The sequence below is a fragment of the Lygodium microphyllum genome, chromosome 8, assembly GCF_053477565.2.
Source record: "Lygodium microphyllum isolate KBCC chromosome 8, Lygodium_microphyllum_v1.1.10, whole genome shotgun sequence".
Lineage (NCBI taxonomy): Eukaryota > Viridiplantae > Streptophyta > Polypodiopsida > Schizaeales > Lygodiaceae > Lygodium > Lygodium microphyllum.
The window spans coordinates 52113984-52186072 of record NC_141142.1 but is presented as its reverse complement, the minus strand read 5'-3'; the positions used below and the strand labels follow the sequence as shown (position 1 = coordinate 52186072).

At 40.7% G+C, this 72089-nt stretch overlaps 1 protein-coding gene and 1 long non-coding RNA gene across 4 annotated transcripts; both read right to left on the bottom strand.

Annotated features, from left to right (window-relative positions):
- Positions 1 to 15736: 15736 nt before the first annotated feature.
- Positions 15737 to 63794, bottom strand: LOC148032281 (uncharacterized). Of its 2 annotated transcripts, XM_087682922.1 has the most exons (15): positions 63619 to 63791; positions 45756 to 45895; positions 45605 to 45680; positions 43999 to 45505; positions 43866 to 43897; positions 31659 to 31791; positions 31421 to 31518; positions 31170 to 31214; positions 30968 to 31073; positions 27030 to 27156; positions 26782 to 26897; positions 26541 to 26617; positions 25297 to 25431; positions 16631 to 16699; positions 15737 to 16525 (listed from the first exon to the last, which is right to left on the bottom strand). In XM_087682922.1, exons 1-15 carry the CDS (start codon positions 63619 to 63621, stop codon positions 16253 to 16255), a joined length of 2937 nt encoding a protein of 978 aa, XP_087539048.1. In that variant the 5' UTR covers positions 63622 to 63791; the 3' UTR covers positions 15737 to 16252. The 2 variants fall into 2 exon arrangements, 1 of the variants encoding a protein (XP_087539048.1); XR_015691603.1 differs by lacking the exons at positions 15737 to 16525; positions 16631 to 16699 and having other exon boundaries at positions 25360 to 25431; positions 26541 to 26607; positions 63619 to 63794.
- On the bottom strand, positions 31981 to 43855 carry LOC148032282 (uncharacterized). 2 transcript variants are annotated; one of them, XR_015691604.1, is made up of 4 exons: positions 42013 to 43855; positions 41697 to 41908; positions 41553 to 41614; positions 31981 to 32101 (listed from the first exon to the last, which is right to left on the bottom strand). It is a non-coding gene; the product is annotated as an uncharacterized LOC148032282 (long non-coding RNA). The 2 variants fall into 2 exon arrangements; XR_015691605.1 differs by having other exon boundaries at positions 41553 to 41598.
- Positions 63795 to 72089: the final 8295 nt, after the last annotated feature.

Below are 72089 nucleotides of genomic sequence, written 5' to 3'. Positions count from 1 at the left end.
CTCTTAGTCTTTCCCTCCAACTAGCCCCTACTTCAGCACCTCCAAGATCCAATTGTGATCCATCACACTTGTCAAAGAAAATTTTGTTCCCCATCCTTTTCATAGCAATGTCCCAGGAATACTTAGATCTTGGAGCACACATTAAGGTGGACAAAATTGAGTCAGTGGCAAGATAGTAGCCTTGTCATCGCTACCAAGCCTTCCGATAACTGGATCATCAGTAGTTGTAACCTTGAAGAAGTTCCTATTCTTGAATTTCCCCAAAACCATGTACTTCTTTATGTTGAGCTAAAGAAGAAAACTGAAATTTAGCACCTGCTTTCCTCCAATTTTTCCCTTCTTTAAGAGAGCTTATGTGAGGCAAGGGTACAAAAGAAAATGATGCCTCACTACATACATTCAAATTCAAGGTCCAACATATAAAACAGTGATCTAACACTAGGTCACCTCTTGGATTAAGACCTAGCAAAGTTGCTAGACCCAAACATTCATGTGAGCAGACAGAAACCTTGTATTCCTCTAAACTTCTAATGAGACTGTGTACATAAAAATATTTCCATGTACTGGGTTGTGTACACCAAGTCAAGTGCATATAGGTCATACATTGCTCTAAACTTCTAACGAGACTGTGTACATAAAAATATTTCCATGTACTGGGTTGTGTACACCAAGTCAAGTGCATATAGGTCATACATTGCTGAGTTAGAGAGACTACAAAACCAAATAAAATTGTCTAGATAGACAAGCTAAACCCCATATCTTCACCACTCTCTTCCTTTGGTTCTTCCTTTTTCTCTTCCATAGGAGTAGGTGCAGTTGCACCACCACCACCCCTTGACACAGGGACAACACCACTAACAGCAACAAAAGATCCGCCACCACTAGAGCCAATGTTTGTAATTAGGTCCTCCACACTTATTTTATCAAGAAGCTTGGCAAACAATGCAGGCCAGTAAGATTCCACTGAACATTAGTAGCCTTCACTAATGTTACAATATTCTCAACAATGATGGTAATGCTATTGGTCGTCGTGTAGGATAAGAGCTGCATAGGACATTGCTAGACAAGCTAAGAATAATAAGGCCTATTGAAGAGGACCATTATAAGGAAGTAGAAGCCCACTACATCATAGTCCCTTGGCTATGTTCCATCTAGTTTTGCTCACATTACAAGGAAGTAGAAGCCCCATGCATTACAGTCCCTTGGTCACGTTCCATCTAGTTTTGCTCATAATGGATCACTTACTCACTAGCTAGATCTTCACAGAGAATTAGTTGACTCATTTGGTGGTTTAAGAGTGTTAAGCCATGGCTTATTGCCCATGGACATCCCTCTATATTACCTTCCTCTATGTCTAATGAGCCTCTAAAGTAAGAAACAATCAAATGATGAAGAAAGTGAAGCAGGACATTTGATTTTTGTGCAACTATACTCTTATTAGTAGAGGATTGGCGGCAAGATGATCAAGAGTATATTCTCCATTTGCAACAAAGTTTGCTATATTACCTTGGCTACAAGATGATCATGATTATATTCTCCATCTACAACAAAGGCTGCTATATTACCTTCAAAACTAACTCCAACAAGCCTTTGAATCAATCGACAAATAGATCATAACTTTTGAACTCGAATCGTCATCGCCTTCAAAAAACTTGCCCAAATCTGATCCAAGCATTTAAAAAATTTGTAAAGCAGATAGAAAAAGGTTCTACTGTCAACAATATGATGGAAACATTGCAACTTAGTATTCAAAGTTTTGGTCTCTCTATTGCAACCCTTTTGGCCCTTTCTCTGGCTTATGTCGTTTCTCTTTCACGAGCCTCTGCCTGTAGCTTTTCCAACAACAACCCAAGATTTCTTCTGCTTATCTTTAATAGGTCATTTGTGGCAGTACCATGAGTAAGAAGAAAAACTCAAAATGCTCAAAGGAAAGCTACTTTTTGCTGTCATGTTGTGTGCTCTAATGGCTAAGTATCACTGAGCCAAGAGTGAATGGTTTGGAAGGTGCTGCAACGCAATGCTTTACATGAAACATGGAAACACTCTACTTCAACATGGTTGAGTATCACTGAGCCAAGAGTGAATGGCTTGGAATGTGTTGAATGCAGGCTTGTTACTGATGCACACTCTAAAGCATCCTGAGGCTTTGCTTTCATTACAATGGATACTATTGAAAATGTAGACCATTGTATTAAGTACCTGAATCATTCCAACCTTGATGGCAGGGTTGTCACGATTGAAGCAAAACCACCATAAATGGTGCTTGTAGGCAAGCTTAGTTGATAAATAAGCTTGTTATGGAGTGCCTTTGCAGGGTAGAAGCCATAGAATCAAGGTAGGAGCAAGGTTTATCCATAGAATCCATGAAAGAAAGCTTGGAGAGAGAGAGAGAGAGGAAACCTTGTCTTCCAAAAAGTAACTCAAGTTTGGTCTCCATTAAAGATTGTAGCCTTCATTTTGTCCATCTTGCCTTAAATTTTGGTAAAAAATTAAGTCATGACTTGCCAATATAGCTAGAGCTCACCATTATCCATTAGTTCATGCCAAGAATCTCCATCTTGGTCACAATTTGTGAGAGATCTCCATGTCTAACCACGGTTATGGAAGAACTAACTCCTGTGACTAAATTTAAACTACGGTTTTCCCTCCCTAGTCACTGCAACTAAATCTAATGCATGAAAATAATTTCTGACATGACATAAACTATTGCTTTGATACCAATGTAAAGAAGATCATTCCCACAGGAAACCATTAAACTAAAAATACAAAGAAATAGGCTAAAATGCCAAGAAACCATAGCCAAAGTGGCTAGGCATGAAATGATATTACCATTGTTTGGCTGAGAATCAAATGATGAGAGGCTATAGAATGGTATGCATCCCAAGCTATGGTGGCCAAGAGTATGCACCCTCTTAGATTATGGGAGGTTGAGACCTCAAACATAGAATGTTGTAAAATGGCAAAAAGATCCTTGGATAGTTACAACCTAGCCTTTTATACTTAACCCTAATAGGCTACATATTGGCTAAGGTATAAATGTATTTTTTCTCTATTACATCAATTTCCTAAGTTTGCCTTACTTGCTTCTACCCAAAAGGTGGTCTAGGGTTTGTGTGAGGGGAAGTCCCAAGAATTCATTACCTTAGCTAGATTGGAATGGGCTTTCCCCAACAACCCTAACAATAGTTTTCCATTCCCAACAAACAATTAAATAAATAGAGTTTGAGTCCAACGTATCTTGTAATTTTTTAGCAGATCCTTGTAAGAGCAGTTTGGCATTTAAACCTAAGGTTCTCCAACTCACATTGATGGGTTTCTATTCTATTTTTCAAACTACTAGCTTCATTGTGACTCAAGGTATGGATCTAGTCACACCTCCATTTGTTTGGTAGGGTGAATGCAACCACATGATTTGCATTGCATGGCTTTAATGAGTTATTGTTGAGCCACACATATGACACATGGGACTTGTATATGGAACTCCTGTTGTTTTAGGAGCTTTAATACTCTCATACTTAGTTGCCTCTCACACAATTGACTCACACTCTATTCTCACCCTCATATACTCTCCTCGAAGAGAAGGTGTATAGTGGGTATAGTAACAAGTCTAACACCACCACTGGAAATGAAAACTTGTTAGGAAGCAGTAAGGACTACCTGCAACAAATCTAGAAAACAAGAAAAGTCTATTGATGATATGTTTTTGCCATGCCATGAATTCTTGAAAGAGAATTCATAAGGATGACCTCTCGAGTAAGAATATCAAAGTAGATTAGACTCCAATGACCCATGTAAAGATAACATTAGTTAGAATAAATATTTAAAAATCACCAAAAGCAACTATGTATAAGGGATTTTTCTATAAATATACAGAAAAAAAATATGTGTGTATACCGCACTATCAAAAAAATTAAAAAATCATGCAATGTTTGAAACAAAGAGAAGTAGATCACCAATAGAATCTGATAGCTAAATATCTTTCTTCTCTAATGTACTCTTGTCTTCCGGAGATATACCAAGGCAATCCTCTTTATCTGCATCTCGAGAAACATTCACAACCATTTGGGCAAATAAGTGACTATCACGTCATAGGGGACTATCTAGAGTTGCAAGTGGGATAATTGGAGAGGCTACACGGGGTGCTATCACGTCATAAGGGACTCCCAATGGTAGTGGATACCTTGCAAAACCTAATTGTGCATACCTAACTCACAATATAGTACAAAAAAAAAGATATAAGATTGAGTTAAATACTGTAAACATATTATAATTTTTCGACAAGAAAATATAACTTCTAGATATATATTCAAGCTTAATAGTGTACACCATCGAAAAATATTTGAATATTATTTACTTTGTATAAGGTATACATCTTTGTATTTTTTTAACTAAAAATATATAAACCATTGAGAATTTGGTCTTGCTCATTAGCACTTCTTTTGAAGAAATATTTGGAAAAAACTTCATATACTTCAATATGATTCTATAAATAAAATTGTCTTTGATTTATATGTCCAAAGTATTTTATTGAATTTTAAGTTATAAGATGATGTGATAATGCTATGATCTTTATTTTAGGTCAGACTTTACACCTATAAAAATTTTACATTTTATAAATATCTTGGGCCTTTGAAAATTAAAAAAAAATAAAGAATTTTTGGAGCTCATTTTCCATTTTTAAACTATTTTTAGGTTTAAAACATGCTTAAATGACCAAAAAATCACAAATAAATCCCAAGAAAATAGGACATCACAAAACTGTGTGAATAGGGGAATTGGGTCATCAACCACAATGCCTCTATTTGCATCATTTTGTGATGCAATCACCCAATCCCCTTATATGTGCTATTTTGTGATGTCTTATTTTTTTGTAATCATCATTAAACCTCCTATTCGCGTTGTTTTGTGATGCCCTATTTTATTGTGATTTATTTGTAATCAAAAGCGACCAAAGAATCAGAAATAAATCACAATAGAATAGGGCATCACATAATAATGTGAATAGGGGGCTTGGGTGATGACCCACCTCCCCTCTATTCATGCCATTTTGTGATCACCCAACCCCCCCATTCGCATTGTTTTGTGATAACCTATTCTCTTGTGATTTTTTTTGTCATTTTTAGGCCTATTTTTTACTTTAAATTTGTTTGAAAATAGCAAATGAGCTCAAAAAATTCTTTAATTTTTTTACTTTTTAAATATCCTAATATATTTATAAAATATTTTTAAAAATTATTTGATAGGTGCAAGGTCTCACTATTTTTAAACAATCAGAACATTATTACAGAGTCGTAGTTATGTGACCATTATAGTAAAGCTTTAAAATCCTTAAAAATTCAAACATTTTAGATATAATTGAAAAAAACTTGACAAAAAATAGAACTTGCTCATATGGTGTGATTATGGGGGTTGGTGGTGCCACCAATCCCCCTAATGCATCGTATGGGCAAGTCTTAATTTTTGTAATTTTTTTACTATTTTTAAATTAATTTTTAATATTTAAATATTCTAAAATAGCAAGTGAGTTGAAAAATATTTAAAAATATTTTTACTTTTCTTTTCAATCTATCTGAAGCATAATAAGGCTTGAAATATTTTTGTCTATCCCTTTGCTATTTTTACTACCTATCATTATATAATTTGAATCCAAAATATCTTTTTGAATAGATATTGCATTGGTATATATTTACTATATAATCTCTATCTTCTTTAGGAGCTCTAAAAATATATATGAGATATTGGATATTTATATATTTTTAAGATAATATATTCTTTTTATCATTTCTTTGCTAATCATTCTATCAATTTTTTAGAGAGAGTATCTTTTTGAAGCGCTATGGAATATACTTTATCTTTGCTAAATAATATATTCAATCCTTTTGAGCTATAGAAAAAGATTGAAGAGATAGTGAATAATTATATCTATTATCATGGGTTCCATGTAAGAATTTGACTACTAATGACTTATTTATTCAACTCCATTAATTTATCAAAAGCTTATATCGTTATATAAAGAACTCTACTAATAATTTATTTATCTAACTCCATTGACTTATCAAAAGTTCATGTTATTTCATATAGAGGACTTTGTGTAACATCATATAATACTCTTTATAAAGAAGGTGATCACCATCACTCTTTTTATTGTTGATCACCTTCTCAAGATTTTGTGAAAAGAGACGAAGGGAAACAATACAGACCACTGATAAGAACCGGATGTGATTTTGGTGAGAAATTTTACAACAGAGTATAATCTTCTTTAAGAACTAAGAAACAAAGAGAAGAGAAGAGAACGATGGTTCAATGAATGTAGACGGAAAAATAAGTGTCATTTTGATGGGAGATGTGATAGCAGAATATTTTATCATTCAAAAAGAAAGAATAATGGCAAAAAAGTGATCCCTAAGATTATTTAATTTCCTTAGGCATTTAATGACTGACCTCTTAAATGAATAATATATTCTCTCATTAATCATATCTGAATGACCGAATTTGGAGGGTTCATTCTTTTAAAACCTCAACTAATTAACATATTCATTTTCTTACAAGTGCCATTTTTGAAACATTTTTTGTCCTAATGCCTGACTAATCTTCATATGAGCAGATAAAGGACATCCAGTAGGCTTAACATCCTATAGATAAAACCACTTCAGGACCTTCTAGATATACTCTTTCTGTGTGACAAGTAAAGGAACCCCTTAGAGCGATCACGCGTAATGCACATACCAAGAATATCTGAGTTCTATCCCATGTCCTTCATCTCAAAGCTCTTCTTAAGCTGACCTTTCAAGGCATCCATCTCATCCATGATCACTCCCAGCAATCAACATATTATCCACATAGAGAATCAAAATCTTAAGGCTACCATCACGAGCCTTCTTCATGTATAAACATGGATCCATATCACTATGGGAATATCCCTATCAATGCATAAAAGCATCGAGCTTGTGGTACCATTCCCTAAGTGTGTGCTTAAGGCCATAAAGGCTCTATTTCAATCTACACACTAGGTGGTCCCTACCAAGTTTTGCAAAGCCCTTAGGCCGCTCCATGTAAATCTCATCATGCAAATCCCCATGAAGAAAAGTTGTCTTGACTTCCATCTGATAAAGATCCAAGTCAAGCTGAGTAACCAAAGCTAGTATTGAATGCAGGGTAGTCATCTTTACAACAGGAGAAAAGACTTCATCAAAGTCCACACCATGCTTCTATTTGAAATCCTTAGCAACCAATCTAGCCTTGTCTGTCGACTTGGGGTGTCCAAGGGTACTTTTCAACTTGTACACCCACTTGCATGTGGCTTGCCAAAACATAGCCAACTAACCCAAATACAAGCAAGGGGTAGAGAGTATTACACTTGGCACCACATACAATGACATGATTCCCATGGATAATCTTCCATGAGGAATAACCAAAGGAAACTACATAACCTGCATCATCCAAAGTGCCAGCAAAGATAAGGCTCTTTGTGAGAGCTAGTACATGACGTACATCATGAAGAGTAAACATGCTACTTGAACCAAGAAATTGCAATTGGACATCACCAATACCAACTATCTCTAGTGCAATGTTATTACCCAAATGAATAGATCTAGTCAAACTGTGATAGGAGTGGAACCACTCTCTATGAGGGGTCATATGAAAGAAAGCACGTAAATCTACCAACCAACATTGAGTATACAACAAACATGTCAAATGTGAAGTATCAAGAAAAGAAGATGCAATCAGAATTAGTGTGCACAACATTAATCTCTTCAATCTTAACACCTAACTTGTTAGGAACAACATTGCAATCATCATTTTTATCTTGTACTTTACCCTTGCTCTTTTCCTTGCACTTGTCCTCATGCATTTTATGGCACTGTGATGGCCGAATATGCCCTGCTTTCCCACAGTAATGACAAGTCAATGAGGACTTATCGTCATGGGACTTGCTATGAGATTATCCACATGACTGAGAACAAGGCTACTAAGAGTCTATCCCACGGTGGTCATTACTGCTCCTACAATTATTGCCTATAGTTGTCAAAGCATAAGAGGTGCAGGACACATAGACATTCTTTCTATTAACCTCTTCATTCAAGAGTGCACCCTCTACACTCTGTAACTCTAGCCGATCAGTAGGTATGTTTACACACACATAGCGGTACAAAATGTATCCCATGATTCAGGCAGTGTAATCAAGAGGAACAAAGGGGCAAGATTATCCTTGAATTCAATCCCTTGCAAAGACAAATGGTTGAGAATAGAATGAAACTTATTATGGAAGTGCCCTCCTTTATGTGAAGGTCCATGAGTTGCTTCAGCCACCAATACGTCTAAGAAGCAAGGGTCTACTTGTCATAGACATTGCGAATCTTATCCCAGAAGTCCCACGTGGACTGCCCATTAGAGACAACATTATAGAACAACTACTTAGAGAGAGACAATATGATGATGAAATTACATAGCTGATCTAATTCAGCCCAATCCTCTACATTAAAACATTTGGGCTTGACACCCTCATGTTTCAAAGGCTTAACCTACATTTTTAGCACTAAAACTTGCTAGATTTGGGCCTTCCAATAGCTGTAGTTGGTGCCATCCAACTTGTCAATATTAAAGATAGCACTATCATTAGAACCACCAACCATACTAAGACTAAGTAAATGCACAAAAGGAAAAAACAAGTTATTGTAGTAATAACTTGCAAATTAGTCCCAAAACCACTACCAAATCAAGTTGAAAACAAGGCATACTAACCAAGTAATGAACTCTTCACAAACTCAATGCAAAGAATTGTCAAATGGAGGTGATTGCTCGCATAAACAGTGCATTAAACTACAATTACAACATGCTAAAAATGAAGTACAACAATAAGAAAGCAATGCTAAAGAGAGGCAATCACTAATATAAGACAAACTGCAACTGCCAAGAAATAGCTCTAACTAGCAGTGAGTGAATATGCGACTAGCACCAAGAACTATCAAAGAATCAATGTGTCAAAACTAAGATACATCACATAGGCATAACCATCATGCATAGAGTGGGTCTCACGATAACATAAGTGACCAACCAAAGGCATAATGGACTGAGCAATGTAATGGAAGCTCAATACATAACCAATCAAGATGCATACATCACTGACAACATGATAGAGATAGGTGACGGCCCAAAAGTAATGTCATATCAGCCCACTAAGCATCAACTCTATACATAAAGTTTGACAAGAGCATGTACACACCACCCAGTCCCACAGTCTCATTGTAAGACTCTCAAGCTCAACTACATAACCAAATGCTCAATGTCATATCCAAGTGTCAAGTAGTGGATCGTGTTGGAACAAAAGTCGAATGCCAAACGATCAAACAAATCTCAAAACATCATGTGGAAGGCCTCTATACATCCAAATCCAAGTACCATATATTCGAGAGTATTCGATCCAAGTAACTTACAAAGCTCTTACTAGAGCATCGGATAACCATACATAATAGTGAATGGCAGCCAATGTCAAGATTCAAAGCTCCAATCTCAGCTCAAAAGCAATTCAGAAGCATAGCCAAGAATGTAAGTTCAATGGTATACCACAGTGTAGCATCCAAAGTGGTCGGGAAGCATCAAGAAGCAATAGCATGAAGTTTCTCTAGCAAAGCACCATGCCTTGCTTATTATAGCAGTAAAAATGCCTTTGTAAAAATGAGCAAATGAGTGCTCAAATCAGTCCAATAGCATTCCAATACATCGGCATAACATTCCTAGATGATCCGACATCAAATAGACATATTGAGAAGCTTAAGTGACCTCCAAACAATGAGTGAAGGGTTGTCGAGAACTGTAATACAACAAACTGCCATAAATTGTGAGCTAATGGCTCAAAACATAGGAGCTCCAATGGATGCTCAAACTCAAGCCAAAGGTGCCAAGTGATTGCCAAAGACTAGGAACAATGCCAAGAGCTGGAGATGAGGTAGGATGAAGTGAAAACTGAGTAGGGATGAGGCAGCCTAGTCAATGCAAATTGCACATGCTATCATGGGCTCAGTGTTGGATGCAATAGGGCTCAAGGGGAGCTCAGGGGGAGCTCAATGAAGCTCCGGAACATGCCTTTACAAGCTAGGAAGTAAATGAGCAACAATTCATACCACTTCAAGTTGAGCCATGGTTGCCATTCAAACTATGAGCTGAAGGTAGTCTCCACAAGCTCAAGCAATGAGGTGACAGTAATGGGGGCTTGCCACACCTGCAATGTATAGGTGTGCCAATAACTATTACACAGTGCGGGTACTATTAGTGTAACTAATACGGGCGGCTAGGTACATGCTCCATTACCCCCAACATTGCTACTAGCATAACTACTCTATCTAACCCAAAGACTAGATCCACAAAAGTTATTTTTTCGCCATGTTGTCACATAGGCCTCATTTGATATACAAGTTAGGACCCAACCAATGTCTTAGTTCATACATGGCTTCTCCTTATAAGGGGGGCTTACAACTTTTCGTACAATTGATTATTGGTGGCACCTTACAAGGGTGGGGTGTTGAGCGTATCTAACACTATAATGTGTATGAGAGCAAAAGAAATGAGGGAAGGCTCTCATAATGTCACAAAGCAGTGTAGCATTAGAGAGAGAGAGAGAGAGAGGAACAACAAGAGGAGAGAGAAACTGAAAGTGATCAGAAAAGAAAAAATAAGAGAGAGAAGAGATGAAAAAGAAAATAGAAGAGTGATCAAAATGAAAAAAGAGGAGAGAGAAGAGAAAAAGAAAAGAGGGAGAAGGTTAGATAAATGGGATGAGAGAGAGAGAGAGAAGAGATGTGGAAGAATCCTAAGATCTCACAACATGAAGCAATCTAGCATTCATGTTCCTTCTTCGCACACAAAGAACACTAGTTTATATTACATAAAAACTCGTCTACACAATTGTGAAATTTGAGAGTTGAACCTCAAGCAATTGGTTTTCTAACTTAGGAAAAGTGTACCTCAAGAAATCTCTTAACATTGTGCATTTCATTCTGCATGTGTAATAATTGTTGATATTGGGCAGTAAACTTACAAGGCGCATCTAGTTTCCTCTTGGCACTTCACATCAAAGTTGGCACTACATACCAAATTAACCACTATCACTATTGGTTAATACATTTCACATCTTGATGCATGTCTTACATTGCAATATGATTCATGGCCAATTGAGTCCCTAGAAAAGCAAACCATGAGAGACCCCAAAACCATTGTGAAGCACTTGGATTATTATAGTTAATATATTGTACATCCATGTCAATATTGAAACAATAACTTGATTTTTGAAAAACTACTTACACATCGCAATGATTCAACATACAAAACAAAGAAATAAATAACATTGTTTATCTCAATTATATGAATATGAAAAGATGAATGAAGGAGAATACATACACATTCTTAAAACAAAAAATCATTACACACACACACACACACACACACATAGGAAAACAAGTATGATACATATTAAAGCTTCTATATACACACATAGAATGTGATGCATCAATAAATGCATCTAACGTACACATATAACTAACAAACACATACACATTGAATATAGATTATGAGAACATGAAAATATTAATATATTTAAGCATGTATTACTATACACACATACATAAAATCAATAATAATATAATATATACATATACATAAAACTTATAAAACATACATACACACACACACACACACACGCGCACGTATAAAATATTTAAGTATGCATTAGTATAAAAATGTATATAAAACCAAGAATTTATATTAATATACACAAAACCCTAAACATAGAAAGTGTATATATACACAGCCTTGATTAATGATCATGGAAACATTTACGCATGCATTAATATACACACATACATAAAACAATTGTATATATTAATATATATACATTGATAAAAACACATAAGATATATACAAACACACCTTTAATGTACAAAGGTCAATGAGGATTTCCATCTTGCCTAATACAATTATTAGGGAGCTCAAACTTATCCCTCATAAATAAAACTTCCAAATCTGTGTGAACAGTCATGCATACCACAACATGGGCAGATGGAAGAAGCTAGGGTAGATGGCTTAAAGCCACGTTGCATCTCTATGATTTTGTATTCACTTACATAATTGCTTTTTGTGAATGAAATATAGACTACATTACAAAAAACACACCTTTAATGTTCATAATCAAAACATTTAAGCATGCATTAATATGCAAACATACATAAAACCAAGTGTACATATTAATATACACACATCTAAAAAATATAAAACACATATGTACACACCTTTAATATGCATCATCAAAACATTTAAGCATGTATTGATATATACACATTCATAAAACCCAAAATCATCACACACACGCGCGCGCGCGCGCACACACACATAGAGGAAAATAACTATGATCCATGTTAAAGGTTTTTTATACACACATAGATACATGTGCAAACATGTAAATAATATACCTACATATATTTAATATACATCATCATAACATTAAGATATTAATGTGTGTCTTAAGGGAACACACATTTAAGATTCCATAAAAACACATTCAATATGGAACATTAGAACATGAAGATATTAAAGCATCTAAGCTTTAATAAATACATAAATCATTAGAGCATTAAATAAATAAAGCGTTAAAAAACACTATCTTCTCATGCATTAAAATAAACACACCATTCTCTCTACATTAAAGCTTGAATATCTATAAATGCAACCAATGGGCTTTACATCATAGATTGAATCTCCACCATCAACTTGAAGCTTTAGGTCCCCATCCATGTTAATTAAAGATCACGAGATCGAAGTGAGCTTATGCAAGTAGGCATGATGGATTGCACATCAACTCCTTACCCACATGGATTGCCTTAGAATTAATAAATCAAGAGTTGTGGCATGAGTAGACCATTGGCTCTAAGATGCACGAGGTGAAAGTGGGTATAGGTCCAATATGAGGTTATAAACATTGATGACTTGATTTGAGTGATTACTAGAGATTTTTTTTCCCCTAATGTAAGGAATAGTAATTGAAATGGAATGCTTTTCCCCCGCCACAAAAGCCAAGCCATCTTGCTCCTTTACATATGCAAATGAGGCTACAATGTGAAAGGGTCTAAGGTTGATTTTTAAGAATCAACAATCAACCAATTTAAAATGTTGAATCTACTTTAGTTTTGCAAAGTTCATATATAACACGTTTGCATGGCATTTATCACTCAAAGCAATGGAAAAAGAAACATTTCAAGCACTTATAAATAATGTGTGTCTCTACCATTTGGCATTGGATAGTTTCTTATAGTGAGTCTAGGGACATTTGGAGGAGGGGTTTGAGAAGTAGGGTTTGGAATGAGACTAAGAGAGAGAAAAGTAAACATGGAAGGTTGGAAAGAATTGTTATTTGGCATTATTGTATACATGTGCAAGCATGTATGAACATCATCTCATGTTTTGATGGACGTATAACAATCTTTTTCTTGGAGCATCAGAAAACTTCCAACATACCTCTTTGTGAAAACAAAAATGGAGCATATACAAACTTAGCAAGTTAAAAACAAGTCTATCTTGAGATAGCATGAATATTTTGAGATTCAAATTATCGTGCTAAAACCTATTTAACAATATATGATAGGATAGAGAACATTATTCTTTTATCTCAAAAATATTTATATTTCCTAATAATGTGAGAAATGGAGAGACCATCACAAAAACATCTCTCTCTCTCTCTCTCTCTCTCTCTCTCTCTCTCTCTCTCTCTCTCTCTCTCTCTCTCTCTCTCTCTCTCTCTCTCTAAAAGAAGGCCACTTGATTCTGCACATGATAGTTCACCCTTGTTATATACCATAAAAGACTTCTCATAGTACGTTCATGATTCTCATATGGTCCACGTGAGGCTCATAGATCATTCAAGGCTGAACAATGTGTGCCCACTATTTTGTATAATGATGATTTAAAATTTATAGGTAGCCTTTTGCTTGAGCAAATTTTGGATAACCTCACCACTATTTTTGGTATGATAGATCTCGATCTTTCCACTTCTTTCTTGGTCTTGAGGTGTATCAACTACCTCAAGGCATCTTCAACTTGTAGTAGTGGCGCATCTTCTAATTGCTTATAGAGTTCAACATGTCTATTCACAAGACTATCTCTTGTCCCATGGATCCAAGTCCAAGTTTATTTTTGCAGGTGGTGTGGAGTTATTAACAGATACAACCCACTATTGTAGTCTAGTTAGGTCTCACATATGGCCATAATGGACCTGCCTTCTTACTTTATAAAGAAGCCTTTGTATTCTCATTGGCATGTTGCTCCTCAATTTTTGCAATACCTCTAGGGCACCCGTACTCACAAGATTATGTATAGAGAGGTGGTTCACTCTCTCCAGCTATTTTATTTTGATTGAGTTGATGACATTGTTAGCCATAGATCCTCCACAAGTTACACATTTTCTTGTCCTTTATAGGAAATTTTTGTGCAATTGTCCTACATCCAATTAAAATATCTTCATTCTATTTTGGGGAATTTTTGTAAAGTTAAATTATGCCTGAATTTACAATAATTTCATAATCATTAAAACCCTCAATTTTACTTGCTCAACAAGAATATGCTTTTGCTCCAAGGGAGGTGTCCAAGTGTCACAACTAACTCTTAAAGATTGTGTGGCTACAAGTGATGCAATGATGGTTGGTTTGACTACTTCGACTTCAAAGAAGAATTTTGGCATTAAAATTTTTCTTCAGTGTCTTTTACTACTCGAGCACATCAAATGCACATCTTGGGTGTTCTTGTTTCATGTCCGCTCATGTGTGATTTGAGAGAGGACATTGGAAGTCGTTCCTTAGGTTCATAAGCACCCAAGTGCTAATTCATGGAAATGCCCTTTTAAGTTTTGTCCAACTTACTCAAAAGATCATCCACATTCCTATCTATATGAGAAGGGTGTGCGGTTACACCCACACTTGCACGAATATTTTTGGTGTGGAGAGAGGGAGTGTGATTTTGCACTAGATTAGTATTCTTTTAATTTCGTTTGTCTTTTGTCTTTAGAACTTTTCCCTCCATTATGCCACTACACTAGATTGCTATTCTAACACCTTGTTCACATAAGTGTGCTCTTAACCACAGTTTTTTGTGGACTACAATTACTATGTTGGAAAGGGCAATTATGTAGTAAATGATGCAACAACACATTCATATGTGCATGCATGTGTGCGTGCGCACACGTGTGTCAAGCTATTATTTGTGCTTTTTTAGCAAATGCCCAAGACATGCTTTCCAAAGCCAACACCATGGATTGACCTGTAACATTCTCCAGGAGTATTATAATCAGCAATGCCACAAAAAAACACACAAATTAGTGCGCTCCATGCTTGTTTACATCAACCTACATGCACATGGACTTGTAAACATGTCCATGCACAAGAATGAATAACATAGCAGCACACCTACACGTCCTCTTTACAGACCTGCAATCACACATATATTTATGAGTCCGTATGTAGATCATATATGCCCCTCTTAAAAGGATGTCCATACACATGGATATGGGCAAGATACATCACAATCGTCATTTAGGTATGCTATCCTATAAGAACACACAACGCACACTTGAGGGCATGTGCATCTTACATACTCTTGCATTTTTCAAAAAAAGAAAGCTATAACACGACAAGCACCAATCTATACGTGCTAAGAGCAATCTTCAGATATGTATATGAGAGCCAAACTCACATTTAACCAATGAACCCAAGTGAAGGCTATAATCAATGAGTACAACTGGATCCAATCTCACATACAGACTCAGTGCCTTCAGACAATGAGTTCCTTTCAAGGGTGTGTTCTGTGGATTATATCACATGCATACAGAGTCAGTGCCTTCAGACAATGAGTTCCTTTCAAGGGTGTGTTCTGTGGATTATATCACATAACTGTCAATCAGACCTGAAGCAGAGATAATCATGGTTCACAGCTCGAAATTTCTTCGGATACCTCTGATGCAAAAAAATTTTACAAAGTTTTCAATGGATTGATTTGTGTGGTTGGCGTACCGCTCAAAATTTATTCAGGTACCTCTGATACAAAAAATTACAACTGGTCTTGAATGGATCGAATTTGTGTGATTGAGCCTAACGGCAGAGTAGATGAAATTGATATAAAATAGTGTCTCTCAAGACCAGGATCTAAATCTACAGTGGAAAATCAGTAATGGTTTGTTCTCGATGCAGCCAGCGGTCAATGAACAGGTTTGCATCTTTTAGCTTCTCTCCCACACCTGATAATCAGCACCCCTGTCCAGACACCGTTTCCAGTTTCCTTCCAGGTTGTTTTCCTTGGAAGGGTTCCAGTCTAACTGGCCCAATTTCATCAGAAGATTATCTCCTATCTGGGCAGCATACCCTTGGTTAGTGGCTTGATAAATTTTAACAGGACTGCGGCAATGAACTCCAGTCCTTGTCCGAACAGCAATCAGCTCTGCTATCGGATCATGCAATCCGAAATCATAGAAGTGATCATAGAAAATGACAGGCTGCATGCATGTAACCAGTAGGCTTGAGAAGTTGATCATTGATTTTGGCACATATTCAAGTAATGTGTAACAGAAGCCGCAAAGGTGAATTAAGAAATCTCATACCGTTCCAGGATGTGTTAGAACGTAGGCATAACCTTGCATAAGTTTATCACGAGGAAAAGGCCAATGACCCTGATGCAACAAACAGTTCTGTCACAGACATGTCCATGTGCCAACTTCACAAGCATTCAAAATGCGATGGAAAACTAATACTTCTTTGGGTGGTGCTCTGTTCAACAGAGTTCAAAAATGAAATAAAATCTTCTTCACAAAATCTTTGTATATTTTACATGTGTATATATATGTGTATGTATAGATATGTGTATACATATATGCATGTGTGTGTGTGTGTGTGTGTGTGTGTGTGCGCGCGCTTGCGCTTGGACTACAATTAGGATGCTTTATTATCCACACAAGAAACCGTGCGCACGCGCGTGGTGCGTGCACTTGGACTACAATTAGGATGCTTTATTATCCACACAAGAAATCATGTCTCGGGATTTGAATGAGGAAAAAGAACCGACACACCAAGATGCAGCAACTCAGAAACATCCCATTTTTTGAAACTCACCAAAGTTAATGCCAGCCAGCATTATGAACAAACACTTTTTTTTCCCATTTTTTGAAACTCACCAAAGTTAACGCCAGCCAGCATTATGAACAAACACTTTTTTTAACCCGAGAAAAGAATGACTTTATTCATAAATCCCTAATGGAAAAATATCCTTAGGCAAAGTACAAAATAGTCCTACAAGGGACTTCCAAAGCAACCCCCTCTATGAAATTTGGCCCATTGAAGCAAGCGTTATCACATAATGCATTCTTGGCCATAGCAATGGAAGTGTGAGGACTAAGTATAAGAGCTTACAGGGGTGGGATACGCTAGCAAAAATCATGACATGACCAATCCATGAGTAACACTAGGAATACGATGTATAGTGGGTAGGTGTAACATGTCCGCTCGTCCACTTGTGGGACACGTCTTAGCAGCCCACCGGGAAGAGAGTCTAGAAAGCGCCGCTTGGCACTCGCAAGGAATGTCACAGGGTTTGCGATCTAGGTCTTCCCGAGTCTGCCCCGAGCGGAAGTATCCGGCCGTTCCTACTTAGAACCGAACTGAAATCAAGGTTTCCTTCCTATCAGCAAAGTCTCTAGGGAGTAGCTAGCGTTGAGCTCCAGATGAACCACTTTGCATAGGAACAACAGAGTCGAAGTGGATTTATGCTGCACTTGGTTCATGGAGAATGAGAAACGAGAGAGACGCGAAGCTCAACCTCTCTGCCCATAAGGCATAGTCCCATTCCGTTCCCCTAAAACAGCATAAATTGGGATTCTAGCTCTACTGATGCTAGGTCTTCATAGTCTCGTTTTCACGTCTTTAGAGAAAAATTCCCAGCTAACCGGGACCACCCTTCCATAGAACAGACCCAAGTCACGTCCACCGCACTTTCCTCGGTTTGCTTAGTTATCTAATTACCTACCACATTTTGTTTGACATGCAAAAGTAGCTTCCTTAATTAATCAATTTAAACACAGGTTCCTTCACATAACTTAGGCACTGACACAAAGACAATGTCAAGCAAGTTCCTTTTTCAAATATCTGATCTTTATTTATCATAGTTCCGGAATATATCAAGTATCATGCCCAAAGGCTATCCCAGCAATCTACAAGATTGCTGCTCCAAGTTCCGCCCGTAGACTAGTACACGAGCCTCGAAATCCCATCTCGAGTCACGTCGGCCTCTTGTGCAGGATCCGAAGGCAAGGAATTTACAGCCAGAGCCTCCCCTAGCACCCAAGCGTCCTCCCGCTCCAAGGAGCACCCACTTAGAGACCTCTCACGGCAGGTTAGGTCCATATACCCAACGCTGCTAACAACCCCCTTGGATAGGGCCAGGCAGACAGTCGGAGGTAACTGAACCTGCCTCTCCCTCCAGACTTTTAACCTGAAGCATTAAGTGTTTTGCCTTGAATTAGTTCCTTGATCAAAGAAGTTCAAACAATGTACCAAGTGTACAATCACGATCATTTCAGAGGTCGTTTGTATGACTAACTGCTAAGGTGTGATTCCTTGTTCCCGAATACTCCCAGCATTCGATCCTGGATCGTTCGCGACTTAGCGAGATCCCAAGGGCTTGGTAAGATAGGTTGCTTGTTTCCCCTTTTCCTTCGGGTTAGGGTTTGTACCGTGCCAACCCTAATTATTCTTACCTTAGGTCTCTTGGTAAAAATAGGTCATAGACAACCCCGTTGTCCTTGGTTGGTCAACTTGCTGATTATCTCCTAGATCCCTTGAAGTATCTATGTGATCTTTCCTTCGATCCCTAATTGACCAAGGATACTTTTGGTGATACAAGAGTATCTAATCTTGACCCCATTTTTCAATAGTACTCACATGCACTAATGTTTGCCCCTTTCTAACCCTTTCTCTGAGCTTATCTAACTACGTTGATTAAGATAAGTATTGGCTTTACTCAACGACTTCAAGGCCAATGTACAAAGCATGAATTCAAGCATTCTAATGCACATTAATTTCATGCAATCTTGACATTACCCAAGCATACAATAGTTCCTTCGTATGCATCCAGTATGGATGCGACAACCATATCACTTGATTTCGCTAATCAATTCGAGAGAAAAGACATTTAAGATATGTCTACCCTTCCATGCACTTATCTTTTCATGATCATGCAATTAAGATATGAAAGAAACCCATGATAAATATTGGTCACAAGCAATAGTTTTGTACGACACATGCGAAGGTCCTTTCAATGCATGCGACTTAACATGTTGCTTGTTTATGCGAGAACCTATCCCATGCATGTAGAAGTTTTTCTTGCATGTATCTAATATGACTGTGATACTTTATGCATTTCACTATCAATCTCAAGAGAAGACCCTAGGATATGCCATTTCCAATTCAATACACGATGGAGCATAATTAATATATTTGGGACACGAAGGTAATACTGAGTCATTCCATTAGTGCAGCTGACTTCCATGAAATCACTCCATGTTTGCAAATATTCATGCAACTCATGCACTAGACTTTTTTATTAAAACAATGCAATGAAACAATTTTTATGAGAGTGTCTAATGCAAAAATTCCCTATGAATTTATTCGATACGTATTTCATGACCTTTTTATATACGAGGTTACGTAATCATTTAGCATATTGAGTTCATTGACAAGGAGTGCGTGATCATGGGCCTGATTCTTGACAATCGAAACCCCGTAAGCAGCCACTCCCCCATCTTGGGTAGAAACACCTTCAGAGTTGCTTGTTGCGTGCCTCTTGGGTGCCATCTTTCGCGGAAATCTAGTGGCCTTCATGTACGAGGATAGCTATTAGATGCGCAGGAATTTCCTACAAATTGTCCAACAGCTTCCCACCAATCCTCACGGCCTTTGCACTTGAATCGATGTGGTCACAGATTAAGGAAAAATTAAGCCGGGTCTTGCGGGTGAAACACCTCCTAAAGGAGATGCTTTGGAAGCTTCCATACTCCTTTCTCTTTTCTGAGAGAAAAAAAATCAAACGACATCTTCTCTCCCTTCCTCTTCTTCTTCTTCTACTCTTCTTCTCCTTCTCTCTCTCCTCCTCTTGTCGAACCGAGGGAGGGGGAAGGCTGCCCTTTTAAAGAGGGGGAGGAGGGTGGTATGGCCGCCACCCCTCCCACCTGGGGGGCTGCATGCCCCCCCTGTCATCCTCTTACTCACTCACTCTCTCTCTCTCCCCGCCATGCAGTCAGCAGGGGGAGAGAGGGAGAGTAAAAAAAATTGTCTTTCTTTTTTTTTTTTTTTTTTAAGGGGGGGGGGGGGGGGGGGGGGATTACAGTAGGGGCTACAAAATAAGTGTAGTAGGGCTAACTTGACATGACAATAGCACGGATACTGTTTGAGTAGCCAAAGGATGAGAAGTAGGCACACCATGAGGCTTGCATTCGCCTGCCCAGAAGTAGGTGCACAGTGCTGAGTGGGGTTCCTAGAATTGGAGCGCCTTGAGTCACAGTGTGGTACTCACCTGAGGGTGCATAGTGGACAGATGGCACTGCTGGCAACAAAGCACCATAGGACAGAGTGGACTGCAGTACTCACTTCTTAAGGATTGGCATAAGCTACACAAGGATGTAAACCTACTTGAGGTGAGGGAGCTTAACCTAAATTAGCGAAATGAAGCTAAATCTAACTGATAAAATGCAGTTGAACCTTTAAAACACTAGGAAAGAGTGGGACCAGTGGGATTTCAAGATATTAAGCACCAAAGCATGCTCATATGAAGCATAATGTAAGCTCTAAGAAACAAGTATACTTTATTGATAACTTTTCATTCCAGAGCCTCCTCTATTCAGGCTTACATACTAGTACAAATTGGGTCTCCATGGTTACTTATAGCTACCTTTGTATCAATAGGAGCAACAAAGGAAGGATGTGTTCCATACATACCAAAAGGAATACATGAGCCTGCCACCAAAAGGTATTGTTCTGATGAGCCTGCCACCAAAAGGAATACATGAGCCTGCCACCAAGTGTAGTTCTGATGAAAGGTATTGTTCCTTGGATCACTAGTCATTCACTCAATGGTATATCCTGCCCTAGCTGAGAGTTGGCCATCCTTGCCTGCTACTTGCCTGCACTTGGATGCACTAAATTGGGGCCTAAACCTACTTGAGGTGAAGGAGGTCAACCTGAATTAGCAAAATGGAATCTACCTGAGGAAATGCAATTGAACCTATACAAGAACTAGGAAAGGGTGGGAGCGATGGGATTTGAGGATATGAAGCACCAAAACCATGTTCATATTAAGCACAATGTAAACTCTGAGAAACAACAAGAATACTTCATTATGATCTTTTCCTTCTAGAGCCTCTACAATTGAGGTTTACATACTCCTATGAGTTTCAGCCTCCATAGTGACTTATAGCCACACTACTTATATATCAATAAAAGCAACAAACAAAGGATGTGTTCCAGACATACCAAAAGGAACAACACGAGCCTACCAGAGTTCTAGTTGTGATGAAGAAATTGGATTGCTAGTAATTCCCTCAATGGTATAGCCTGCCCTAGCTGAGAGTTGGCCAACCTTGCCAACTGTGCCTGCACTTGGATGCACTAAACTGGGGCCTAAACTTACTTTAGGCGAGGAAAGTAAACCTAAATTGGTGAATAAAGATAAAAGCACTTCAATTTGATACCATGTGAGGATTTGAGCTCTAACGTCATAAGTGAGAACACTAGGGCTAACATACTGCACAGTGTATACAAATAACATGACTAACAAATGTATGCTCCAAGAGATGGAATAAAATGATAACGAAACAAATGAAAGTGTGGTCCAAATGGACAGATGCTCAAGAAGCAAAGAAAGCCAACTGCAATGTAGCTGGAGAAGTGACTAGGCTCAAAGAAAAGGCAAGAAAAACCAGACAAGCCTCCATGACATAAGGTCCTAGAGTGTAGGGTGCTAAGGGAGGGGTCGATGATGTTGCAAATCAGCAAGAGGAGTGTGTCATTCTCAAAGATTCTGCAATGGAGCAGCTAGTCAGCACTCACTTGTCCAATTACATGTGATATGAGATCAGCTGATCAGCTACACAGCAGGAAATGCCAGCAAGGCACAGCAGTCTCTGGCTGGAATGATGATATGGCATCCAATTGAAGCTTTCTTTTGCGGTAGCAGCAACGGTGTGACCAGGGACAGCAGTTGATGCAGATCTGGTGATGTGACAGCCTATGCGGGAACAACAGCGCAGACCACCTGGGCAGTATTTGCATCATCTGAGCAGTCAAAAAGCAGCAAACTCCTGCGTTTTGAGGCAGGGCAACAGCCTGCAGGAGCAAATTTGTTCATCGGGGCAGTAAGATTGATCGCTAGGGCAGCAATAGCAGCATTCCACCTTTGGCAGTTAGGCACAGAGAAGACACAGTGTGGCAGCAATGGTCACCAAAGGCTGGCAATGAAAGTTTGATCCAAGTAGGGAGCCCATGGCATGATAACAACATGTATGACAATATTTGATCCAAATGACAGCGAACCAAGATCTATGGACTCCAGCAACCACTCATGTTTGATCCAAGCAAGGAGTTCATGGCACTATGACAGCAAGGCTCACCAATGTTTGATTTGGTTGATAGATCCAGATTGGTGCAAAGACAATCATATTTTGTTTGGGAGCCAGAGGACATGGAGTTACTAGCTCTTCCTTTTTCCAAATATAAGAGAAATCTATTAATTAAACCCTTGAGAAGATACCTGCCAAGGTAAAACTACAAGTAAGACAAATGTAGGACTTCTATGGTACATCAAATAGAGAGAAAGAAGTTAAATTGAGGGCTGAGTGAATAGCCAACCAGGTATTTTCTAATATCAAACCATATGTGACTCTTATGGACTCAAAGGACCATTAATGTTTGATCCAAGTGAGGAGTTCATGGCACTATGAGAGCAAGGTTTGCCAACGTTTGATTCAGTTGCTAGACCCAAATTGGTGCAAAAGACAATCATCTTTTGTTTGGAACCCATGGGGCATGGAGCTACTAGCTCTTCTTTTTTTCCAAATACAAGAGATCTACTATTTAACACCTCAAAGAAAAAACTTCCCAGAAAGAAGTCCAGTACAATGGCTGACTGAATAGTCAATCAGGAGTTTTATAATGCCAAACCATATGTGACTCTCAGTGGAAGAAGGTGCTGGAGTCCCAAGTGTGAAGAAAAGCATCTCTCCTCATGCACTCAAATCACCTTGTAGTCTCTCCCATCTCCTACAGAGTGTGTACAATCTTTCTCCAAATCCTAGAGGTTGTCTCTGAAGTAGGTATGTCCTACAAATCTATGGACTATATCTTGCAGTCCAGATGCACCAAGCAATAATGTTAGCAATCAACTCCCATCTATCACAGTGACCCTCAATCCACTCCATTTGCGAAGAGTCTAGTGTAAGATCCTTCTCAAGTTCAAGCCAGAACTCGGAAAGGATTGGCTCCCCTCAAAATCCTTGTGTCCACATACAGGGCCTCTGCTCATGACATACGCTATTATCCCCCAAGTCACTATCATAGTCTCAACAAGTGTGCCGCAGAAGGCTGGATGAGAGCTCTTCTCCACAACTCCTGGACTTTGTGATAGTCCCACAAACAGTACCTCTAGGTCTCCACTACCTCTCCACATCTGATGCATGTTACCAGAAAATGGAGCTACCAGCTCTATCACTGGCAGGCAATAGATAGCCTCCCAGTTGGCGAACTTTTTGAATTCCTCCTATGACACATTGCTATGTATCTCACAGAGTTCAAGAATCAAATCTTTAGGGATAGGCCTTGGTTCTAGCCCTGCATATTTCAGACCAATATGAGACTGAGTAATGACTAATGAACATGCTAGTTCCTTCAAGCGAAAAAGTGAGACAGGATTGGCAAATCACTTCCCAATTATAAAATACAAACAACAAGAAAAGGTAAAGGAGAGGACTTGTTAATAGCCAACAATCGATTATTTGAATTGAAAAGTGCTGGCAATATCAAAGACGAGGATATATTGTCACAGTAGCAACCATTTTCAAACCTCCAAAAAAGACCAACATCTACTTAGGATATATTGTCACAGTAGCAACCATTTTCAAACCTCCAAAAAAGACCAACATCTACTTAGGGTGTTACACGTACTCCACAAAACTGCTTTGTTTCTTTTTTAAGTATAAAAACTAAAGCCTAGGTTGCTTTGAAGCCAGCAGTAAGGGTTCTCAACACCCCATTAATATTTCTTATGCATGGCCCTGGCTTTTCTTATCTTTAGCCTTAATAGCCCTCAACCATCAAATACATCATCAGGTGTGGCATCCACTGCAGGAAATAGGAAAGTCAGGTAGGTGAATCCTTGCTGCTGAGCCATGGTTACAGTCAATCACAATCATAGCTCTTGGTCATTTAGATTGAAAGACGATTTTGCAATGAAAGAAATCACAAATATCATCTCCCAACATATATTGAGAAAAAGCACCACAAAATTAGATTTGATATTCCAGCATGTATTTCTGTGATTTAATATATGGCACACCATCTCAAGGAAACAAAAGCAGTACAGCAAATCCATGAAATACAAAGCCTATTAGGCAGAGAATCTTTAGGGATCCCATTACCCAACAAGAGGATTGCTCTGAGATTACTTAAGCCAGAAACCATCTAAAAGTTACAATGACATTTCAAACATGCAATACGGTGGAATGAGATACATACTACAGCACTCTTCCAGTTAACTGGTATGGGGCATCCTAGCAGAATGCACAGTATGTGATAAATTTTCCAATGCCCGAATTCAGTGTATTCAGTAGGCATAGAGAGGTTTTAGACTGTTGAGCACTAACAACCAGCTATTACTGCCTGATGATGACAAAATCTCTAAGGTGCTATGAAGTGTGCCACCATTTAGTGGGTACAGCCCAAAACAGACTGCAAGAGCTCAACTTTAGCATGTCTGGGCAGTAGAGGCATAAGACTCTTGCACACTCTCAATTGCATTCTAATGGATCTTATACCACAAAGACGATTAAAGATGCAACCATGAGACAAATATTGCATCTATCATGTGAATGAGGCAACACCTTATCGGCTTGCTAATAAAGGAACCCATGAAAAGACATCCCTTCCACATGCTCCAAGATTATAAAAGGACAGGCTATCTAAGAAAGCACTATGCACAAGACAGCTTACAAACTTCTGGGACACCAACCTGCGTTGAACCAGTATCATGGTTCTCCAGAAATGTGACAGCACGTGAAGGCCACCATCCCATCACACCAGGTGGCTTACCTTGAGGATCAATCAGCCGCCAATACTCGTTATGCAATGCTGAATGTAGAATTCCCTGAAATCCATGGAATCTTTAGTGATTCGGCTCAAAAAGGTTATGTATTAGTCAACACTGAAATGTACAGTTGGCCTTCTGGCCACCACATAGACCCATTTCGAAACTCATAGTGACACAGATGAAACTCAGGTGACATTTTTGTACTTCTAACCACCAATCTATCTCAGCACATGGTGACTGTATGATAAACAAACTATATAACCCATCAGACTGCTAGATAACTGATACGACATTATCCTCTGCAAACAATCACAAAAATACGATGATGGACAAGCATGGATCATGTTAATTTCTCAAGCCGTGGAGCAGCTGTGTTCTGTATGATGATGAAATCTGCAGATATCACAGAACCCACCTGCCATAACATTGCATAGCAATAACATGCTTCTTTTGTTTTGGGGTGAAACCACTTCTCATTGATTAATTAAAATAAAGAACATTTCCAGGAATAAAGTAGGCAGAATTCACGGAGTATGGTGATGACCAATTTATCGAGTGCGCACAGCACAAAGGGATAGTCCCTAAAGCAAGGCCTATCTCAAAATTGTCAGAAAGTGGTACACAAATTCATGCAAGAGGTATGCATCGCCAACATTGCAGACGGATTGCTGCAATGAGCATCTGAAGACATTGTGAGGATTCAAAAACTTGTGCTCCAAGGGAATCATGGTTCTATCTTTATTGTCCAAAGTACCGAGTATCTGATCCAACTGAAACATTTAGAACATTGATAAATGGGGAAGAAAATCTGCAGACAACCAGAATTGTTCCCATGCTTGTGCATGCGCACATCGATCTGCATGCTCATAGGGCTGAGAGCCTACTATTTAATCAGCATTCACAACCATTTATCAGGATTGAAGAGCATATAAAAGTGAAAGCAATGACCTTTGGGCCAGTTTTGGATGGAGAATATTACACATGCCCTCTATCCTTACCCCCAAAACAAACAGGTGAAAGGACAAGAAAATTGCTAGAATCCCTTTTACAAATGCATTCAGGAACATCTTTGAATAGTAGAGGTAGTCACCTCTACAATCAAATTGCAGTTTGTGTTTTAACTTCTAAAGATCGCAAATAATTTAACTTCTAAGACTTTAACATACCTTAGTTGTGACATCAAAAGCTGAAGAAGTGCCTCCTGTGGCATTAATCCAGTTGATTATTCTTTGCCTGTGGGCATCTGCAATTATGAGAGTTTTACGACATCTATTTCTGAAGCAAGCTTTTAATCTCTATTGCAAGAAGCCAACCAGCAAAAATGCATAGCAAGGCTGATTTTAAACACAATAATATAACCAGCAGACTCTATGGTTTATATGCTCTACAAGGTTAAAAAGAGCTTACTTTGATTGTAACAAACATTTCCTCCTTCATATGTTAGGCTGTCCCAGTATTCTCCAATTGCAAACACAGGACTCGTTGCTTCAATATATTCTTTTACATGGCCACCCCAGAATCCCCTAATTTACAAAATAAAAAGGGGTTATTGACTCTTTCTTTGTAGCCACTAGAACATCAAAAGTACTAATAAAAATGATGCCGCTGATTCTGTACTTCTAATTTATTTAATTCATGTATCCAGAACAACAGACCTAACAAAATCCAAGCGCCAACCATCAAATCCTATCTCAGTACGAAGCCAATTCATCCATTCTATGATATCTTTCCTAACAAAGTCCTGGGAATGGTCTATATTCGGTGCAGCATGAAATATATCCCCTGCCAAAAAAATAAACAATTCAGAGTGTAAGCTAAGCTGAAGATCAAACTTGTATTCTAATGACAAGGTTCATTTAGCATGGCTTTACAAAACAAGACCAGGCAATTCAAAGCAGAAGGTAAAGAAAAACCGATGAACCTAGTATCTATTAACATGCTAAAATAACATCACTAATGACAATGTGCAAAACACACGTGCATAGATCTACCGAGCCAAGTTAAAGATGGAAAAAAAGTGGTGACAACTGCAAAAGTAGCCAATAGGACTCTAAAACTGATCTCATCAATCACGAACAAAACTTTCCTTGTAAGCTATGCGACAGAACAAACACCTAACATTGACAAAGAAAATCTGCACATTTGACAAGCCTTGGTGAATGAACTAAGATGCAAACTATCAGCTGCCAATGACACACACAGGTAAGTAAAAGCCCTGACTCTATACAGTTAGTTTGTAACTACAAGGTACCTACAAAAGCGGTGCAACATTCTTGGTACAAGGGCAGGCCTGGATAAGATACCAAATGTACAAGCAAATGTATGGAGTTTGTGGTGTAAGGCATCCAATTCAATCCAACTTTTCTATAACATAAAACTGCATAGCTGTTGCTTATAAATTTATTGTATGCCGCTTATATAATTCGAGGCATGTGTAATAAAATCAAAACAGGACAGTACAAGTTCAACCAAGATAGTAATTCTAGGCTCCTAAGTTCCAAAAACCACTGGAAAGGATTACAACCACCTAGAGTCAAAATGAGTTTATGCAACTCAATCACAACAACAAAGCACCACACAAACAACAAGCCCACTCTGAGCTGGCCACTCTACACAGCCGCTAATACTTTCCCATTGACCATGTGCATCTTGAAAAATATGTGAAGCATAATCTTGTTAATACATAAGCTAGTCATTATTTCCAGAGACCCAAATTTGTCAGAAACTGTAAAATATGAGGTGTGACATCTGGACAGAAGACATACCTATACCATAACAAACTGGTCCTGTGGAGAGCATCTGTAGACTGCAAAGACAGGACGCTAGCAAATCACTATGCATCCCTGTCTGGGACCATCCTAGAGCCTCAAATCTGGACTGCACAAGTCTTCCAAGCCATCAAGACCATCCATTCCATGACCCTTGAAAAGGGTAGATATGGCATCTTGCAATCAAAATTTAACTTCCTCCAGCCTTTCATGTCACTTGCTTGAAAGATAGGATCCCAGGATAAGATTGGTATTTCTAATGCGCTTGTCAAGACTGACAATATGCTCTTTGCTCCATAAAACCTCAGCAAGTAATAGTTCCAGGAAAATGATGTCTAGGGCACCTCACACATAAGCCAACCCAATTTCTTTGCAGGAAACAGAATACCATACCATTTTATCAGCAGGAGGAATTTATAGCCGCAAACTCCACTCTTTGGCACCCAATCAATGTTTTGGATCTTTTATGGTTATCTAATTGCACATTCGGAGACCTGTATCACATTGCTTGTACATGTGGACGGTGGATTTGTGAAGGATGTTTGCAAACCTAGGGCTAGGAGTGTCTTGGTTTCTTCTTCAGACTTAAAGTTTTGCCATGCCTTCCAAGGATGGCTGGCATGAAGATAGAGCACCACTTAAGTGGATTTTGATCTGTCACCAGGATGTGTTTTTCCAAGCTTGTGATTAAATCCTAGCTCTTTGGGCGGACAAGACATTGCAGAAGTTGTACAGAATATGGGCATGTCCATCAGTGCCACATGTTCAACAGGAAAAGAGCCAGGGATTAGTTTATTATTTAATGTGCAAGTTTTATGTGAATATTTAAATAATTTGAGGCTTTATGAACCCTTTTCTAGAGAAAAATATATATATATACTGATAAATTCCCTCGGGGCAATATATCCCAAGGCAAAGCACAAAAATAATCCTATAACAGACTTTCAAAACAGAAAATATACATCTAAGTGGAAGTCTATTACAAGGCCTGAGTGAATAACCAATCAGAAGTTCTATAGGCCAAACCATGTGTAGCTGACAGTAAAAGAAAGTGCCAGAATCTCACATATGAGTTTCCTCATTTTCACATTGATCAGATTCATAGTACATACAACATGACATGCTACAGCATACCCTGCTTCTATCCATCTTTGAGGTGGGACCATGGTTGAGGTCAGACCCTCTTAAGTGATGACAATTTTTTGAAGGCATCTTTTGGAAAACTTCCTACCACAAAAAGCCACCCATCTATTTCAATTGCTGGCTCAGTTTGTGGGTACTTTACTTGTTTGAACATGACAGTCGTGGTGATCCATCAGAGATGCCACATAAATGCTTATGATTGCTCCTTTGTTGAACAAGTTTAGCTCTCATTTTTCATGTTTTGGTTATACAACACATCACAGACCAGAACATGTAGAGTTCTCTCTGGCACATTGACTGGGTCCCCACATCACAACCTGCTGCAAACCTTACAGCGAACAGTATCAAACTCTCTTGGGCCTCTCACATAGGTTTGGCACTCATATAGGGATGATTCAAAGGGCTGGTCCAACATTATGAAGGTAGATAGGGAAGGAAGAGATAAGCCCCACTATTCTTCATCATCTATGCCTTGACCATCCACTAGACTTTAGAGAGACAATGGACGTCTCTGCCGGAAAACACTCTCTTTCATCCTCTTTTCATTCCTCTTCTGGATTAATGCTAACCTCTTCCTTGATTGTTCAGCAGACTGACCCTCAAAATCATCTGTGAGGAGATGCAAAAAACAAATGAATCCATAATTATATTGGAGGAGATGGCATTTCTTTGCATCTAATGTCTTCTACTCCAGTTCCAAGATGGGACCTTCTGGCATGGACTGCCCTTAGCCATGGGAAAGATTGATCATCTGCATAAATAGACATTCAGTGGATACACTTGCCAGACATCATACGGTCTCTTCCACACACTCAGGGGTCATTGGGACAGATACATGGTTCACTCATCATGGAACTCCATAGGGCCTTTCTTGCTGCCTAAACATCAAGCTCATCCATGGCGGAGCATGATTACAGTATTTATTCTCCATGCATTGTTTATTTCCTCGTTGGCCCCGTTCTACATTCTTTGGATTTTGTATATGTTCTTACCCTATAGAGCGGCCAGCCAGCATACTAGCTTTCAACCTCCTCGGTTTATTGGAATGTTTAACCTTGATGTTTAGTAGGAGGCTGCATCTTCAAGGTTAAAAGGTTACTGACATACAAGATGCCTTCACAAAAATCTTATACTGAGTATAGAAAAGACTTTACAAACAGAACCATGAAGTTCTAAGAAGTGAAAAAGTTGTATGATTACAGATGAAAGGTTCATCACCTTATTCCATTTTACATGGGGGCAATAAAAGCCCACAACCACAATAATTTTGGGCAAAGTGTAGGATAACAATTGTACATGTACTAAGAGGAGACTGCACAACATGTAAAGTACCTCATAGAGCTACCTACCCCTATGAGATTTTCAATTACATGAAAATTCATTGTATAGTGATCAACTTCTGTTCTGACTCTACTTGTGTCACTTACACTCTGTAAATGGTGAAAGATATTTATGAGGCGGGATTCTACACATTTCTAACCTATACTTTCCTTTTCATTTCCCTCACAGTATAACCTATAGGAAAAGCATACCACAAACTACTAAAAGAAAAAACAACAAAAGTTTTTTGGCACATTGGCTGCATGCCTGTTTGTGTGTGTGCATGGAGCACTTCAAGTAGAGTTGAAAACTTCAACCACTTCAAAATGTGAGACAGCAAAACAAATTTATGAGCTACTCACCGCTAGAAGGATTTCCACGGCCCTGAAAATTGGGATCATCCCTCACAATAGCTTCTGGACCCCAAGCAAGTTTACCTCCAAAAACATTCCAAATACCATTAGGCCCCTGCATACAAGTGTACGCTTTAGTTGCAATCCAGTATGTACATGTCCACTCACAGAACTTCTATTAAAGGACCCAGCATAGACTCTTAAAGTGAACCTTAAATTGAGCACACCGATGATTTAATACAGCATCTCCCAGTACCTGTTTGATAAACAATGCAAAAGTGTTACATTTGATGGGAGTATGTGTGATACGCAGCATCAGAAAGAGGCTTGTTCAATCTAGAATTTGAACTCCCGTTCACCAGTTAGACATTTGAGTAGATTTGAGTACAAATACATTGACGGAACCTACGTTTCAGTGAACAACAAGAAACCTCCTAGCTACAGTGAATTAACAGGGCATACCAGAAGATCATGATTATGCATTTCCTCTATACAGTTCTTGAGTTCTTCCTCACTACCATAAGCAGAATTCAAGTTGTACAAATCACCCGGCATGTAACCTGCCAAGCCCTTAAGTTGAAGTTAACAGAAGCACTTATCAGAGCTCTGTTTTAGAAAAAGAAAAACATACTTTAAAGCTACTAAAAGCTTTTCACTTGAATGGGCATGTTAGCAACTAACATGATCAAGGAAGTATTACCTTGAGGAGAAACAGATTGAGTTGGAGGAGGAAACCATACAGTAGTTATTCCACAGCTAGAAAGGTCTGCCGCTTTGGGCCCTAATTCAAGATACCACTTTTTTCTCCAACTCTCCCAATTGAAACCTTGAAACTGCAGCATTCATCAAAAACTGAGATTGATAAGAGCAATTCAACCTAGCTTGATGCATAAAGGCTACATAAGATAAATTCTGGTCATGAATGCAGAGATTCTTCAATATCCTAAAAAATAGACCACAGATATCACATGGATAATGATGAGAATGTAAAGCACCTTTCAATGATAAAATTCTCATTCTCATTATCATCATCTTCTTCTTCTTTCATGGAAATAGCAAGATAACTGATTGTACTACTTAAAATGACAAAGGCCCAATAGCATCACTGGAGCAAAATGGACAGGGCTCCCAGCAAAGTTGAAGCTACATCAAAAAAATACAAACCTTTTTAGGGAGGCCTTGGGGGCATGGAAGAATGAAGGCAAGGTGGACATGTATAAATACAGGGGATAATATCCTGCAGCATCAATATAGTTTCAACACTTTCAAGTTCAAAGTGGTTAAGAATTTAAAATTGAGGCTAGGCAACATTTCATATTATTTTCAATCACGGAAAGGACAAAGGGGTATTCAGCTCAAATTAGCCTGCAAAGGATCCAATGATTTTGGAGGGTCCAAAATCAGATTTGAAGCTATTTGGTCAACTACAGCAAGGGTAACCTACATGTAACTGATGAAGACTCCATTTGGCTCTTGGAGCATTCAGAATCGAGGGGCAAATCGAAAATTAATGATGCCGGTCATATTTAGACTGGAAATTGATGTTAGTCATTGTTTTAGGGCTGAAATGCAGAGATTTCTCTCTCCTACTCATTCTCTCTCATCTTGGTTAAATGCATGTGCAATTTGGAAATGGAAATTGAAGATTAGAGCCTTGGATTTGAACCGGATGTATGCATGCATGCCTCAATGATTGAGGAAGGTTGCTGATGTGAATTTAGCTAGTGGACACCAAAATGGGTGAGATTCTAGAGGTCTACAACAAGAGGGCTGATTTGCATGCAACAAAAAAGATTCAATTTGAGTTTCCCTACCAGTGAAATCAAGGGGAAATTTAGATTTTATGATTGTTGGTTGTAGAGGATAGCAAGATATTCCAAAAAGGGCAATGATAGAATTACATCAACTATTATTTGATTGTCGCAATTACCTATTTGTCTCCATCATGCAACTTGAAGAATCTAACACAAAAAAAGGTAATAAGTTTGAGGATGAATCAACAAAGTATGGAGGTGATACCCATTTTAATGAAGACTATGACTCTAATAACAAGACCATTGAACATATCATAGTTGATCAGAAAGGCTCAATGCATGACTCCTTACTCATTAATGCAAGCCTTGTTTGCATCAAGTTAGAGTTAGAATGGTTGGAATATCTGAAAGCGATGAATTATGATCAATTGGAGTAACATATCTCAGACCCTAATTCCAATCTTCACCAATCGATCATTGACCTATCTAAGGATCTATGAGACTCCTTGAACATTAAAGACGATTGATTCACAGTTACATGCTAGCATTGACTCGGATCCAAAAATACCTCAGCCTAACCCGAACTCTACACTGTCAGATGGGAGAGGATCGAGGTGCAGCTGAAGTGCAGTAGACAGTATGAGAGTGAGAGACAGAGTTGAGCACGACACCCAATGCAATAGTACTGAATAGAGTGTGACCTGAAAGTACAAATGATAACCCTTATACCTTAGAGTTATAAGGGGCTGTTCACACCCGAACACAGTAAGTGCCCGTAAGTGTGCACCACAAGCACATACAAAATAGTACACATAATCTGGGGGAAAAAACCTCTCCTACCGAGAGTAAAAAGTGCCCCAGTGTCCTAGTGATCACCCGCACACTCCCATATGAGCGTAGGCGTAAGTAAGGCGTGTGAGATACCCAACAAACCCCCCTGGAGTGAAGAGTGATCAAGTGTACAAGGATCATCCGCCACCAAAGGGCGTCAAATTCAAAGCATCGCGAAATGCTTCAAATTTGTCTCGTGGAAGAGCTTTGGTGAAGATGTCTGCCACATTGCTGGTGGTAGGACAGTAGACAAGGCTGATATCACCTGCATGTAGCCTCTCTCTGACAAAATGGTAGTGAATCTCTATGTGTTTCGTGCGAGCATGAAACACAGGGTTCCGTGCCACTGCAATGGCACTCTGACTGTCAGTATATAAAGGAGTAGGCTCCGTAACAGATACATCCAAATCAGCAAGTAAGCGTCTAAGCCATACGCACTCAACTGCAGTAGTGAAGGCTGCCTTGTACTCAGCTTCACATGACGACGTGGCAACAGTGGATTGTTTCTTGCTAAGCCAAGAAATGCATGACGAGCCAAGAAAGAAACAATTGCCACTAGTGGAGTGACGAGTATCAAAATCACCAGCCCAATCAGAGTCACTGTAAGCATGTAACTGCAGTGGTCCCCCCTTGGCATAAAGCAATCCAAGAGCTCTAGTACCCTGCAAGTAACGAAACACACGCTTCACAGCTTGCCAATGCGACATACGAGGCTGATGCATGTACCTGCTCAAAACTGAAACGGCAAACTGTATGTCTGGCCGAGTGTGGCATAAATAGATGAGACATCCCACTGCTGGAGCATAAGTATGGATATCAAACAAATCACTGTCATCATGTAATGACAGTTTGAGCCCAGGTTCCATGGGTGTACAAACTGGCTTGCAATCCTGTAAGCCAAACTTCTCAAGAAGTTGCCCAATGTACCTTGACTGACATAATCCAATGCCTCTAGCATCATGTACAAACTGGATGCCCAAGTAATAGTGCAAAATACCCAAGTCAGACATGTCAAAAGTTTGCTGTAAATTATTTTTGAATGCTGAAATCTGATCAGCACGTGTTCCAGTGAGCAAAAGGTCGTCTACATATAGACACAAAATCAGCATGGATCCCCCCTCTTTATGTACATAAAGGGTAGACTCAGATGGGCTGTTTACAAACCCCTGACTAAGCAAGAAGGCATCTATCTTTGCGTACCAAGCTCGTGGAGCTTGTTTCAAACCATATAGAGCTTTTTTCAGCTTGCATACTAAATTTTCTGAGCCTTCAACTGCAAAACCAATGGGCTGCTGTACATACACTTCTTCCTGAAGTTCCCCATGTAAGAATGCAGTTTTTATATCCAGCTGATGCACTTTCCAACCAAAATGTGCAGCCAAGGCAATCATAGACCGAATGGTCGTCATACGGGAGGTAGGAGCAAAGGTCTCCTCATAGTCAATGCCCTTTTTCTGTGCGTAGCCTTTAGCTACCAGCCGTGCCTTGTACTTATCTATGGATCCATCTGCATTCCTTTTCAATTTGTAGACCCATTTCGTACCAATGGCACGCTTGCCAACTGGCAAAGACACCAAATCCCAAGTATGATTCTTATGAATAGAATCCAATTCAGCTTGCATGGCTGCCATCCAATGCACACTATGTCGTGCATCCTCAAAACATTCAGGCTCCTCATTATCATGAGTACATGCTGCCATAACAAACTCCATGGAATGTGCTGAATCATGCAGTCGAGTTTGCCTTCGAGTACGACCAGCCAAGGGTGTTTCCAAATGACTATCTCTCATAGTCTGCGTGTACCATCTAGGCACCTGTCTTGCTTCCTGACTGTGTACAAGTTCCTGCTGAATTTCAGTTTCAGCAATGTGCTGATTTACTGCATGTTCCATAGGAGCAGCTGGCTGAACATTAGGTTCATTTGCTGAAGTACCAGCTGAATCACCAAATGTGATGGGCAGCAGCCCTTCAAAGACATCACGGGCAGCCTGATATGTATCAAAACCAGCCAAGGATAATTCTGATTTTTCATCAAATACAACATCCCTGCTGACAAAAACCTTCTTGGTCACGGGATCATAGAGTCTGTAGCCTTTGCTTTCGCTGCTATATCCCATAAAGATGCATTTTACAGCCTTGTTGTCCAACTTCTTTCGAAGTACCTGTGGAATATGGGCATATGCAAGACACCCAAAAGTACGGAAGTGGCCAACAGAAGGTTTGCGGCTGTGCCAAGCCTCAAAAGGTGTGACGGTTTTCAAGGCCTTGGTAGGGCATCTGTTCAAAATGTGGCAAGCGCACATGACGGCTTCCATCCAAAAACTATGAGGCAAACTCTTTGCCTTCAGCATACATCTGGCCATCTCCATGAGTGACCGATTTTTCCTCTCTGCTACCCCATTCTGCTGTGGAGTATATGCAGTAGTGTACTGATGGATAATGCCCTTCTACTGCAAATAAGAATTCAGCATAGAGGACATGTATTCCCCCCCTCGGTCCGAACGGAGAGTCTTAATCTTGCAACCAGACTGAGTTTCCACAAGTGCACTGAAAGCCAAAAATGCATCATACACTTCTGACTTCTTTTTCAAGCAATAGACCCAGCACAAACGTATAAAGTCATCAATAAATGTTACAAAATAGTAACAACCACCCAATGACTGTGTCTGCATGGGCCCACAAACATCCGAATGCACAAGCTGCAATCTGGCTGTTGCTCTAAAAGCAACATCACGGGGAAAAGAGAAACGATGCATTTTCCCCAAAATGCAACCCTCGCATAAATGCTCAGGAGGTCTCTCCAAGAGAGGTAATCCATCCAACATCTGAGTACGCTGTAATAGCATCAAGCTGCCATAGTTTACATGCCCCAAACGAGCATGCCATAACTCTGCCTCTAACATAGCAGGAGTAAGAGTGGATGTCAAATATGCAGACTGATCTACTGAAAGAGCATCCAACTCATATAACCCATGACACAAAGAACCTGTCAAGACCAGTGTCATGTGTTCCTTGTCACGGACCATGCAACGGTCATCATCAAAGGTGACCTGCAAACCACAACGTGCCATAGAAGAAATGGAAAGCAGATTCTTCTTAATGCCAGGCACATACAAAGCATCCTGTAGGCGGAGAATAGAGCCATTAATGGCTGTAAGCTGAATCTCCCCAATACCACGAACAGGGTATGATGCATTATTAGCACACTGAACAGACTTCCCAACGGGAGGTGCACCAAGAGAAGCAAACAAATCTCTACGAGATGTGATATGCCGTGAAGCACCACTGTCAAAGAACCAAGTGTCAGCATCTTCTGTAGAGCTAAATGCTCTATCAGCCCAAGAGACATCATAACTGCAAGTGTAAAAACAATAGTCCCTGTCTGCAACAAAGGACGCGGACTCACTAGCAGTGGAAGGAGCTGCAGAAACAGACATCCCTGACTCCTTCTTCTTCTCTTTGGCGATGCGCTTCCTGCACTCAGTGATGTAGTGGCCAGGCTTCTTGCAGTAATGGCATTTTCCTTTCTTGGCTTGCGTGCCCCCCTGTTTCTGACTTGTCTGTGAAGTGTTACTACTACCAGAACTCTGCGAAGCATTTTTCCCTTGGCTGTTTTTACCCTTCTGCCTTGACATAAAAGCCTGCTCATAGGCTATACCATCCACACCACTGTTCCGTCTAGTTTGTTCCTCCTCTAGAAGCAAACTGACAAGCTGAATGAAAGTGATGGGCTCTTTCGAAATCCTCATAGTGAGGTTCAAGGCAGTATGAAAAGCCAAGTAAGAGGGAGGCAGTGAATTCAATGTCGTAGAAATCAGCTGCGCATCTGAGTAGTACTCATCCACATTCATGAGTTGCTCCCGCAAGTCCTGAATTTTGTTGAGATGATCCTGCATAGAATCACCCTCATTCATCTTTAGAGTCTCTAGCTCTTTTTTCAAGAAAGAGATGCGAGTCTCATTCTTTCCTGCAAACATCTGCTCCAATATCAACCAAGCTTCTTGTGAAGAAGCTGCTGAACGAATATGAGGAATGATAGAACGCTGAACTGCCAATGCAATCAGCGACATAGCCTGTGCATCCCGTGTATCCCAAGTTTTCTGAGCTGCAGTTCTTGGGGGAAGTGGCTGAGCGGGGTGAGGTGGAGGGGGCTGAGGTTGCCCTCTTGCACGTCCTCCTAGAGGAGGAGTAGCGGGAGCCACAACTCCCGGTCGTGCTTCCTCTCCACTGACATAATCCCACAAATTTTTTGCCACTAATACATTCTTCATCATGAAAGACCAAAGGGAATAATTGTTCCCATCCAATCGGTCTTCCTTGGACACATAGGTGAATACATCTCCTCCCTGATTTGCCATTATTTCCCAAAAGGCAATAGAGCAATGTCAATGCAGTCCGGGCTGGAAATCTGCAAATTTCCAGAAATTGCAGCAAACACAAGTCTGCAATTAATGTGCAAAGGGTACTCTGTCAAAAAAAAACTGTCACTGATGCACGCTTCCCAAGGTGCAATTAGTGCTCAGCAGCACTAAAACATCAAAAGCCCCAAAATTTTCTGCCCAAAATTTCTGTCACAAATGTCTGTTACAAAAGCCCCAAAATGTGCATTCAATGTGTCACAGACAGACACAGCACGTTTCCCAATGCTGAAAACTGAACCTGCTGTTCAGCACGTTTCCCAATGCTGAACCTGAACCTGTTGCACGAACTCCTGTGTAACAGAAAAGTGCAGAATGTTACCTCTGCGTGTTGACGACGGGCACGATTCCCGAGGTAATGACTGCTGGGTACAGTCGGACTGACGCACAGGTACAGGCGTGCAGGATGGCGCGTCAGGACACAGGCGGCACGTCAGGGCACTGGTGGCGTGTCAGGAGACAGGTGGCGGGACAGGGTACCAGTGGCGGGACAGGGCGTCAGATGGCGGGCAGACGGGAGCAGCTCGTCAGACGGGCGGGATGAGCAGTCACGAGCTGCTGACGCGAGCAGGCGGCCAGGCGAGCTATGCGTGGTCAAAAACGGCGTCTGCAGACAGGTGGCACGCTGGAACAGGTGGCGCTGGGGGCGTCTGCAATCAGCGCGCTGGGCAGAGAAGGCTGCGCCTGGACTGAAGACGTCTGCAGATGGCGCGCTGCAACTGGCGGGTGGAGCTGTGCGCTGGCGGCTGGAGCTGACGCTGGCGGGTGGAGCTGCGCTGGCGGCTGGAGCTAACCTGGCAGGTGGAGCTGCAAGTGACGTGGCTGCTGACGAAGGTACAGGCTGCACGTGCTGTACTAGACAGGTACTGACGAGCTGTCAGTGCTGACGCAAGTCCTCGGGAACCGAACAGAGCTGCTGACCAGCTCTGATACCAAATGTCAGATGGGAGAGGATCGAGGTGCAGCTGAAGTGCAGTAGACAGTATGAGAGTGAGAGACAGAGTTGAGCACGACACCCAATGCAATAGTACTGAATAGAGTGTGACCTGAAAGTACAAATGATAACCCTTATACCTTAGAGTTATAAGGGGCTGTTCACACCCGAACACAGTAAGTGCCCGTAAGTGTGCACCACAAGCACATACAAAATAGTACACATAATCTGGGGGAAAAAACCTCTCCTACCGAGAGTAAAAAGTGCCCCAGTGTCCTAGTGATCACCCGCACACTCCCATATGAGCGTAGGCATAAGTAAGGCGTGTGAGATACCCAACATACACTTGAGAAGGAAACATCTTAAGAAAGCCCTAAAGAACCCCGACTCTGATGCTAGAGGAATGGAACTGCTACCTCTCCCTTGAGCATCACACAATGCTCTGGACCCCTATTCTGCTGAACCTGACTGAGCCTGATCCAAAGTTGACTCTAACTAAAAAGCCTCAAGGTAAAGTTACAACAACTAAGTAGTTTGCTAAGTCATCCTCTTCCATCTACTTAGCATCCATTGATGAATAATTTTGAAACTTCACTAAGTATATTCTAGAAACTTTACCTTTGATCTTTCTCTCTTTATGTGCCAAAATCTATTCGGGTACCAATATCTCATCCAACTTCTCAACCTCTGGCTGAATTTTCATCCTCTAGCACATCACCATAAAAAGGCCTCGACAAGCTCACCCTTTCTCAACAGCCCAAAGATATTAGCATGGCTACATATATGAGGCTGAGAGAGCATGATAGCTTTCTCTCTTGAGATCTCATTGGCATTGGAAGGAGGCTTAGGGGGTCTACACTAGGTGTTGGAATGACACTCCTCATCCACATGACCCAAGTGCTAGCAATGAGTGTAGATCATCCCCTTCCTTAATTAAAGAACTCTTGGAGCTCATGATCAAGATTGAAATATTAAGTTCAATCTCTAGCCGCATAGTGGTAAATAAGATTAATCCAAAGGCCACATGTAAGGAGAAAGTATTGTAATTGGAAGTGGCATTTAAGCAAGATCCCTTGCATCAACTATTAGCCCAAGTGGAGAGTAATCGCGCCACAGAGACACACACACACAGAATGAGTACGATCAATATGATCATAATAATGATTAATATGATAATGATAATGATGTGCTAGAATGCACAACCAAAGGTATGGAAGGTGCGATCGTCAAAGGGTTTCCGTAGGTCTTATCAATGCATCTACTAGCTAATCTTTTTATCCTCTATACAACTCCCCATCTAGGATAGAGCCAATCATTTACCTCTGCTTTGCGATAGGGACTTAAAAATTGAATTGTACTAACTATATCAACTATTCTTAAGTGGCAATTAGTATGTCTAGGAAGCCCATATCAAGGAACAAAGGGCACGAATGGATAGCCCATGAGATGGCCACTAAAACCTCCTCTATGTTATGGATTGATCAATCTAGAAAAATATATCAAAACCTAGAAAGGCCACGGTTGCATGAGTTCATCCACATAGCAACATATGACTATACAAAGAATGACAACTCAAGTTACAAAAGATATCAAGTCTAAAGCTTGCTAAAAAACTCAAAATTTTGATCGAGGACGAGCCTTTGTAAAAAAAATTGCCAAGTTGTCTTTAGTGGGCATAAGAAAACTAAATGTCTCCCCACTAGCATGTGCTTATAAACATAATGATACTTTAATTTAATATGCTTTATGTGGGCATGGAATACTAGATTATGTGCAATGGCCAAAGCACTACTATTTTCAATATAAAGGAGTGAAGCTATTTAGTGAATATGAAGATTTGCCGAGAACTTGTAGAGCCAAACATACTCCATTATAGCTGTAAAAGCTCCTTTGTGCTCAACTTTACAACTGAAAATAGCAACTATAGTCTGCTTCCTACTGAACCAAAAAATAAGAGAAGTACCCAGCATGGAAAAATTGCCATTGTGAGAGAGAAGTGTTGAGCAACCAACCCAATCTCTATTTGTAAACCCATGCATAGTAAGTGAAGCACTAGCCTTGTAGAAAAGTCCTAAATCCTAGGTGCCTTTAAGGTATATGAAATCACATTTCACTGCTTGCCAATGATGAACAGAAGGGCAACGCATAAAGCTACTCAACTAGGGTACTGCAAACTAAAGATCCATTTTGTGTGACATAAATAAATGAGACATCCAAAAGCCTATTGATAAAGACGTGTCAAAAGATCCATTGCCATCATCAAAAGGTAAATGAAAACCAAGCTCCAAGGGTGTAGATACACCCAGCTTACAAGCCTCAAATTGAAAGCATTCATTATAAGACTTGTCTAATATATTTGGATCGTGACATCGATGCCCCCTCAATGGTTGTAAATTGAACACCCAAATAGTAATGACGTAAACCCAAATCTGTCATAGCAAATGTCTACTACAAATCATGCTTAAAGGTTGCAATCTATCTAGCATTGGTCCAAGTAACAAGCATGTCATCAACATAAAGAATCACAATCAATGAATCAGAATTCTGATGCCATAAATGAGTGCTTGCCATGGCATCATTTGCTGGAAATGCATAGCAATAAGACAGAAAAAAGCTAGTCGAAGGTATATTTGACTTGGTTTCTCATAGTCACTAACCTTACTGCGGTAGCCCAACCTTGATAAGGTTCAAACAAACCATTCACTGCAATAGACATGAGCTGATCATCCAAAACAATCTCATCAATATTAAATAATGCTATCTAAAATCCTTAATACTTGTAAGTTTAGCATCCATATTACCTCCTCCATCCATGTGAAGGTCTTTGAGTTGCTTACAAGCATAAGCAACACGTGCCTCATTGCATACCTAATAAAGAGAAATAAGCTAATCCCAAGCTTGCTTAGCTAGCTCACATGAGCAGATAAGAGGAGTGACTCGTCCCTTCACCAATAAAGCAATTAATGTGCACGCTTGGGCATTGCAACCATCCAAATGAACCTAATCTTGGATCCTACATGTCAACATGAACCCATCTCACATTGATAAGCTGCCCTACTTTTTAAAAATTGATTCGAAACTAAGTAGCAAATTAGGAAATTGAACCCACATAAGCACCTTGGTGGGTTTATGGCATTCGTAATAACATTTTCATGTGTTGTAACACACACCATGTAACTTTGATGGCTTTCAACTGGCTGTCCAAAAGCAGGAACTAGAAAGTCTCAACTAGAAACTCTCAACATCGAACCAGCGGGCCATGGGCATCACATTTGTTATTCCAATGCTTTCAAAATTTATCATGCTTTACTTTCCAACCAATTCTCAGCTACATTGTCAAAGGAGAGAATACAAAAGCACATGAGATACTAGGGAGGCAAAATCTACCTCTACTAGCACTTAATCTGACCTAAGCCACAATCATCAGCTCATGAACTCCTCACTGCTTTCGCATAAAAACAGTACACTCAAGCCAACCAATAAGCTTGTTGCTAAGAGATTCCCAAGGCTGACAAGTCACCACCTGCCTGTCCTCTAAGAAATCCTTGGCAACAAAGAAATGCATGTCTTTGGGTTCAAAACTTCCAAAACGTTTCTATAAGTCAAAAAATGTTTCTATGAGTTTAAAACATGAGGTTCTTTTGGGAGGAAAACAGTGAAGCCCAACTTTAGGAAATGTTGTGTGATGCAATGGAACCTTGATTGAGGCCTTTTCTCTCTTCTTCCATGCTCTTCCCATCACTCTTGTTGCTCTATCATGTGCGGACAATAGCCGCTTCTTAGTGCATCAAAGTTGATTTTAGATGAGATATTTACTTTTTTGGCATTTTGTTTAGCTATTGGACTTCAACACTGTAGTATCTATTCTTGTCTCAAGAAATGAATTTATGACTCTAGTCTCATTTATGAGTTATGTATGATATATCCTGATTCATTTTGGATTTTGTCATTTTGTTTTGGAATGAGAATCATGATGTTGCAACTTTAACTTTGACATTGTAGTATCTATTCTTGTCTCGAGAAATGAATTTATGACTACAGTCTTATTTATGAGTTTATGTATGATATATCGTGATTCATTTTGGATTTTGACATTTTGCCATTTTGTTTTGGAATGAGAATCATAATATTACAACTTGACCCATTCCACATTGCGCATGGGCTATGTAACATGTTTATTTCAATTTTCTTGGTCTGTAGAATCATGATGTTTGCGGTCTCAATCGTAGTATAGCTTGTCTAAAGACAAAACTTTGACATAAGTCAGTAATGGATACGTAGCGTATTATTCTCAGTTGACTCTCATGTACTACCACTTATGCTCAATTGGCCTTTTCTTGTTTAGGAGAGAGTTTCATAGAGGTTTACAACCTCTTTAATCTTTACCTATTTTAAAATTATAACAAATCCCTTACAAAAAACCCGCATTTCTTATTTTACCCCCTCTTGAAAGAAACTTATGAAACAAGTTTCTGACGTTTTTTCTAAATGTTTCTGACATTTCTAACTGCTACGAAGAAAACCTTCCATATCAGCCTAACAGTTTTTCCATGTTCTACAACTTTACTTATTTGACCTATTAATCTCTAATTCTGCAACTGTGTACAGGGGGTGACAAGATGTCATTGATTAAGCCCTGAAACTGACTTCCGCAGTATATGCTGCTATAATGGAGTCTTGGAGATGAAATGTTCCGCTAACAAGCTGACATGCTCTTAGACAAAGGAGTTGAAATAAAAACTTTTGCATAGTAGCACTTTGTATTTATGTAACAGCAGATGTAGGAGCATCAGCAATGGCAGATACAAACCTATCCAAAGCCTCAGCATGGGCATCCCTATTCAATAGAGGTAAAGCATAGCCATCACAACAATGCAAGTCATTTGGCAGCATCAAAGTATGAAATGGTATGTGAAAATATGAAAAAAAGATCATAATTATCAACTTCAAAAAGAATTAAGAAAGCATACCACAATCTCACGTCCTGACCCTGTGCCAGATTCTGTACATCAAACAAAACACTGTAATAAGCTAGGAAGGATTGAAAAGCCGCTATACCAGAACTTCATACAGCATGCCAAGTTGTCTTTACTAAACACTCACCTGAAGCCTGCTGTGGCCTTCGAACAGTCTTTTTCTTCAAAGTTTTCTCTAAAACACGCCTCTGTTCATCAATTGCTTCTTTCTCTACAATCTGCTTTGTATATAGATCTTCTTTCACTATAGCAGTTGCAATACACCAGACTTCTTCAGGCTTTGGCAGTTCTAAGTGCAAATCGATTTGTTCCTCAAGTTGACCAGAGTTTCTTGGAGGTAAACCTTGCAGTGCAACCTCAGTTCTCCGAATCATCCAGTCTGGAGTTTCTCTTCTGGGTCCATTAGCTAGTAAGTCCCATTTCCTAGAGTCGTTACCCAGCAAAGTCTCCATCCGTCCACCTGTCAAAATACCTTCAGCTCCTCCGTTTACTTCAATAAAATCAACAGACTCTTGCCTGGATTTTTTCAGCAATTCCTCCAATGCCAGTGCACGCTCCTTCCAAGCGATAGCCAGTGTCTCACTTGCAGCAAGAGACCGTTCGAGTGCTTGGCATCTTCGTGTATATGCTTGCTCTTGTGATTTCTCTGCTTTTTGTACTGTATTTAATGCTGCTTGAAGAGCTTCAATATCAGCCTTGAATGCAGCCCTAGCAGCCTCAAGGCGTGCAGCACCTGCAGTCTTCAGCGCCTCCAGGGCTTTTCTTGCACTATCCTCATGCTCCAAGGCATTCCTATTTGCTGTTTCTTGTACCTCTTGCAATGCTTTGTCTGCTGCTGCAGCACGAGATTCTGCAGCTTCAGCCCGTGCAAAAAGAGCCTTGACTTCTGATTCCAACCGGTTTATTTCATTATTGGCTGCATGTAGCTGCCGCTGCAAATTTGAAGCTGCTTGCTGCAGGCCCAGAGCTGAAGCTTCTTTGAGAACCATGTCATCCAAAATTTGCATCCTTTGGAACAGAGCAATCTCTGATTTCTGTGCCTTATCTTTGGCTGCCTCCAAGGCAGCAAAGGATTTTTCAATTGCATCCCTCGTCTCTCGTATCATAGCATTTGCAGTATCAAGAGTGGCAGTCTTGATTCTTTCCTCCACCATCGCAGCAGCTTCTGCAGCAGAAGTTTTGGCAGTAGCCATCTTTAATTGCACTTCTTCAGCTAGGTGAGCAGTGGCCTCTTCAACAACCGACTCAGCAATTTTTTCAACTCTCACTGCCAGTTCTATCGCATCCTGCTTGGCTAGAACCAATTCTGACTCCACAGCCAGCTTCTGCTCAATAATGCTTTGCAGCTCCATATTAAAGGATTCTTTTGCAGCTTGAATCTCTTGCATGGCTGATTCTGTAGCTTGAACTAAGCTGGTAGCATACTCTTGCTGTTTTGCCTCTGCTTGTGCTAAAGCTTTTAAAGCTTCAGCTTTCTCACTTTCTGCAGCAACAAATCGAGCTTGTGCTGCCATTAATGCTGCTCTTAATGCTTCTAAATCATTGAGATCGACATTTCCTTCAGCTAGTTCTTTGATTGTTGATACAGAACCTTTGTCAGCATGTTCCATCCCTGAAACATTTTGATCTCCTCCCTACAGACAAAATAAAGTATGGTTTTCCTTACAAGCCTATAAAAGGCACTATAACTTAAAACCTAACACAATACTCATATTATCCTTGAGATTGCATACCTCCACTGCAGCTGCTCTTGGAAGCAGACGATCGCCATGGATACCACTTTTCTTTGACACACGCCATTGCAAATGTCTGACAAATAAAAGATCTTGAAATGAAAGAGCATTCCTTTACTTTTGCATTGATTTCTGACAAAGAATTACTCACCTCTCAGTACATGAAAAAATGCCAGACAAAGACTTTGAGCTTGAAAAAGGAACTCCATTCGATAAGCCATAGTTATCTATGCCTGAGAAAGTATGAAGCTGCCCTAACACTAAAACCTGCTGCCTTGCAGCAACAAATGCCTGCAAAACAACAGAAATCACCAATAAGAATTAATCAGTTGACTAAACAGGAATACCCAATCATATTGAAACACAATGGGCATTGTAACAACTCTTCATGTAATAAAGGCATTCCATACTAACTTAAGAACATTATGGCCAATTATTTTGGCAGCCTGACAAAGATTAAAACAAAGAACCGCTAGGGTGCTTTGGGTGAGGAACTGTGGTTGCCTGATCATGCAACTCAATAGATGGATGTTGAAGACACTAGGCTTCATGCCGAGCTAGCAGATAGAAGAGCACATATTGTTGCCTAGTTCAGTTGGTACAGACGCTGCTGCCTATCCAGAATGGGACACTAACCATAGTTGCAAGAAATAATAACAGGAAGAGCCAACCCTGTTGCAGGTGCAACGGCTCAAGACTAGGAAATAAAACAGCCAGGAAGAAATTTCAAGACCTACTTCAGCATACAAAATGTGCAAAGGAAAATTTGAGAAGCAGACTAACATAACATGCTTAAGCAGAGAAAAAGGAAACTTAGAAACACAATAAGAACACGGTGATGATGCACTGAGTCATGCTGTGAGAAGAAAAGTTGATACAACGCAACCAAAGCTCAGAAGATGACTGCACTGTCCTATCTAAATCACGCAGCAAAACCTGTGGGGAATCTGTATAGTGAAGAGAGTGAAACGTAGTCCTCCAAGCAATGGGCTATCAAAGCAATCACTAGAAGGTGAAGGACACCTATCGAGGGAGCAAACCACAGTCATTTGATGCCGTCAGAGATGAGGAAGATGATCACCAGTTGTCGAGCGAGCAAACTGCAATCCTCAAATGTCGAGGAGATGGCCTAGGCAGCAAACACAAATGCCTGTAGCCTATGAATGCTGAAAATGCAAATGTCTGATGGTTGTCGCTAGGAGAAGAAGGCAACCAATGTGCAAAACATAGCCACTAGCTCACTCTGACAATGGAAAATGTTGACACTAGGAAGAAGCAAAGGGCGCCAACTGTTGTGAAACAAGGTTGCGTTCCATGTGCATACAGTACTTTCCTTACAGTACCATACCATATGTTCGTTCCGTACGGTGTCATACGGTTTGAGTGCATTCGAATTGTACCTCTCCCTCTCCCTCTTCTTCTCAATCTCTCTCTCTCTCTCTCTCTCTCTTTTTCGTAAAAGGTAATTGTATTAATTACGAAAAAAATACAAGATTACTTGATTACAAGATACATGATGACACTAAGCCATCATGTGAAGAGGTTCTCTCTCTCTTTCTCTCTCTCTTTTTTCTGGTTACAAGAGACACGAGGGCCCTAGGCCAACGTGTGGGGAATCCCCGTAGTAATGCACTAAAAAGGTTACACCAATCATGGCAACGACCCAGAGGCAATTGCCATATGCCAAGGATGCAAATCCTCCCGAGGGAGCAAGTCGGAGTGTCGGATGAGATCTAGCTACCAATGCAAGAGCCCTTTAAGCCTGGCAATATGTCACGGTACATTAGAGGCCAAATCAAAGAGAAAAGCATTGCGCGTGGTCCAAATGTGCCAGCATCCCCAGTATCTGAAAAAGTGAAATAAGATCTTCATATGCAACTGTGGCGGTGTGGGATACTTCGGGCGTACAAAAACCCAATCGAAAGGGGTTAGTGAGGACCCCACCACTGCGCGCCAAATGTGCGACAAGAGTGACCAGATATTCTTGGCGAGCGGGCAAGAAAGAAAACGATGTCGGGCCGATTCCGCCGGTGTGGTACAGAAGAAACAATTGCCATTCGAGATGCGACGCTTGGCAAGGGCCGAGGCAAGAGGAAAACCACCAATCATCACCCGCCAAAGAAAGACCTTGCATTTGAAAGGTGTCTTATTCAGCCAACCCTCCATCAGCGTTGTCTGCCACCATGACAACGATTTCCGCAGTCCCCAAACAGTATTAGCTTTCTCACCCAGCCATTGGTGATCTTGAATGAGAAGATGATACACCTGATTAGTAGAGGCCTTTTCCAGACTCAACCGGCTTGCAAGGTCCCAGTCCTGCCAAGGGCGATCCACAGCCAGGGCAAGAAAGGGTTGCCTACCCTGAAGCTCCGACGAAAGCTTTTCCCATAAATCACGGTATCCGCGCGGGATCTTGAAAAGGCGCCTAGCAGTCCGAAACGATACGAGGACATTGCGAGTGGCAAGGGTAGCATCTGCAACCGACGTCACACCTAAACGGGCCATGCGGTTAAATCTTGGTCTGAGCTGATCTTTATCTTCCCATGAAAGGAGTCTCGATACTGCCAACAATTCCAGCTGAAAGGAGTTAGTCTGCAAGCGGTCCCCTACTGGGTGCCAACGGGCCTTTTGGAGCACCACTTTCCAAGAGCCGACCAAGTGCAGTAACAAAGAGGAAGAGGGACTGGAAAAACGAGAGTTAGCATTAAGGACATGCCACCAGAAGGCCCAAAGCCGTGTGTTACCATGGCGGAGCCCGCTGTCCTCAAGAAAATAACGGGCTATGATGGTCCACAGGTGATGATCCACACACATGGCACGAAAAAGGGACCAACGGAGAGCTAGCATGTGAGTTTCTGCATCCAAAATAGCTCCACCACCCATGCGCTTAGGGGTACATGTATGTGACCATGAAATCCACGAAATGCCTGCCTGTAGTGAATCCCTCTTCCGTAGCATGAAACGGATGGGATGAGTGAGAGCCTTCAAAGTAGTAGGCGTCCATGGCAACAATGGCAGGAAATACGTTAGCATTGGTAGCATGATTGTCTGAGCCACTTTGAGGCGGACATGGAATGGCCACGCTTGCGACTTCCAATACATAAACTTCGCCGCCAGTTTTTGTGAAATCCACTCCAGCAGGTCCTTTGGCCGTACATCCACCCCCAATGGGTATCCAAGATGCCTGACAATGGAGCCACGGGAAACCACCTGGCCTTGCCAGCCTAATGACTGTAAATCAGGCTCTGTGCAACTGAGAATGGCGGACTTAAAGGCATCGATGCGAAGCCCAGAGGCCTGACCAAAGAGCGTCCAAACATCTAATGCCTTTCGAATGTTGTCCCTGTCCGCCTGCAAAATAATAAAGGTGTCATCAGCCAAAGATTGGCTAACGAAGTGCTGGCCCAAAGGAAGAGACAACCCTGCCAGCTGAGCCGAAGCTGCCATGGAGGATAACATTGAAAGGACCGGGTGAGTCGCCAGGGCAAAGAAGAAAGGACTCAAAGGACAACCCTGTCTGACCGAGCGTGCAAGGACAAATGGCTCTGTAACCCCACCATTGAGCATAACTCTGGAGGAAGCCGCAGCACTAATGGTGTAGATCAATCAGGACATCCGGGTACCAAAGCCCATAGCAGACATGAGATCTGCAATGAAAGACCAGTCCACATAATCAAACGCCTTTTCCAAGTCCAATTGAATCAATACCACTTCCTGACCAGAGTGCCGCGCATAGTCAATAGCCATTTGCACATTTAAGATATTATGCAGAATGTTGCAGCCCTTAATGAAACCATATTGGAGAGGATGCACAATAGCTGGAAGGTGCTTGTGAAGCCGATTCGCCAGCACTTTGGAGTAGATTTTATACATGGAGCCCATCAAAGAGATTGGTCTCCAGTATTGCAGCTTTCACGGCGAAGGGACCTTTGGAATCAGTTTGATAAGGCCTTCTTTCCATGAGGAGGGCATGACCCCTGTTTCCCAAACCTGCTGAAACATGACCACCAATGGCTTCACCAACTGCGTGGCCGAGTTCTGAAAGAATTCATTAGTGAGACCATCCCAGCCAGGACTTTTATCCTTAGGCAGGTGCAACAAAACATCCATAACCTCCTCCTCGCAAATATCCGCCTCCAAAGTGGCTTGCATATCAAATGGAACCTGCTGGCGGACCAGATGATAGAAGACCGAGCGGGCATGCGTAACCTGGCTAGAAGGCGAGGGAGAAGAACCAAGAAGTTCCATAAAATAATTTCTGCACATAGTGACAATGGTCTGCGGATCAGTGACCATGCGACCTTCCGAATCCTGGAGTCTGGTCAAATTTTCGCGAGCCGGAGACGCATGCAAGGCGCGAAAGAACTTATGAGACTGGCAGGCACTATCTTGCAATGTGTCAGTCAAGTTATGCAGCTTGGCCTGCTGATAAGATTTCAACTGAAACACTTGAATAAGATGGGCCAAACGCCTCTCCAGTGACAGCAGAAAATCATCATCTGGGGAATCCAGGAGCAAGGAACGGACCAAAGCCAGTAAGTCCTCTGCTGCATGTCGACATCGGCGACAAAGCGAGGCATGATGGATCCCATACTGCCGAGCAAACCGCTGCACATTAGAGAGCAGCCGTGCAAATGAAGGCAAGCCCTTAGAGGCGAAGTCCAATAAGAACCTCTCAATCAATTGCTGCATATAGCCCTAGAAAATTGAATGCTTCAAATAAGAGGAGTTGAAACGTAAAGGGAGCCTATCCAGCAACTGCATAAAAGGTGCAATAGATTGTGCCCGCATCTCAAGCTGGAGGGGGAAATGGTCCGACAACGCATATTGCTGCAAGACCTTCGTTTCCAGCATCTCGGGAAGAAAATCATCCCCCTGCATGATATACATTCTGTCCAGTCGCGACCAGGTAGTTGCATATTGTGCGGAATGAAAAGTAAACCCTAAAAAAGAAGGGTGAAGCCACGACCAAAGATCTTGCTTGAGTACGTGCAAAGCAAAGGAATTCCACACCCGGCTTTCCGGCGTATCCATTACCGAATGCCCTGAAGTGGACTGAGAAGAGTCAACACACATATTGAAATCTCCCATAAAAAACCCCCTTCGGCCGAGTGACATGGAGCCCTGCAAAGTGGACCAAAGATCCCGTCGGGATGCGGGATCATTCGGAGCATAGAGGCCCAACAACCATAAAATCTCTCCTTCAAATAAGACTTCGATTACTAGAAAGCGGCCCTGCACATCATTTTTAACAAGGACAGGCTGGTATTTCTCATGGACAATCATCAACATGCCCGAATAGTGCGTAGCATGGGTCTCTGCATAAAACAGACGGAATCCATGACAATCCACAACTTTTCCTGCTTCACCGTGACTTTTGTGCTCAACTGCACACAATACATCCCACTGGTTCTCATGCAAGACGGTCCACATGGCATGTTGCTTATGGCAAGAGCAAATGCCTCGCACATTCCACGTGGCTATCTTCATGTATCTTCAAAAAAGGAAGTCAGGAACGAGGCGCCTGTTGCCTCGATTTCACCTTTTCCGCGAGAGCATCCAGGGCACCCTCATCCAGAAAATCAGCCAATACTGCAAACGAATTCTGGCGACCTGCTTTAGAGGTAGAAGGGAAATCCACTGCCTTGGGAGAGGGGCGGGGATAACGCCGATCCCAGGGTGTGATAACATTACCTTTGGTATCAAACGCTAGCTTAGCAGGTGGGCCTTTGGGGCCATCGGTATAGACTTTCCTTGGAGACTGATTACGGGGGGCAAACGGGGCCGTAGGACGCGCAGCCTGCTGTGAAGTGACCATTTCTTTCCTGCGCGTATACGTGCGCACGGAATCCTGGGAAGCAATAGGCCCAAGATCCGCCAAGCCTGCATCCAACTTTTTACCTTTTTTGGGACGTGCCTCAATCCAGTCAGTGCGACGGGAATCCACGCTCAGGACCTGTTGTTTGCCTTTATCCATGACATGAGGAGACTGAAGGGCTTCCTGGGGCGGGGCATCAAGCACCATGTCATCCTTAGGCAGCACAACATGCGCATCCTCTGAAGACGGTTGCCTTTCAGGGCATTCGGCCATGAAATGCCCCAATTTACCACATGAAAAGCAGTGTCCCGCAAAGTTGCCCCATTTCAAGCGAAAATGCAAAGGATGCATGCCTGAACAATTGAGGCGAAGCCACGCGGGCCTTTTCCTGGCCGTGTCCCATAACATGCATAAACGGTTTCGGTTCATCGCCCTGAGGCTTGGGGGGACCAGCACTGTTCCCACAACCGCCATCGCATCCTTCAACATGGGCCAATAGACCGCCGGACAATTTTCCACCTCCACCCACACTGGGCATTCTCGTTGAAGCAGACGCTGGAAGTTGGCCATGGGGCGCCATGGCACAACATGGACCAAGCGGCGATCAAAGAATAGTGGCAACTTGGACAGGAGCTCAGCTCGATGCGTTTCCAATTTCAACAGCACCTCATAAAAGCCGCGAGGTCCAAGGAAGATCTCCTCAACACACTCCCCTTGCAATAAATGGTGCATCCACTCGCGAATATGCGAAAGCACTGGGATCCTGCCAGTGAAGAAAAGTATAACTGCACGGTCATAAAACACCGAGAAGGATCGCAAGACTGATTTGGGGTCCACCGTGGCTTCCAGCACATCATCCGTTCCCGCATCAGAAAAAGATTCATTATTATGTTGGACATAATTGCCAAGCAGAGTATTGGCAAAGTCCAGCAAATGCTCCCAGTCAATTTCCTGCGAATCCACCGGATCAGAGGCCACTTGCGCATAGGAACGTTCCTGAGGACCCATTGGCTCATCAGAAGTATGCTTGGAGCGTTTGCCGGCAGGCGGCAGTTCAAAACCCGGAGGCGACTCCTCCGTGCATGGCACCATATTCTCCGGCTCCTCTGCATCGAAATCAGGGCCAAGGGCTGCCACCGTCCGATCGAGAAAATCCATATCCAGGCCAGCCATACTGCTGTCTTCGCGCTCGCGCCCTCTCTCTCTCTCTCTCTCTCTCTCTCTCTCTCTCTCTCTCTCTCTCTCTCTCTCTCTCTCTCTCTCTCTCTCTCTCTCTCTCTCTCTCTCTCTCTCTCTCTCTCTCTCTCTCTCTCTCTCTCTCTCTCTCTCTCTCTCTCTCGGTGCAAGTCCCGTAGACCTGTCGGCCTCAGCCGTGGCCTATCCCGAGGGGGTGTAGATAACGCGTGGGTTAGGGCGCAACCCTAACGGAGCAAATTCAAGAGGGCGAAACGCAGGCCCAACGGGCAGTGACAAAGGCCAGAACGCTGAGGAGGAAGGCTGGCAGGCGACGGCAGGGCTGAACCGTCAGCAACTGAAGCGCTGCGGAGCAGGGATCAAGCGACAGTCCGGAGGGCCCAGGTCCAATGGCGACGGTAAGCTCTGATACGCAGGGCAGACATGCGTTGACCTGGAGCAGAGTCCGCAGGTCAGACGGGCGACGGCAGGGCGGGGCACGCAGCCAACGGGCCTCCAGATGCTGGCGACGGCGACGGGGCTGCAGACGACGACGACAGGGCACAGGCAACAGGGCTGCAGGCGATGGCCTCTCTCTCTCTCTCTCTCACTCTCTCTCTCTCTCTCTCTCTCTCTCTCTCTCTCTCTCTCTCTCTCTCTCTCTCTCTCTCTCTCTCTCTCTCTCTCTCTCGTTTCATTCATACATATTACACCCTCTCCTTTTCCGACATCCCTCTTCCTCTCCCTCTCCTCCTTTCTTCTCATTCTTCTCAGCAATGCCTAGGCCTCCTCATGATCTATCTTTAAGTTGCACATTTTATATGTGTAGGCTGATTTTATATAAATTTTTATATGTATTTTTTAATGAACAACGAAACAACGTATTTTATTCTTGAAATTTTTGTGTATGTTCATACCATACATATTCACATACTAAATGTACGGAACCGCCCTACTGCAGAAAACTCCACCAAGCACCCAAACGCAGGGTGTAATGGAGGGGTCACCAGAAATATAGGACTGATGCCAAGATGAGGAGAATCCTCCAGGCAGCTAAACGCAGAGTGCAAGTTGGCCTAAGATGACGCCAGGATGAGAGAGCAAGTCGCCATGCTGGAGGAGAGAGATGGATATCACCATGAACCACAATGTCCGCTTGAAGGGGTGTGACCGTAGTAAAAAGGTAGGAGGGAGAAAGAAAGAGTGTCGAAATAACAAAGGAAGAAGGGTGAAGAATGACTGAAGTAATGGTGGTAAAGAATAAATGAAGTGACAGCCTATTTATAGGCATAAGCTATCTAGGGTGGCGCACTACTAAGTGGCCGCCCACTAACAAAATGACCAAAATGAGGACACCAACCCTTTTTGGGACTATCAATACGAAACCCTAAATGAAGTGATTAAACTGAAGAAGTGGTTTCTCAATAGTGCCACCATGGGCCTTCTCTCACTCATTTCATGAGAAATGCCATGGAGAAGATAAAGGCTTGCACCGTACTTGATGCCGAGGTTCCAAAGTAATTATATGTAATTAGATGTTTTTCAATGCATGTTCAACCTTTGTTAGATAATGAAGCTTAACTAATTTTTATACCTATTGCACTTTTCCTTAATTAGTGAAACAATTGATGTTTTAGATGATACACCAAGGCAGAATGGCACCCTCTACATCATTGAGAAGAGGTGAAAATGGATTAAAAGGCGGTAGCTCTCTTGCATCCCACTTATAAAAACCCCTCACTCTTCATAGATCAAGAGCTAGCCTCAAATAGAGATACTTATCTCCTGAAAGACTTTGTATGAGGATCTGCATGGATCATTCCTTCAAGAGCTAATAAACTATGAAGACCAAAGAGGAACGGCCTTTGCTAGCATGGTGTGCTCAAAAAGGGCCTCTTTGGTCAAGTCTCTATCTTGATGGGAGTCATTTGGATATCAATTACCCAATGTGCAAAAGGTGGCTTTAAGAGTGCTTGCTCGAGTAATTGAAATTTAAAATGTAAGTTTCTAGTAAATATTTTAAATTTTGACTTTTAAAAAGTGATTTTGTTTACTTAAATAGGATTGCTTATCTCGTGCATATGGGAGAAACTGATTAGCCTATTCTCTTCTACACACTAAAATCCATAACAATGTTAGCACCAGGTAATTAGAATGACCAACCTATTGTCCTCCTAACTTACACACGCTTAGAGATATATATGAGATACCCATAGCACGATAGATAATTTGGGACGTGAGTCCATGACTATCAGTATCTACTATTCTAAATTCGCAAATTTTTAGGTGAATATAGACGATTTAAGTTGACAAGGGCCACAATCAAAACTTTGCATAGAGATAAGGAGCAAGACGCCATCTTTAGAGAGCTCTACATGGATTTGGAAGAGATTAACTACCAAATATCACGTAGTCATAGGGAATGATGGCTGAGACCCACTTCTCGAGGTGTGCCGATTGATGGCACAAGTGGCAATCAAAGCCTATGTGAGATGTGATGATTCTATAAGCTCTTCTACTTCAATTACTAGTGTTATTGAGGTTGTCCCTATTCAAGAGCCAGAGCAGGACATCATCTTTAGAGAGCTCTACGTGGATTTGGAAGAGATTGACCACCAAATATCACGTAGTCATAGGGAATGATGGTTGAGACCCACTTCTTGAGGCGTGTCGATTAATAGCAGCATAGGGTGGCAATCAAAACCTATGTGAGGTGTGATTCTAGAAGCTCTTCTACTTCAATTGCTCGTGTTATTGAGAATGTCCCTGTTCCAGAGCCAGACTATGACGAGCAGGGCAACTTGCTTAGCAATGGTAATTTTGATTCACATACTTCTAACTCATCTAGTGACGATTGTGAGTCTCATGAGAGTAAAGGATCTCACTCTGAGGACTCATCTCACTAGTATGGACTCTCAAGTCTTGCCTTTAGATTCTTTTTGTATCAACTATAATCTGTTTTTTGCACTTGCCACTTGGCACTTGTGACTTGTCATACCATGATCCATGAATCATGATCCATCATTATAGCTAGCTCCCTTTTTGATCCACTGTACATGTCTTCAATCTTATAAATGAAATTGGATCTTGGAAATTACTTGTAACTAGAGTCTTGGATTTATGTTTTGTCTAAACCTCTCGTCATGTTCATGAATCATTTTTGAAACTTGAAGCAAAGACATTTGTGGTTTGTAAATTGTAATAGTATGAAATAGATAATGCCTTGTGACACTCTATCTCATGGCTAGCCACTCTCATGTTAAAACAAGTAATGTTTACTAGACTAACCCTTAATTTTCCATGTATTTTTTAATGACCATACGAAACACCAAATTTACCCAACATTGTTTTGTGTATGTTCGGTACTATACTAAGTCCCCCAAACTGGAAGGATCAGAGGGATCATGCTTGACTACCTTGCTATGAAGATTCCAATAGATATACACATGATCCAAGTGCATACACTAAGAATGATGATGAATTGAAAAAACATGTTTGCACATAGAATCTCGATATATTGTATATGAGTGTGATGATCCATATAAGTAAATGCCTAGGTCCCTCAAAAGCAAGTTAATTTTCAACTACTGGTGTGTTACATCCTTGGACATCTAGAATGGGTGCCCATAGCATTGGCCGTTCAGTACTAGATGATAGATCACTAGGTGTGAATACACCCTAAAGGCTAGGGTGGTAAGGGATCTTATGGCATGAATACACCCTAATGCTAGGGTGGTTAAGGAGTCCTATAATAAGGACTTCGGGGCTCACTTGGGGCATTGGACTATAAACCCTTACCAACTTGATACACAATAATAATGGTGTGGGATAACGGTATGGAACTTTGGTCCTTGCAATGGGACCTTGGCCCATTGATCTCAAGCTTCGGAGTGAGCCCATATTGGCTCTATGGCTAAGAGGTGAGTCTAATGTCCATGCCTCTATGTTTGTTTCTATGCTAGTATAGCTTTTGTCATGTCATAGGTTGGATCTATTTGTGTGTTTAATTGGTCCTGGACTAACCATCACTCCCAGCAATTTCTCTACAATCATCCCAATCTTCAAGGTTATAAGGCAAAGCGGGCAAAATTTATGCAACACATCCATTTCAAAATCTACTATCCCAAGGGTGCAATTCATAATATAATCAATGCTCTTAATAAAATCACCTAGGTCTATGCTTTATCATTTTCGGTAATCTTAACCGACTACTATCTTTCTCTGACTAGGCATTGCTAGATAGTTCCTAACTTTGGCAGGATTTGGTATCTAGTTCAAGACGGGACTTCTCGCATAGGAAGCTTAAGGGGTCCTCACACCCAAAAGTCCACTACTAAGAGGAAGATACCAAAGAAGTACCTATTTAAGGTGGATGGCTATCAAACAAGGCCAAAGAGATAATCAATAGCCATCATCCTAAGTTCACTAGCCATTTTTTGGCAAATGGTCTTGTAGATAATGGAGACACACTAATCTATTTTATCCTCAAAACATCCAAGATGTCAAAGTGCAGCAAATGCGGAAGCATATGGACAAGACTAAAACACAATGAACACGAAAGAAAGGGAGAGAGAAAAGAGACATAAGAACACAGAAATCTGCAATCAATGAATGCTAAAATAAGGTAAGATGTACAAGGGTTGTCGGTGTATCTCCTTAAGTTGGATCTCTCTCACCAACCTGAAATGAACAAGTGAGGAGAGCAAGCTGAAGTGGTGCTATAAATAACATGAAAAGAAAACATTAAATATGGCAGATTGGCCAGCCAAATCTAGCTGACTACTGCCAGATTTTGCCAACCTGCCAAATCTAGCCCAAAACGCACAAAATTGGCAGCCATAAATGTTGCAATAAATGTGCTGCTCACGTGGCACTGAATTGCCCACTGAACCTGCCCAGACACTGGCGACTACTGAAAAGAATGCCCAAATAACTGAAAGGAAATGCCTAAGTCCCTCCAAGAGAACTAACTACACCAACTGTATCCTGAGAAATGCTAGTCCAAGGAATGACTAATCTCTAACAGCCCCTCTTAGATCTTGGACGTGGCACAAGGCTCAAGCATTTGGAATCCTATCAAAGAACAAGCTAAGGAAGCACCTTTGTCAACAAATCTACTAGATTATCCTCAATCTTGTAGTAAACCACATCAATGTTCTCATCCAAGATCTACTCTCAAATGAAATGATATTGAATCTCAATGTGGTTCGACCTAACATGAAACACACAATTCCATGCCAAAGCAATGCAACTCTCATTGTTGCAATGAGGTGTCGTAGAACCTATCCGAGAACAGCCAAGCTCTCCTAGCAACCCCTAAAGCACACTGGCTCATGGTAGAAGATGCCACTCTATACTACAGTTCTATGGAAGAAAGGGCAACAATGGGCTGCTTCTTGCTACTCCACGAGATAACACCTGCACCCAAAGTAAAGCAATATCATGTCATTGACCTCCTTTGGTCAACATCACTGGCCCAATTAAAATCCATCCAACCTATAAGAACCAAGGGTGAATCTCTATTACATGTTGGATAATGAATACCAAGATTGGGGATCCCCCTTAAGAACCACAAAATCTGCATAGCAGCTTGCCAATGTACCATCTTGGGTTCACTCATGAACCTAGCCAACAAACCTATAGGAAAGCACAAAATCAACCCAAGTACTAAGAAGCCAAATCAATGCCCAATCAACTGCCTATAGTCGGTAGCATCTGCCGTCAATGAATCTACATGGACCGTAGCCTTCCAGTTCTGAACCATAGGGGTAGATATGGCCTTACATCCCTCCATCTCAAACATGGACAAAAGCTCCTACACATACCACTCCTGGGAGATGAAAATCCCTCTCAAAGTCTGGTAAATCTCATGGCCTAAAAAGAAATGGAGAAGGCTCATATCCATCATCTCAAACACCTCGTGTAGTGCCTCCTTTGTCTCCTTGATCTTTTGGACATGGTCACCTATCAAATAAGATCATCCACATAAAGCATAAACAACCCGTGCCCTCTAGCCAAGGTGTGGACATGCAACTGGAGATTAGAATAGGAATGTCAATACCCCATCTTCCCTTGGAGGAATAAGTCGATCTTCTTGTTCCAAACACATGGAGCTTTTTGAGACCGTAAAAAGGGCCTTCTTCAACCTGTACACCTGTCCATCTAATGAGAAAAAGCCAGGAGGCTGCTCAATATAGATCTCCTCCTTCAAATCACCATTTAGGAAGGCAAACTCCACATCAAGCTGATAAACCAACCATCTCTTATGACTAGCTAAGGCAAAACCGGCTCTAATGGTAGCCATCCAAGCTGTAGGCGGAAAGGTGTCATGGAAATCCACCCCTGGCCACCATTCGAAGCCCTTTGCAAACAAGCCATGCCTTGTGCTTATCAAGAGTACCATCACTATGATATTTAGTCTTGAAGACCCATTTTACACCAATCACCTTTCTATTAACGAGCCTAGGCACAAGATCCCAAGTGTCATTCCGCTCAATAGTATCCAACTCCTACTCCATACCCTTCTTCCAATGATGTGACTGCAAAGCCTCCTTCATGGAGGTGTGCTCCCTATCTTGCATGGCACGAGTCATCAAACAAAAGTTGGTACAAACAAGCTCGGTGGTGTGTGCTTGGTTCCTCAGAGACTGCCACAGGCCATCTTACAGTTGCCACTCCTCAAGGACTCCTTCAATCCCTAAATCACGCAGTGTGTCTCGAACCCAACAAGGAGGAGGCTAATACTCCCCTTGCCACTCTCCATCTACCAAAGACTCAAGAATATCCTCCAAGGCCAACTCAACGGATGAAACAAATGGTGAAGCAATCTCCTCCTCCACTGAGAGTGGAGCCTCAATAGGCAATGGCTTCTAAGGCACTGGACCAAGAGCCCAACTGCCACCTAGACTATGAGCCATATCCCACGAACACCTATCTATTGAAAGCCGGCTCAAACTTGTCTCTCTTCTTCTTCAAGATGTGAACATAGACATCACATCCGAACACCCTAAAATAAGAGATATCTGACTTCTATCCAAAATATGCCTCAAAAGGGATCATACCAACCAACGATCGAAGTAGGGGAACAATTAAGGATATGGACAGCAGTAGCCACTACTTTGGCTTAAAGACACTGAGATGTCCACAGATGCTCCATCAGTCCGCCCCATCTCGATCACATTGCGATTCTTCCACTCCAATATGCCATTCTTCTCAAGGGTATTCATGTTGGCAAACTCCTAGTGAATGCCAGATCTACACAAAAATGAGTTAGCTCATGGGAGACAAACTTCCCTCCCTTATTGAAATGCAGGGTCTTAAGTTTCCTGCCAAACTTGTTCTCTTCAAAGATCATCTAATCCTCCTTAAAATTTGAGAATGCTTCGGACTTCAAGGCCAAGAAATATGCTCATGTCATCCTGCTAAAATCATCAACAATTAGTATAAAATACAAACCAATCTACCACCTCCAAATGGAGGAAGGTGGCTGATAAAGGAGCAGCCACTGCTCCTGAGTCCTTTATAGTCTTCTCCTTCTTGATATCCTTCTTGTCCTTGTCGGGGCAATCTTTCTTCCAATGACTTGTCTTGCCACATATGTGACAAGTAGACTCCTTGGCTTTATCTTGTTTGGACTTCTCGTCCTTCTTCTTCTTCTTGTTCTTTCCCTTCCGTTGGAAAGACTAACTAGCCAAAGCCTCCAACTTGGGAGTGTTCTAACCTTTGAGTTGTTCCTCTTAGTCCAAGACCATAGGGACCAACTCCTCCCACTTAAGGGTTTCTCTCCACCCTGAAGCAATCAAGGTGGAATAAAATGCACTGAATCGGAGTGGTAGCTGAGAAAGAAGAGTTATCACCGTGTCCTCCAAGATAATCGCTTTCCGTACATTCTAGACCTACATTTGCAATTATTGAAGCTTATTGACATGCTCCTACATAGAAGAAGACTTGTTAAGACTCAAAGTCCTCATTTGAACCTCTAGAGACACCCACTTCACCACAGTCATTCCATTGTACATTTGATCAAGCTCCAACCATATCTCTTGAGCCACGATCAAGTGCTCAATGTGAGCAATGACAATTGGAGTACAAGAGAGAAAGAGGAAAGAACAAATGTGGGCATTCAATTTGTCCCAATGTGCTTGTACCTTCATTAACTCAGCTTTCTCATCTGCAGAAAGCTTGAAGGCATTGCGAGCTGTAGCACAGTCTATAGCCTTAGTCATGAGCTCCGCCTAATCATAAGACTCCAAGATGGCAAGTATCATTACCTGCTAAATGGAGTAATTCTCCCCATCAAGCTTTTGATTTGAAGGAAGAGCTGGCAACATAGGAACCTTACGGTCCATAATAGCCTAAAACTCCACATTAATTTCGATCGACATTGTGAATGGAATGACCAGCACAAAAACAAGGGCAGCCCCCTTTAACTCCGCGCACAGTGCCAGTTCTACTAGGGCTTCCTCAGCTCGTCCTCAAAGAGTTTCACCCGCCACATGCGATGAAAACTCAAAATCTACAGCAAAAGGCTGAAAACACAGCCTTTCCTCCTTCATGAACACCAAGGACCTACAAAAAACAAAAACTTCGCTCCTTACCCATGGACAACCTGTTCACCGCAGCCTCCAAAGGCTAAAAACTCAAACAATCGTCGCAAAGAATCCTCCCAATCAAGTCTGCCCACAATCGATCAGCCCTTTTATGCTGCCCTGATACCATGTCAAAGTGCAGCAAATGCGGAAGTGTATGGACAAGACTGAAAGACAATGAGCATGAGAGAAAGGGAGAGAGAAAAGAGACAAAAGAACACAGAAATCTGCAGTCAATGAATGCTGAAATGAGGAGGAAAGATGTACAAGGGCTGTCAATGCGTCTCCTCAAGCCGGATCTCTCTCACCAACCTAAAATGAACAAGTGAGGAGGGTAGGCTGAAGTGGTGCTATAAATAGCACGAAAAGAAAGCATAAAATATGGGTCTGCCAGCCAAATCTGACCCTAAACGCACAAAACTGGCTGCCATAAATGCTGCAATAAATGCCTGCCAACATGGCACTGAACAGCCCACCAAACCTGCCCAAAAAGCCAAAATAATTGACAAGAAATGTCTAAGTCCCTCCGCCGAGAGAACTGACTGCAGCAACTGCATCCTGAAAAATGCTAGTCTAGGAGATGACAAATCTCTAACACAAGAACCATAGATTGGATTGACAAATCGATCTATGGAGGATATGCTTCACACGTATCTTTCCCATCGTCAATCCCGATGGGAGCACTATCTTTCACCTATTGAATTTCCTAATGATGCCCTAAAGGCTAGGGCAATTAAGGGGTCTTATAATGTGAACACACCCTAGGGTTATCACAATTAAGGAGGGCTATAGAAAGTACTCAAGGGCTCATTTGTGGGAGATCTCTGTGATTGCCATACTTGGACTCTAGACCCTTGGCAGCGCCATCCACACAAGGATACTGTGGATTGTGGTATGGAAAATCAATGGCAGCTTGGCCTAACATGCTGTTGGTACTAGGCTCAGGGGCCATCCCATGTTGACTAAGACTAGGTGCATCGTTGCATGGAAACTCATTTCCTAAAATAGGATACATCCCCAATGTTTCCAAAAGGTTTCCTAGGTAACAAATACCTTTCTTATTCACCCAAGGTTCCCAAAAGAAATCAAAAATACCAAGAACATAAATAGGTAACTAAAAGGACAGCTCCTTCATCTTACCTAAGAAGAAATAACTTCAAGGATGAACAGGGTTATTAATGTGCCTACATACTAGGCTCTATACCATTGTTGACCGGTATAAAGACGAACTGTCCTCTGTTCTGGTGTGAGCACCACTACAACATTCTCTTGCACATGTGATGCTATTGAGCATAACTGCTGTCAAGAATGTGAACCCAGACAATTGAAATCTGCTTGGAGTTTTCAACTGCAAAATATCAGATCTCTTCTAAACCATACTTTGGCTCACTGCATATATGATCAGAGCACTGCAAGGCTACTTCTTTTGAACAATTTGTAAAACATGGTATAGAGAGAGAAGTGTGAAATCAGCATATGTACACCCATGATATAGCAACACTCCTGCTGATTTTTCTCCTGAAAGCTGCTTTAGGTAACAACAAAGAGCAAACGACAGCTGAGTTACATGGACAATGACCTCCAAGCAAAAACAGCGTCAGATGTAATTGTCACCCTATAAGGTGCTTGCATGTTGTGTGAATCTCTAGCTTAGCCAAGTAGTCCAAACTAGCATGGGCATCAAACTAGCAGTAATGCAGTGCTCCTCAAAATGGTGAAATGGTAATGATCAGGAAATTTAATCAGAACATGAATAGATAATTGATGTGGCTTTTTTGTTTGGGCCAACAAAATGGCTATAGTAACAGAAGTGCATATACCTTACAGGGGACAGGATAGATGACTGATGGGGCTACACACGGGACTTACTATGATGGTTTCACTTACAAACTCATGGAACCTCAATAGTGTGCATCACTGGATACAGCTATGACAAGATTCTATCCTTTGCTCAGCAATCTGGATGGTTGATTAGACGGTTAATGAAATGTACGCATAAAAAACATCTAAAAGTTGTAGATCACTTTACAAATGTATGCAATGTGTGTATCTGATGCGTATGCTGTGGTTTGATCAATTATCGAGTGCCAAATCACATCAAAACAAAAAATATTCTCTCTATATGACAAACATACGAAACTTGCAAAAAGAAACGAGTTCAGGAACTGTCTGCTCAGGCAATTTCTAGAGTTTCTTGCTGTTTACACCACAATGCCGTTGAATGGATCAGTCCATTCAAGTTGATCATCATAAACAAGAAAAATCCAAGAGTTTCTTTGCTAGCTGCATCGCAATGCCAGAATTAGATGAATCTTGATGAGTGCAAGCGCAGAGAATCCTAAAAATTCGCAGAAAATGAAGCTCAGCAGGTAAACGGCATTGCATTGGACAAGGGGGATTGACACGAATGCCAAAGAGCAGCTGCAGAGAGTTACCATGGTAGACGGGGTAGCAGCACTACCAGCTCCTCTGTCCCTCACAGAGGGAGACTAGGGTTTCAAGAAGACGCCATAGCCTAGCAGAACCTGATCGCGGCCTGCGCTTTGGATTGAACGCGAGCAGGCCACCAACCCGAGAAGATGACGAAGGAGAAGAATAGAAGCACGACACAAACTCCATGTAGCAATTTTCAAAAATATCTTTTTTGGATCTTATTTTTTTAATCTGTTGTTTATTCTTTTTTCGGTTGCGTTCGATTGTTGCCAGCCTCATCATTCATCTCATCTCTTAGGACACTTTTTCTAAGGCCTTACCTTTTTGTCCTGATCTTTTTGTGCACTTTTTCCAAGGAGGCAGTGGGCACCCTTTTCCTCTTCTTGTGTGGGCCTTTGAGTGTGCCACATTCTTGAACCTATCCATTATCAACATTTTAACCAAAGTCCTTATTACTAACTACGAGAATTGTTCGCTTCCATCGAACAGATAGGATGAATACTTGAAAGAGCTCAAAGCAATTGAAGAGTGATCGTGAATGCACGTCGTGTAAAAGAATACCTCATAGCTTGTAGTTATCTTTGATATTTTAGTACATCCTTTTACCAGTGAAAACATGTCAAAGTTCTTTTGTTCTAACTAAGGTATCGAAGAAAATTGCCAAACGTCGCACTCAACCTCCAACCATCAACCTATCAAAGTTTTCTAGTTCTAACTAAGCTATGGAAGTAGATTGCCAATTTGTCACACTCAAACCTCCAATCATAAGGCAAATATCTCAATTATTTACTTTCCTTTGGATGTCCATAAAAGTACCTCAATATCAATCCTCAATGGTTTAACCTATCACCCACTTTAAATAAATGGCCCACCCACACTCTTTTATAAACAATGGAGCTTACTTTACATCATAAGTTAACTAAAGTTGTGTAGTTTGACAAAAATTAACCATAGCTTTTCTAAAATATGGTTTCTACCTTAAAAGAGAGGTAAGTTAAAAACTACTAGATGATGGAGTTGTATGATCATGAGATTGTATTTTTGTAGCTACTTACAAGACACCTCTATGCATTTAGGGATAATTAACCTAAATAAAACTAAATGTGCATGGAAACTAACCTACCACTAGTCCTCATAAGTAGTACAGAAAAATGTGGCATTTAGTTATGGACCAAGGACACTAGATTTGTGATGGTTTTGTGCCAGTATTTTGGGAAAAATGACCTAATGGGAATGTTGCTAAGGTTTCACATGCAAAGGCATCCCATGGGTCTCTAAAGCCCACCAACAGTTAAGATATTAACCTAATTTAATAATTGCCAAAAACAACAATTGTTAAATATAGCAATATAGAAAAAGGTGGTGTTTGGTGAGCCATCATAGTGTAGTTGTGAACCAAGGAATGGTTTTGTGCTAGTAGTTTGGGGGAAATGACCTAATGGAAGTGTTGTTGAGGGTTCGTGCGCAAAGTCATCCCATGCGTGTCCAGATCCTACCATGAGTCAAGATCTCAACCTAATTTAATAATGGCTAAAAATAACATATGTTAAATACAATAGTATAAGATTCTGAAAGTGAGAAAGATCAATTAGTGTGCCAAAAGTCATTTTTGGAAAGAGTTATAATTGTTGAGAATGTCAGTGTGCTACTTTAGGCAACATATGTATATGAAAAAGTGAATATATAAATTTTCCATCCAATGCTTACATGAAGAGAGTGAGCCCTAAGTGGAAGACTACAAGTGGAAGCAATAGCTATGGTGGAAGGAGTGAGAGAGCAAGAGAAAGAGATGCAAGATATGGAAACTCCGATAGTCATAATGTGTGATTGGCCTTTCCTTATTCAAAATGTCACTGAAAGAATAAAGAATGAAGTGATAATAATGGGCGCCTGCCACCTGCAATGTATAGGTGTGGGGGTTACTGCTAGTGTAACTAATGCACGAGCTACTAGGCACAAGTGCCTTTACCCCCAGCAACCTCCCACCTAAAGGAAAATGTTTCCCTAGTGAGGAGAGAATGAGAAAAAAGTGACAAAGTACAAATGTAAATAAAAAACAACAAGATGAGGAAAGATGTCATCTCATCCAATGCCCACATCAACTTCCTAAGGAAGGTAAAACACTCCATTGAGAGACTTTTGGTGAGCAAATTTGCAAGATTTTGGTTAGTTGAGATCTTGACAAGCTCAATGGACTTGTCCTCGATGACGTCTCAAATAAAGTAGTAACACACCTCAATGTGCTTAGTCTTCATGTGGAAGACTAAATTCTTGGCTAATTGAATAACGCTCATAGAATCTGAATGTAGTTTAGGAACCACATTAGTATTACCAAGGTCCACCACTATACGGCCTAACTAGAGAGCCTCCTTGCAAGCCTCAGTGGATTGTGCATTTTGCACCCTAGCCATCCAAGAAACAACGCCTCCAATAAAGGTGAAGATATAGCCAAAGGTGGACTTTGTGTTAGTTGCATATCCTACATAATCAAAGTTAGTATACCCCATGACTCTTATATCTTGGCCACCATAACATAGGCACATATTTGTTGTGCCATTCAGGTACCTCATGATACCCTTCACGACATCCCAATATCATCTACTAAGTGTAGCCATATAATGTGCCACAACTCCCACTACAAATGTTATGTTAGGACAAGTGGCTATTGTGCCATATATCAAAGTGCCCACTACGGATGCATAAGGGATCCTAGCCATCTTGGCCTTCTACTCATTAGACAATGGAAATTTGGCCTGACTAACCTTCACATGAGAAGGTAGAGGACAGCCAATAGGCTTACCATCCTATGTATGAAAGTGCTCAATGACTTTTTAGATATATTCTTTTTGTGAGATAAAGGAGCCCCTTAGAGTGTTGTGCACAATGCATAAATACCAACTAAAACAAGCAGTTATGATTGCAAACAACACAACAATAGCATGCTTGTAAAGAGGCATTGATAGTTCCAAGCGTGGAAACAAGGAAAACTTGAATGGGGAGGTAGTCCAGCATATACTTGACCACAACATACTTGTTTTAATACTAGGCTCTCCTTCATGACACTAATGATACTTGAAGGGCCGAATGACATTGGTCGATCTATAGGGTATGCCTTGCTTCGTACACAAGGTGGATTCCTTGTGCGAAAAGCTGATGAGAACGCATGTCATTTTCAGGCATCATATTAATTTAATGTGCACATGGGTGATTCCATAGCAGGTAATTTCATAAAATACATATTAAATTAATAGACTTTTACGAGTTTAGAGTGCGCACTCGAATTAAATTAAGGTCAGGATAGAGTTCCAACCTATTTAATTATTTTGTAGCTGAAGACAGTTAGGTATTCACTTTTGTTGGGTTTTATTTAATTATTTTCTAGCAATTGTGAATGCTCAGTTGATGTGTAGAGTAGGCTGCGATAGCGTTGGGTAGCACCGGGCAATGGTGTGAATCCAAATGCCTAGAAGAATTACTATTTTTGATAGCCGCGTGCCTTATCACTTAAGGCGTGGCGTCAATATTTATTTAAGTGCTTATTTATTAAAGCGCTTGACAAAACATTTATTATATTGTATGTGCAAAGACACTCGATTAAATATTTTATTATTTGATATTTATATTTGGGCGCAACCCGACTTTTGAATGCCCAAACGTCTTACTTTATATTTGGGCAAAAGCAAAACAATGCTATTTGTAAAGTGGACTATTGTTGGGCTTGAAGATAAATAAATCTATAAACACATGCCTTGTGAAGCACTCACACAAGGGCATGGGGGGAGATTGCACCAATTTGTCTTTTTGTCTCCTATCGTGCAAATTTGCTTTTGCTTTGTACTTAAAATTATGAAGGTTTCTAGAGTTCTTTGCTCTTGGGGACCTTCCAGCATTAACTACGTAGGTGTACATAATTTGATCTGCACAGTAATGGCATCAAAGCAAAGCTGAGATCAAGAGCTTCCAATCACTTGCCATCTCACACGAAGGCGAAGCTCCTAGAACAAACGGGTTGCTCTACAAGCTATCTCACGACGAATTGACAATACAGGCATGTTCCTGGCGATGATGAATAGCCCCCTGATGTATCCTCTGATCGCGAAGGACCTCTCACAGGAGGCGAAGGATCACTCAAGAAGTCCCTTCTACAAGTCATTGATTTTCAAAGAAGAGATAGAGAAAGCAATGTTAATGCAATGTTAAATTTATTGTTTAAGCTTAGAGAGAGCTTAAGCTCTAAACTCCACAAACAAGTAATTCAGCATGTACTCATGAGCAGCAATTCCAACGAACCTATATTGTTGTCTTGCGCTGAATTTGTTGATTTGCTTAAGCTTTTTAAAAGCTTTAAGCTTAATCTAAAGCTTGAAGTTTAATTATCAATCTTTTACATAGTAGGTGTTCATATTATGATACTCCTGAACTGGTTTTGAAGCTTCACTAAGCTCATGTTCCCACCTACAACTTGGTTGAACGGATTTATAGCAAGTAGGTTGTCACGCGCAATCTATGCAGAATACTATTTTGCTTGGAAGAAGAACATTTTCAATTGTTGTACTCGAGAACAGCAAGATCGTAAAAGTAAAAGTATACTAATAAATAAAGCAAGTTCGTGGTGATCTTATTCACACCTGACTAGAAGACGAGTGAAGGATCCTCAATCAAATCCAAGATGTCAGATCATAACATGGACAATTTTATGGGCAAAGGCGATTTGCCAGAGCCGACTATGAAACAAAAATTGGATCTAATCATGATGCAACTTCAAGAAGAGCAAAGAGAATGTTAAAATTTGCAAGCATAATTGGCTACACTTCAACAATCCGCTGTTGAGCAAGGCAAAGCACAACCTGAAGATATCATATGATGTACTATTGATGCGATGCTCAATGCATAGGCTCTTAGGAAAGAGACCAAGATAAGTAAAACAAATTTTAAATTCCACACTTTTAATGGACAACGTGATGGCAAAATTGCTCTTGCTTTCATTAGTCAGTTTGACGACTATTTTCATGAAGAGCAATATGCTGAAAAAGATAAACTTAAATGTGTCACTGACCATTTAGCAGACAGAGTATCATTATGGTGGATTGTTGTCCACAAGAGTGTTGATTATCCCTCTACTTGGGAAGCCTTTCAAAAGAAATTTTTACAGAATTTCCTTCCGTCTCAATTCCATCAGAAAGCCCTCAAATAGTGGGATCTCTTGTAACAAAGAGATCATGAATCGATCCCGCAATACACTGAGCGTTTCTGGAGTACCTTACTTCAACTTTGAATGCTTGAAGAGACTTTGGAGGATGATGCGATTTCTTTAGCACATGATGCGGAGGATAAAATTCGTGGACGAGAAAAGCGACCACAACAATTTTTTATTAATGGTAACTTTGGTACAAAGGAATTCAATTCTAAATTCCGAAGATTCAATCAAAATCGCCTTGCTCCTTTTTTTTCGTAAACCCTAGACTCAACCTCATGCCTTATCATCAAACACAAATCCCAATACACCTAAACTTCCAGTCCTTACCAACAATGTCTCCAAAGCAAAGCTTATGGTTTGCTACAAGTATCATCACCTTGGACATTTAGCAGCGAACTATCAATCCAAGAAGCAAGCAGTTCAAATCAATCACTTGGGAGCAACTAATGACGAGGACCATGAAGATATGCTAGACTTCACTGAAGATGATAATAATATCGGTGATGCTTTAGATACTTTACCAGGTATGCCAAATCCTCATTCGTTATTAACAATGAAATATTTTGTACATGGTCAAGAAAATATTATTTTGCATGATGATGGAAGCGCACATGATTTTATTTTCGCAAAGTTGGTAAAAGAATTGAATTTATCTACTGTCCCAACTCATTATCGCATAAAGGCTGCATTCTTAGGCACTAGATACAATGGTACATGAGAAGTGCATGATTTAGAGATTAAAATCGGTGATTATGTTGAGCACAAAAATTTCTTGGTTGTGCCTTTGCAAGCTAGTGATATTATTTTAGGAATGTCTTGGCGTCACAAATATAACCTTGACATAGATTATTCCACACATTCCATGAAAATTCATTTTAACGGAAACCAAATCACATTACATGGATTGCACACCTTTGATAATTTTCCCATGCTTAGTCACACATAAGCTAAACATGCATTGAGAAAAAGTAGTAAATCATATTTAGTATGAGTGAATGAAATTGAAGCTAAGGAAAATCAGATGCATCCTAGACATGCAAGAAATTTTGAATTGGCCAATCCCTAAAAATATACATGAGTTACATTCATTCTTAAGCCTTGCCAGCTTTTATAGAAAATTTATGAGAAATTTTTCATTGCTTGCATTGCCTTTGATGAAATTGTTAAAGAAAGGTGTTGTGTATCATTGGTCTGACAACCAGCAAAAGTCTTTTGATTTGTTGAGACATGCTTTAACATATGCACCTATCTTGCAATTACTTGATTTTAATCGACCATTTTTCTTAGTAGTCACTGATGCTAGCGGATCAGGAATAGGAGCTGTCGTCATGCGAGATTCATATCCCATAGCCTATTCTAGTTGCAAACTTAAACCTTCTGAATTGAAGTATTCCTCCTATGATAAAGAATTATTAGCTGTAGTTCAAGTCTTACGTCAATGGAAACATTATCCAATGGGATCTGAATTTATGATTAAAACTGACCAGCAAAGTATCAAACATCTCCTTAGTCAGCCACAAATTTCTAATTGTCATATTAAATGGGCTACTTTCATTAAAAGTTTCATCCACTTATCCAATATCAGCTAGGAAGAGAAAATATTGTTGTCGATGCATTGAGTAGAAGACCAAGTATCCATAGTATTTCCATTCTATCCTTTGTTTCCCTTACTCCTATGAAAGATACCTATAACCATGACCCTAGTTTTCAAGCTAATTGGAACAAATTAGTTGCTAATAACTGGATTCCAATTGATTCTATGTCATATTCTGATGGATTTATGTTTTATGAGAAAAGATTGTGTGTCACTGTTCAATTTAGATCATTTATGTTGCACGAAATTCATTGTCCTCCATATCAAGGTCATTGAGGTATTATTTCCACTTTAAGAACATTGGTTGAAGATTTTTACTAGCCGCAACTAGAATTTGATGTTTCTAACTTTGTTTCTGAGTGTTTAATTTGCCAACAAGCCAAGTGACACCATGGTAAGCAATATGGTTTATTAAAGCCTTTACCAATTCCTGACTGTCCATGGAAACATATTTCAATGGATTTTATAATTGGTTTGTCTAATACACAAGCTAATTATGATATGATTTGGACTGTAGTAGATCGATTTAGTAAACAAACATATTTTTTATCATGCAAGAAAACATTAACTACATCTCAAGCTGCACAATTATTTTTGAAGACTGTTTTCACTAATCATGGTTTGCCAAAAGTTATTATTTCTAATCGTGATTCTAGATTTTGTAATAATTTTTGGACTACTTTGTTTACTAATTTGGTTACTAAGATTGATTTCTCATATGCATTCCATCCTGAAACCAATGGGCAAACAGAAGCTACTAATAGTACAATTTTAGATCTTTTGCCTACACTTGTCACATCATTGTCGAATAAAGCTAAAGCTGCTGATGATATTGCCAATTTACATGCTATTATTTTTGCTCAAGTCAAAAATATGATTGCGAAAGCCCAGCAATCATACACTAAACAAGCTAATAAGAAAAGACAAGCAATGAGTTTCAATGTTGGTGATTGTGTTTGGTTACGCATTGAAAAGAGAATATTGAAAAGTATTGAGAAACATCCTGTTGTTAAATTAGCACCTAGGTTTTATGGACCTTTCAAAATAATTCACAAGATCAATGACAATGCATTTAAATTAGAACTACCCAAACATTGGAAGATTCATAATACTTCTCATATCAATTTGCTATGATCTTTTAGAGGCCAATTACATGTCCACCCTGTCTATGAAAATCCTCCTTTGTTAGAAGAAGAACTTAAATCCTTGAACCTAAAACTATTCTAGACACTAACTTTATGACCACTAGAATTGACCGTAGATATTCTAGATATTTGGTTAAGTTAAAAAATCATATTGTTGAAGAGGCCCAATGGATGCATGCCCGTGACCTAAGTGCTTACCTCTCACTGTTGACTCCATTCCATGGTGGATTTCGTGAGGAACTATTTATTTGCCCAAGCTCATACACAAGGTGGATTCCTTGTGCAAGAAGCTGATGGGGATGTCTGTCCTTTTCGAGCGTCTGGGTGATTCCATAATAGGTGATTCCATAAAATACATATTAAATTAATAGAAATTTACGAGTTTAGAGTGCGCACTCGAATTAAATTAAGGTTAGGATAGAGTTCCAACCTATTTAATTATTTTGTAGCTAAAGACAGTTAAGTATTCACTTTTGTTGGGTTTTATTTAATTATTTTCTAACAATTGTGAATGCTTAGTTGACGTGTAGAGCAAGC

What these genes read in the sequence shown, in the direction of transcription:
- LOC148032281 (XM_087682922.1), bottom strand. An exon ending in TCAATCTGTTTCTCCTCAAG is followed by an intron (nt 31,519 to 31,658) that starts GTAATACTTCCT and finishes AGGGCTTGGCAG; the next exon opens with GTTACATGCCGGGTGATTTG. An exon ending in ATCGGTGTGCTCAATTTAAG is followed by an intron (nt 31,074 to 31,169) that starts GTTCACTTTAAG and finishes ACTTGTATGCAG; the next exon opens with GGGCCTAATGGTATTTGGAA.